The sequence below is a fragment of the Saccopteryx leptura genome, chromosome 7 (genome assembly GCF_036850995.1).
Source record: "Saccopteryx leptura isolate mSacLep1 chromosome 7, mSacLep1_pri_phased_curated, whole genome shotgun sequence".
Lineage (NCBI taxonomy): Eukaryota > Metazoa > Chordata > Mammalia > Chiroptera > Emballonuridae > Saccopteryx > Saccopteryx leptura.
In genome coordinates this window covers 103,326,453-103,397,418 of record NC_089509.1, presented here as the reverse complement: position 1 = coordinate 103,397,418, position 70,966 = coordinate 103,326,453, and the positions used below count along the sequence as shown (strand labels likewise).

The following is a 70,966-nucleotide window of genomic DNA, read 5'->3' as shown; positions in this document are numbered from 1 at the left end:
AGAGGAGATGGAAAGAAACGGAAGGTTCCGACTGGTATTGGGGAAGAAGGGTCGAGTGGGCTTGGGGAGAGGCTGGAAATAGGGGTGAGGAAGAGAGAGGTGGTACGATGCCTCTGAGGTTTTTAACTGGCCTAACAGGATGGACGGTGATGTGTCTACTTAGCTAAGAAACACTAGAAGAGGACCAGCATTAGGCGAGGCCGGGTGGGGGAGTTTGAGACACGAATTAAAGATGCTTCCTCCGCAATATTAACAAGAGCTGTCGAGGAGGCAGCTGGATATATGGGTCTGGAGCTCAGCGGGAAGGCTAGGGCCAGTCATCCTGGTGCAAGGTGTAATTATGCTGAGAGCACAGCTGAGATGGCCCAGGGGTGAGTGCAGAGTGAGAGGAGGCCTTGATGAAGTGCAGTGTCTAACGGCTGCGTGACCAGGCGGAGGCCACAGAGGGGACTAAGGAGGGGCAGGTGGGAAGAAAGAGCATTGTGGCTCCAAAGGAGCCAAGGAAAGACAGCACCTGGAGAAGAGGGCTGTGGACAACCTGTCAACCGCTTCTGAGGGTCAGTCAGACGAGGAGGAAACTGTCTACAGAACACATGAGGGAAACCACTGGGTCAGTTAAACCTCAGGCTGGCCTGCCTGTGGCGGCACAGAGGATAAAGCATGAACCTGGCACACTGAGGTTGCTGGTTCGAAAACCTGGGCTTGCCCAGTCAAGGCACATATGAGATGCTTCCTGCTCCTCCCCTGCTTCTCCCTCCCTTCTTTCTCTCTCTCTTCTCTAAAATGAATAAATAAAATCTTAAAAAAAAAAGAGAGAGAGGAAAACTTAAAAAAAAAAAATCAGGCTAATATTGCCAAAGCACAAAGACGACCCACCATTTTCTCGCTGTAAAACTTCCAGCAGCATACCCTCTCTTAGAAAATCAAGTCCATTCAATTCCCAGTCAGGGCACATGGGAGAGGCGAGCATCTGCTTCTCCCCTCCTTCCCTTCCCTCTCCCTTCTTTCTCTCTCTTCTTCTCCCACAGCTATGGCTCTATTGCTTAGAGTTCATTGGCCCTGGGCTCTGAGGATTGCTCAGTAGAGCCTCTGCCTCAGGCACTACAAATAGCTTGGTAGTGAGCATGGCCCCAGATGGGCAGAGCATTGGCCCCAGATGGGGGTTGCTGGGTGGATCCTGGTTGGGGCACTTGCAGCAGTCTGTCTCTCTATCTCCCTTCCTCTCACTTAAAAAACAAATAAACCAACAAAAATCAAAATCAAGTCCATGCTCCTTAGCTTGGCACTCAGGTTCCAGTATAGCTTGTCTCTTTGGCATCTCAGCCTCATCTTCCTTGTTGTCTCCACCTGAACTCCAGGCTCACAGTGGCTCTTGGCCAGGCCTCCAGACCCTGCCCCCACTGCCTCCCCTCCACACTCTGCTCACTGACTCCACTCCCCAGCAGGCCAGGCTCAGCCCCGCATCCTCCAAGATCCCATATACCTATAGTTGGAGGCAGTCTCTCTGATTTCCAATAACTCAGAGCACTTTGAACCTGTTCTATAGGAAGTACAGCCTTTACAGTTGATTTTGTTTGTATGTTTTTCTCCACTTGCTTGTGAGGTTTTTGTAGGGCGTGAATTATGTCTGGTCTGCAGTGGGCACTTCATAAACTTGGGTTCCTTTGAACTTCAAGAGAGTGAAAGATATGTTGCCAGGTAGGGCAAGGCAAACTCAGCAGGGGTGGTGTCTTTTTCTCACCGCAACCAAGTCTTCTGAACTCAGGCTGGGAGTTGGGGCTTCAGGGGAAACCAGGAGAATTCTTAACATCCCCTCTACTGCTGCATATACACAACCCTAATAGTGCCGCTGCTTCCCAGGGAGCTGAGCTCAGCACAGACTCACAGCGCCATCTCCTGCCAGGATGAGGTACTGTTTCTTAAGAGAGGTCTTCGAAATAGAGAAATACAAATTAAAAATGGGAACCAGGAAGAACACCAACCTGTGAAACTAACAAAAATTTAGAAGGTGTAAACCTCAAAACTGGAAGAGGTGGGGAGAAAAGTGTGTCTCGTTGGTGGCACTATGGATTTAATCACGCTTTCTAAAGGGCATGCTGATGAAATTGATTATATACTTTGCATGATTTTACTTGTGGGATGATACCCAGCACAAGTTACTTGAGAGAAACCAAAGAACCTACTCTGTGCGTGCAAATGGATTTATAAATAAATTTTCTGTTAGTGAAGAGCTAGAAGCTTATGTAATTTTTAGCTGACAGAAGGGTATAGCTAAACCACGTAGGATTTGAAACAAGGAACAGCCTCCATAAAATAATTCCAAGTGACAGAAAGAGCACCCAAAATGTTATCTTTAAAGTAAAGACTATAAAATAGAAGTAGGAATAGTGCATAGAGCAATGAGGCTCATAAGAGGATTAAAAATCTTAGAAGTAGTCAATGTTCTTCAATATTGAAGAAGCATTTTGAGTTGTTTTTTTTTTTTTTACTTATTTATTTATGCTTTGGTTGAAGTTTGTTTTTATTATCAAGGCCTCAGCTATTTAGTGAAAAGAAATCAAGTACGGAGGAAACCGATTAGGAAAATGTCCAAAGCTCCTGGGGCTGAGAGACTGTGCCTTAGAGACAGTCAAGGTCAGAGATAGCTGAGGCTTTTCTCAAAACCTTCCCACCTTCTAGCACAAGGTCTTGTATGTAACATGTGTTCAATAAATGTCTATGGAGCCACTTAATGAAAATGATTAATGCCTGAAATATTGGCCATCTTCCTCTGTGCCATTTTTCTCTCGAGAGTTTTGGAGGGAGTTTTACCCACCACAGTGTCCCTTGCCAAATTGAAATGTCTGGTCCTTTACATGCCACCTCACTTGGTCGGCAGATAATGTGGGCAGCCCCAGGAATGGCTGAGCATGTCCTCTGAAGCTGACCCGGAGGAGCTGACAGCTAGGACTGTTTACTATCCCCACTCCCTATAACTGTTCAGCAAGCACTTTTTTTTTCCTGTATTTTTTCAAATAGAAGTGGGGAGGCAGTCAGACAGACTCCCACATGCGCCCGACCGGGATCCACCCAGCAAACCCACCAGGGGGTGATGCTCTGCTCATCTGGGGCGTTGCTCCATTGCAGCAGGAGCCATTCTTGCACCTGAGGTGGAGGCCATGGAGCCGTCCTCAGCGCCCAGGCCAACTTTGCTCCAATGGAGCCTTGGCTGCAGGAAGGGAAGAGAGAGAGAGAGAGAGAGAGAGAGAGAGGAAAGAGAGGGGGAGGGGTGGAGAAGCAGTTGGATGCTTCTCCTGTGTGCCCTGACTGGGAATCTAACCTGGGACTTCCACACGCCAGGCCGACACTCTACCACTGAGCCAACCGGCCAGGGGAAGCAAGTGCTTTTATGAAGGGGAACCTGGGAGGTGCATCTCCATGTTTACTATGGAATATTTGGCAAATGTCGAAACTGAGGCCAAGGTCAGAGTCATTGAGTGGCAGAGCTAGGAGTCCGGCTTGTACTTCTGCCTGCAGCCTATGCCTGTCCTATGGTGGCCCCGCTCTACCCCAGGAGAAAGCCCCAGGCCGAGCCAGCCCATCAAGAAGGCTTCCATAGAGAAAATGTTATAGGATGGCATGTAAGTGATCAGAAGAGGCCACAGGGTACCCAACGGGGTCAGCGACATTCCCCAGAGCATCAGAAAGGCAGGCTCCAGAATGCCCTTCTGGTCTACTCCACTTCCTCTCTCTGTCTCTACTCCCTAGACTTAAGGCCCACCTGTTCTCTGATCTTCCTATATTCCCATGTGCCGGGATACAACACCTCGCTCATGTCTCTGTGACAACATGACCTACCCTACTTACTCACATGTTCACTGTCTGCCTTCCTCCTGCCCAACAAATCCCTCCATCGCACAGGGGCCTCCCCAGTCATTATCTCTTAACTATAGCTTTGCATCATTTTACTTTAATTTTTTATAAGACTTCTTTTTTGAGAGAGAGAGAAAGACAGGAAGGAAAAGAGAGGGTGAGAAGCATCAACTCATAGTTACTTTCACTTTAGTTGTGCATTGAAATGTATATAGCTTAACTGAGGCCGAGCCAGTGCCCCCGTGCTTAAACCAGCAACCTTGGGATTTTCATGCCAGTGACTTTTGGGCTCAAGCTGGTGTGCGTTGGGATCACGTGGACAATTCTCCATTCAAGCTAGCAACCCCGGGCTGACACGCCTGCACTCAGACCATGGGGTTTTGAACCAGCGACCTCAGCATTCTGGGTCAACCCTTTTATCCACTGCACCACCACTGGTCAGACTGCATAATTTTACTTTTAATTTCAAAAGACAAGCAAGATCACATCTGTTGGCTTTGGAAATAGAGCAGAATTAAATTCACTCAACAATTTACCAACTATGGGACCTTGAGCAAACAACTAGCCTGTCCTTGCCTCAATTTCCCATTCAGATAAGAATACCCAACCCTTAGAGCTGTAATGAGGATTAAATAATATCACAAAGACACACAAACCTGACCTGTGGTGGCTCAGTGGATAAAGCATTGACTGGAATGCTGAGGTCACCAACTCGAAACCTTGAACTTGCCCGCTCAAGGCACATTCAGGAAGCAACTACTGAGTTGATGCTTCCCGCTTCTCCCTCCCTATTCTCTCTCCTTTCTCTAAAAATCAATAAATAAAAAACTTAAAAAAAAAAAGACACACACACACAGACACACAAGATCAGTGCCTGAGAGATACCAGGTTCTCATTTCCCAGTAATACTTATATTTTTAAGTGAAAAACTCAGGGTTGGGATTAAGTCTTCTTTACTGAATGAAGACAACAGGACTCCAGGACTGTTCAGAGGGAACCAGATACATTCATACGTTATCACCCAGGGGAAGGTGATGCATTTCCTTAGACCTTTAAGTTTCAAATGAAACAATCTAACCAACCTGGCCTGTGGTGGTGCAGTAGACATCCCAGAGTGTTGACCTGGGATGCTGAGGTCTCCGGTTTGAAAGCCTGAACTTGCCCAGTCAAGGTACATACAGCAAGCAAGCAATGAACAACTAAAGTGAAGCAACTATGAGTTGATACTTCTCGCTCTCTCTGCCTTCTCTCTTTGTAAAATCAATAAATAAGGTCTTTCAAATGAGACAATTTAAAGAAAAGTATTTGGTAAATTATAGTCTGAGTGGTATGTGAGTATGGCAAAATCCATGAAAAGGCCTGCAAAAGATGGTGTTTGGGGGAGCACAGCTTATGACAAGGTCATTATTAAACCCAGAGAAGTTTAATGGAGTCCCAGAGAAGGCGACAGGGCCACTGCCTAAAGCACAGCAGCATTCATTCGTTTCTTCTATTCCAGAGGTCACCTGCTCCAGACAGTTCCTGGGCATATGTGAGGAAGGAGGATGCCCCCAGCCCGAGAGTCCAGTCTCACATGTCCTATGTCTTCTTCATTCTCTCCATCGAAGGTATGCTGGAAACAGTGCTGGCAGAAGGGTCAGAAGGCCAGTGTTCTGGTTCAAAGAGCTAATTTGCTTTGTGTTCTTAAGCAACTCACTTCCCCACTTGCTGCCGTTTCCCGCTATGGGAGTGGGGATGGGTGAGCTCTAAGGTGAGTACAGGGCAGGCAGTTCTGTAATGAGTGTGGTGAATCCTCAAGGACAGCAGAGGGCAGCAGACTCTAAAGAGCAGATTCAAAGCAACCTCCAGACCACCCAGGAGTCACAATGAGAGGGAAGTTCCAGCTTCAGAGATGGGGTAACCTTACAGACTCATGAAGGGACAGGGCTGCTCAGGAGAAAGAACTCCGTGCATGGACAGGATGAGCGATACCCCAGCCTGACTTGGGACAAGGCACTTATTCTTTCTGGGCTAATAGCAATTAGAGACCAACTGGCTGGTAAGGTTTCATTCTAGCACCATTTCTCTTGAGGCCTCCTCTATCGGATGGGAATTAAAGATTAAATTCATTCATATCCTCTCTCTCTTTACAAAAAATATATTTTTTAAAGTCAGAGAAAAGAAATGTAACATTGACTGACCTGTGGTGGTGCAGTGGATAAAGCGTTGACCTAGAACACTGAGGTCACTGGTTCGAAACCCTGGGCTTGCCCAGTCAAGGCACATATGAGAAGCAACTATGACTTGATGCTTCCTGCTCCTCCCCCACTTCTCTCTCTCTCTCTCTCTCCTCTCTCTAAAAAAATTAATAAATAAATTTAATAAAAAAAGACATGTGACATCATGGGAAACTATCATGTTCTACAAAAGACTCAAACACCTAATTTTTACCTCATCTAAGTTCAAAGTGAATCTGTAATTTCAAGATGTTTCAACAAGACAGCTTGTTAGTACATTACAGATAGTAGTTAAAAAAAACTATAAACAACCCAAATGTTCATCAATAGAAGGAAGAATTATCTACATTATAGCAAATACCATAAAATATAAACTCTCTGCATATATTGATGAGGTCAAGACATACTGTTCATAAAGACAACAAGAACGGTACACCAGGATAAATCCTATGAAAAGTAAATTTCTGGAAGGAAACACAAGAAACTGTTAACAGGGGGCTACCTTGGGGACAATGGGAAAGGGAGATTTACTTTTCAACTTCACTCCTCTGTATACTGCTGGTTTCCTTGGTCAAGGCACATATGGGAGTTGATGCTTCCTGCTCCTCCCCCCTTTCTCTCTCTCTCCTCTCTAAAATGCATAAATAAAATCTAAAAAAAAAAAAAAAGTTTTTGTTAGGTCATGCTGAGAAAGAAGCCAGGCTAAACGTGGGAATAAAACAATTTATTGGGGCATCTGCATATAGATGGGCTGAGACCCTAAGCAGCATCAGCAGCAAGAAGAAGAGAAGCCCTTTGCCTACATAGGATGGGGCTTGGCAGTATTTCCCGCTGCAGGGCAAAAACTTCTGTTAAACAATGGGGATGGTGGTGATTAATGACTAAGCAACAGAATGTTCAGATAAGTGATGGGGAGGTGACTCACTGGCAGGATGTCCAAGGAAACAGGTATCAAAGCCAGAGGCCAGATTCCAATGCTGTGGGGGGCTTGCTTTCTTCTGGCCATTAGCCTTACAGTTTCGTTATTTTGAATGGGTTGCACATTATAAGGTCCAAAAAATCAGGACAATATAATAAAATATGCACAGAAATTTACTCTTGCCTTGTTTCCATCTACCCCACTCTCTTACCTCCCCACCCCCCCAGCCCATCTTCTGCCAAATCTGTTATTGATCCAAAGTCCATGTGTCCGATGCTTCAAAAGACCAGAACTCAAAATGTCAGTGTTTGAGTAAAGAAAGATTATTAATTGGAAAAGTGCCAACTGAGAAGATGGGAGCCCTAGTGGTACCTCAAAACCATCTTAAGAAAGGACAGAGTTCAGCCTTGGCTGGTTAGCTCAGCTGGTTGAGGACACCGTCCTGAAACAACAAGGTTACGGGTTCAATCCCTGGTCAGCGCACACATAGGAAGCAGCCAATGAGTGCATGACTGAGTGGAACAACAAATGAATGTTCCCTTCTCTCTCCCTTCTTCTCTCTGTCTCTGAAAATAAAAAAGAAATTAAGCCCTGGATTAAGCCCTGGCCGGCTAGCTGGGTTGGTTGGAGCATCCTCCCAGAGTGCAGAGGTTGCTGGTTCAATTCCCCAGTCAGGGCACATACAGGAGCAGCTCTATGTTCCTGTCTCTCTCCCTGCCTCTCTTTAAAAGAACAAACAAACAAACAAAGGTACAGAGTTCAGGCTTCTTTTATGTCAAGGAAAGAGGATATGGGAGGGGCAAGCGGTGATTAACAACTGCAGATATCTGAGTGCCAGCAGGGGTCTGAGAAAGATTGTGCTATTTGATGTGAGTCCAGTCCCAAGATTCCTGCAAATCTTTGATAAACAACATATACTCCCCTTATTTCCTCAAGCTGCAAGCAGAATTCCTCTAATGATGGGCATGTATCTATGCAAGACTAAGCAAAAGGTATTAGCCTGAAGGTTATGGGAATAAAGCAGGCTTGAACAAGATGCAGTCAGAGAGGCCAAACATTTCACTCTGTTACAAATCCTCAGGGTAACTATTTCTATTGTTTCCTGTATCCTGTCCGTGTTTCTCTGAGGAGAATAGAGACATACAGTTGCGTATTCTAGTCCCTTTTTCTTTTACAAAAGGTGGTATTCTTGCTTTTTCTTTTTATGGATACATTTTTAAAAAGATTTTTATTTATTGATTTTAGAGAAAGGATAGAGAGAGAGAAGGTGGAGGAGGAGCAGGAAGCATCAACTCACTGTAGTTGTTTCTCATATGTGCCTTGACCTGGCAAGACCGAGGTTTCTAACTGGTGACCTCAGTATTTCAGGTTGATGTCTTATCCACTGCGCCACCACAGGTCAGGTGGAACCTTGCTTTTTCTACTTCATGATGTGTCATGGATATCTTTCTATACCACAAAAAACCTCTCCCATCTTCCTCTTTTCTTTTTTCTTTTTAAAGATTTTATTTATTGCTTGACCTGCAGTGGCGCAGTGGATAAAGTGACGACCTGGAATGCTGAGGTCACCGGTTCAAAACCCTGCGCTTGTCTGGTCAAGGCACATATAAGAGTTGATGCTTCCTGCTCCTCCCCCCTTCTCTCTCTCTCTCTCTCTTCTCTCTCCCCTCTCTCTAAAAATGAATAAATAGACCTGTGGTGGCGCAGTGGATAAAGCGTCGACCTGGAAATGCTGAGGTCGCCGGTTCAGAACCCTGGGCTTGCTTGGTCAAGGCACATATGGGAGTTGATGCTTCCAGCTCCTCCCCCACTTCTCTCTCTCTCTGTCTCTCTCTCTCTCTCTGTCTCTCCCTCTTCTCTCTAAAATGAATACATAAAAAAATAAATAAATAAAAAAATCTAAAAATGATTTTATTGATTTTTTTTTTTTAGATATAGGAGAGAGAAAGGAGAGAGGAGTGGGAAGCATCAACTTGCAGTAGTAGTTGTTTCTCATACAGCTAGTGCTCGACTTACGACCACAATTGGTTCCAACAGACAGGTCATAACATGATTTGGTCATAAGTTGAGTAGGCTATATGTACAGTACTGTGAAATGATGTTATAAAAATCTTTAAGTCATATTTTATCATAATTTTCTTTCATTATTGTTATATATCATAATTTTCTTTGTTCATTTTATGCCATTTGTATCATCTCTACACCATTTTGTTTCTTATTTTTACATTCGTCAGGTTTAAGTAAAACACTGCATTACCAGTACAACTGGTTTAATATTTGCAAAGACAATTTCCTTTTGGTAGACGTCTTGGAGGGGTTTGATGAAAAATATCCAAGACACAAAACATAAATTGCTGTACCGAGTCTGGGATAACAGTTGAAATGGTGCACATGGAGATGGTAGTGCTGCCGAAAGCTGGTCCGCACTGTTGTACGCCCAGCTGGGCAACGCTTGCACTGCCAGATGCAGAGCAGTCGTGGCTAGCGATTGTGGCCATAAAGTCGAGTGGTTGTAAGTTGCACAGGTTGTAAGTCGATCAATATTTGTATGTGCCTTGACCAGGCAAGCCCAGGGTTTTGAACTGGCGGCTTCAGTGTTCCAGGTCAGCGCTTTATCCACTGCTCCACCACACGCCAGGCTATCTTCCTCTTTTCTGACATAAGTATTTAGTGCTACAAACTTCCCTCTCGGTTCTGTTTTAGCTACTTTAGGGATGTGGAAATCAAGGCTTAGAGAAAGTAAATGATTTGCTGAAAGTCACAAAGCTAGTGTGGCAATTTCTCTTGGCTGAGCGCAGCAAGAGCTCTGTTGGGTCCAGACTCTTCTCAAAGGTTCTCTGTGGCCGCTAGGTAAACTAGGACTTCTTGGGACAGTTTGCATGCTACCCAGGGGCCCTGAAAGAGAAAACTTGAACTTGGCCTATTACTAGCATTTAGACACGTGCAACTGGTGGACTGGGATTTTTCTGAAGAAGGTAGACTGGGTAGGGGGAGAGAAGGGGAGGGGGGAAGAGGATGGAGGTGAGAGAGAGTGAGAGAGAAAGAGACTCTATTGGGCCCCTGAGGCAAAGTTACTCTGTGTGAAAGAAATCTGGCAGAAGAGGCTGAACTGGGCAGCAGGGCCAAGATGTTGGAGAAAGCTGTGAGACCAGGTGGGAAGTGAGGCTGCACTTGACAGTAATCCAGTCCTCACTCCACACCCTGAGACTGGGAGCGAGAAGGCTTGATACAGGGAAGAAAGGGTATTACTAGGGACCAGCAGCTCGACTGTGGGAACAACTTTTGAAGTAGATGAGCTAAAGATCTAGATAGAAAGTTTCTGGTGGCCAAGGAGGGAAACAGAAGCCACAGAAGTCTGTGGCCAGAGGAACAAGGCTATGGCACAAGCAGTGGGATGGGGAGTGGGGTGGCCTCAGCCAGTGGAGAGGATGGCAAGAACAGAGGGCAGCAAGGCAATGGGACTGCAGCCCCAGCATGATAGTAGCTCTATGTGTGGAACACACTCAAACTCCTAGAAGGAACTGGGGGGAGAGGGTTGGTCCCAGAGGAAACATAACAGGTCTTTTCTCTAATCAAAGAGATATAAATTTGAGTTCTAGGATTTTGCCATATCAGTTGTAAATATGGCACATTTATTATAATCAGCAGGTGGGATATGAATATACATAGCTCACACTTATTTTTGTCATTTATTTTAAATCAGTATCACAAGCTGCATAGAAGACATTATTATTATCATTGAATCCATGAGAATACCGAAGCTCAGAGTTTCCCAAGCTCACATAACAAGAATTAATCACCTCATTCCTCTGTCTGGTTTCTTTTAAATCCAGGTGTGCATAACTGACGTGATGGAGGGGACATCTAGAGATCCTGGCTTGGTACCTGGATATAGAATTGGATGAAGTTTATGTGATACTTTTTTTAGGAGGACCTAGGTGCGTTTTATTTTTTTGTTTGTTTTCGGGGGTTTTGTTCCAGGTGCATTTTATTAGGCATGGGAATTTCTGGAGTTGTGTATAACATAGCATGGAGGTTATGTATGACTATTGGGCAACCTAAGGGGAGGACTGTAGCTGTGGCTGTTCTGCAATGTCTGCTCTGTTCCTCCTTATTTTTTTTTTTTTTTTTTTTTTTTTCATTTTTCTGAAGCTGGAAACAGGGAGAGACAGTCAGACAGACTCCCGCATGCGCCCGACCGGGATCCACCCGGCACGCCCACCATGGGCGGTGCTCTGCCCCCCAGGGGGCGATGCTCTGCCCATCCTGGGCGTCGCCATATTGCGACCAGAGCCACTCTAGCGCCTGAGGCAGAGGCCACAGAGCCAACCCCAGCGCCCGGGCCATCGTTGCTCCAATGGAGCCTTGGCTGCGGGAGGGGAAGAGAGAGACAGAGAGGAAAGCGCGGCGGAGGGGTGGAGAAGCAAATGGGCGCTTCTCCTATGTGCCCTGGCCGGGAATCAAACCTGGGTCCTCCGCACGCTAGGCCGATGCTCTACCGCTGAGCCAACCGGCCAGGGCTGTTCCTCCTTATTTTGTAGTAGCCGATTGAGAGAACGGACCTCAGTCAAGGATGAGTCCTGATGAGTCTAAGTCAAACGATTTCTGGGTGAATGGTTTCAGAATGAGCATGGGGTCCATTTGGGGCTAATGAGATACAAAGAGAAATTTCCTAAGGGTTTTTGGAAGATGTTTCATTCTCTTAGAAGAAAGTACCGGAAAAGATGGTCCCTGGATATTGTTGGGCATCAATAAAAGGCCCAGAGCTGTTGCTGCCACCTTAGTATTTGAAGTTGGCACTGGAAGAAATCTGAGCTAAAAGAATCAAATCAACTGTATGTCCAATCGGCCCATGGATGCCCTGTTAAGTGAACCAATAAATCCTCATCTTGTTTAAACCAATTTGAATTGAGTTTACTAGTATGTGTGCCTGAAATCATCCTGACTGATACACGCTCCCCTCTGAGAAATTTAATCTCAATTAATTTAGGATCTCCTCAACTCCCCTGGGGTTATGTCTAAGTTCCTACGTACTCACATAAGGATGAGGTTTAGGGAGGGAAAGTAGGTATTTGGTCCTGCTGTCTTTTCTGCTGGCTCTTGCTCATGGGTCTTAGTTTCCTTGTGTATCTAGTTATTTTCAATTATGTTTTGGATATTGTTGGGATAGTTTGTGGCTTTGGAAGAAGTAACTTTCCCTAGAGAACATTTATGTTTGATTCAGCTGGGCACCTGTGGTCATTAATGATTTAGGACTACCTTAAACCAAATTCAAGGTATGATACTCTCTGAACCATTCAGATGAAGAAAACCTTGACTGTAAGTCAATCTGACAGCTGGTTTCCTTCTGAGTTGCACATACTCTTAGAATGTAGTCATTTGAGATCCCACTTTTTTTTTTTTTTTTTTTTTTTTTTTTCTGAAGCTGGAAACAGGGAGGCAGTCAGACAGACTCCCGCATGCACCCGACTGGGATCCCCCCTACCCCGGGCACGCCCACCAGGGGGTGATGCTCTGTCCATCGGGGGCGTCACTCTGTCATAACCAGAGCCATTCTAGTGCCTGAGGCAGACCCATGGAGCCATCCCCAGCGCCTGGGCCATCTTTGCTCCAATGGAGCTTTGGCTGCAGGAGGGGAAGAGAGAGACAGAGAGGAAGGAAAGGGGGAGGGGTGGAGAAGCAGATGGGCGCCTCTCCTGTGTGCCCTGGCCAGGAATCGAACCCGGGACTTCTATACACCAGGCCAACGCTCTACCACTGAGCCAACCAGCCAAGGCGAGATCCCACCTTTTTATAGATAGGATTTCCTATTGTACTTCCAACTTGTATAGGTCCTGGGCCCCTATTACCCCATATGGTTCTTGTCAGAATTGGCAGAAGTCCTAGAGCTAATACACATTTTTCCTCACTCACTTCACTGTGTACCCATTTCTCTTTCAGTTGGGCCTAGTATCTTGTCTTTTCAGTGCTTTTAATAAGATGCTTTTTCTATATTTAGCAGTTTTAGTTGTTTTTAGTGGAATATGTTTTCTGAAATACCTAGCCCACCAAAACTTTCAAAAATCTTGTTTAAGCCAAAGGTACTCCCTTTCCTCCCAGAACACCTCACTTCTGAAACTCAGCAGGCAGAGAATGCTTTTTCTTCTTTGCATGAATCATTTTTCCCAGCACGTATCATTTCTTTCCTCAGGCAATAAACAAGGAAACATCAAGCGTTCCTTGTTGAGGCATAAGTCCCTCAGAGAACCATGTGCCCTGAGCTTGGAGGAACTGTGGTTCCCTGAAGGAAAACTTGAGGGGTTCCACCAGAGGGTGAAATGGAGTGAGACAAGGGCTACATGGTAGAAGAAAGTATCCCTCAATTTACCTCGCATTTAACAGTATCATCCCATCACGTATGTAAATTGCTTAACCCAGTGCCTCGCTCATATTTAGTGTTCAATAAATAGTTATTGTTGTCATGATTATTATTTCTATATCCAAACTTACCTTCTTTAAGAAGCCTTCCTTCATTAACTTTCTCCTATTCCAATCCATCTTTTACTGTATTTTCTCCAAGTAACTTTTTGTCCCCATTGTCATCCTGTTGATTTCCTCCAATTGCTTTTCCAAATATGCGCTTTTTCTTGGGAAAGTGCAGTGACTGAACGTCACCCTCAGAAGCCTTGGAAGGTGTCTAGGTCTTGTTTCTTTAACTCTGGTATCAGAAGTCTTTCAACTGCAGGTGACAGAGGATTTGTTTTCAAACTACATTAAACAAAAAAATTCTATTGGTTAATGTAACTGAAAAACCCAGAGGTAGGGCTTCAGGTACAGTTTGATCTGAGGCTCAGGGAATGTCATGGGGACTTGGTCTTTCTCAGCATGTTGTGATTTTTTGCCCTCTGTTTTGTCTTCATTCTCAGGCAGCTCCAAGGATTGCCACACACATCTCACAGCTCCAAGTTCAGTGGGAAAAACTTCTCATTACCTCCAGGATTCATCCCTATTGGATTAATTAAGTCAATGCTCCCCTCACTGTGGCCAGGGGAATATAATGAGTTGATTGTATAAGTCTGACCAGAGGCATATTTCCTGGAACTCATAGTTCAGTCCCTCAGAGAACCATGTGCCCTGAGATTGGAGGAACTGTGGTTCCCTGAAGGGAAATTTGCAGGGCTTCCAAGAGAGGGTAAAATGGATTCTGGATAGACAAAAGCACCATCTGTCCACTTCAGTCTCCACCAGCCCACAGAAAAGGGCTCAGTAATGTGGGGCAGACTAAATTACATTAACAAGATGCTGAGTCTGTCCAGGTTCTTGGAACACTGGCATAGAGACTGCTTGGTTTCAGCCACACACAGTCAGGGCGGGAGCAGGAGTATCTGGGTGACTGACGTGACGGCTGCGCTCACAGCCTCCCAACCCCTCCGGCACAGGAGACCCCATTTATACCATATCAGTAATGGGTCTCCTCCAGCTTACCCCCTCGGCCTCCTCAAGCTGTATTTCTTTATCTGAATAAAAATAACACTTAAAGAGGATCCTGACCCCATGTCCTAGACAAATAAGCTATCCAGAGATGGCAGCCAAATTCACCCGAGGGTCAGGGTGCACTGTCCTTACCACAGTCCGTTTTGAGAACAAGTCAAGAAATAGGGTTTCAAGAAATAAGATACCAACACCAGAGACTAGAAGCAAACACCCAAGGAGTATTGGTTTCCCAGCCGAAGCCAGTACCTTCTGCTGATTTGACCTGCCAAAGAGGATGGGTGGGCAGGGATGCCAGCAAGAGCAGGTACGGGAGCCCTGCGAGGTAAAGGCCCTCTGCTAGGGCAAGGCAGAGAGCTCCTCTTTTACAACTAGGAAATCACTATCATTTCAGTGCTGAGCAATGCTGGTGTCTGTCCCCAGGTGGAGCCCTCCTCGATCCCCCCCTTGACGCCATCATGAGGTGACCAGTCAAGAGCCCCCTCCTTGTGCCTGCCTGCCTTCCAGGCTTCATAGCTGGAGGTCTAAGAGGACCAGAAGCAGATGGCAATGTATCATTGTAGTAACCACGTACTGAGCATATATTGCATGCCAGGCCTGTGCTTTATCTATATTAAGTTTAGTGATTAAAAGTGTGACGAGGCCTGACCTGTGGTGGCGCAGTGGATAAAGCGTTGAGCTGGAAATGCTGAAGTTGCCAGTTCGAAACCCTAGGCTTGCCTGGTCAAGGCACATATGGGAGTTGATGCTTCCTGCTCCTCCCCCTTCTCTCTCTCTGTCTCTCTGTCTCCTCTCTCTCTCTCTCTCTCTCCTTTCTAAAATGAATAAATAAAATAAAATAAAATAAAAAGTGTGACGATAGGATCCAGAAACCCTGGAGTTGACTTGGCTCCATCTCACTAGCTTTGAGATTTTAATCAAGTTAGTCTTTTTTGCGACTTGATCTTCTCACAAAGAGTGGGATGTTCTGTCATGTTTAACCTGCATCTTCCTCCATTAAGTTCAAATAGCTGCTCCAGCTTCCACTATATCTTTTTCTTTCTTTCTTTCTTTCTTTCTTTTTTTTAGAGTAAGAGATAGGAAGAGAGAGGGGAAGGAAAGAGATAAGAAGCATCAACTTATAGTTTCTTCACTTTAGTTGTTTATTGATTGCTTCTCATATATGCCTTGACCAGGGGGGCTCAAGCCAGTGACCTTGAGATCATGTCAGTGATGCTTTTGCTCAAGCCAGTGACCCCACACTCAAGCTGGCAACCCCGCACTCAAGCTGGCAACCCCACACTCAAGCTGGAGCACCCATGCTCAAGCTGGCAAACTCATGCTCAATCAAGCTGGTAAGCCCATGCTCAAGCTGACAAGCTTGTGCTCTAGCCAGCAACCTTAGGGTTTTAAACTGACGTGTCCCGGATTGACCTTCTATCCACTATATCACCACTGGTCAAGCCATATCTTAATGGCTTAATCCAGTCAGTAGGAAAGGGGAAATCAACCTCTTTGTTCTAAGGGCACTCTTAAGGTTTGCTTATAACAATACTGCTCAGATCCCATTGGCCAAAATTAGTCACATGGCCATCTCATCTGCAAAGGAAGCTGGGAAATGTAATCTTGCCCTTAGCTAAATTGTGGGGATTTACTAGTAGAAGAAGAAAGGGAAAATAGATATTGCTCTATCAGAGTTCAATGTCTACCCACTCCTTAAAAAAAACACACATTTAGCACCCCTCAAGGGAAGGAATGCAGGGTTCTTATCCAGACACAGCACCAGCCCAGAGCCCAGGATCTCTGAGGGACCAGATGTGGATGATGTTCTCATGGTCTAGTGACTTGTAAACCAAAAGGCAGGTAATCTGGCCCTCCCATGCCCCATAGACAATAGTGGTGAGAAACAGGAGAAATTCTATTAAAACATTCACTCAAGGATTAAAAAAAGCTGTGGTACAGATTTATAATAGAATATTACTGAACCGTGCAAAAGAACGAGATCTTACCATTTGCAACAGTATGGATGGACCTAGGAGGTATTAAGCTAAGTGAAATACATTAGTCAGGGAAAGAGAAATACCATATGATTTCACTTATACATAGGATCTAAAGAACAATATATATATGAACAAACTCATAGATACAGAAAACAGACAGGTAGTCACCAGAGAGGAGGAGGATTGGGAACTGGGTGAAAAAGGTGAAGAGACTGAGAAGTACAGATTGGTAGTTACAAAATAGTCACGAGGATGAAAAGTACAGCGCAGGGAATACGGTCAGTAATAATGGAATAGCTATGTATGGTGCCAGGTGAGTACTTGAAATAACAGAGGGAATGCTTTGTAAAGTATATGACTGTCTAACACTATGATATATACCTGAAACTAATACAAAATACTATTGAATGCAAACTGTCATTGAAAAAATATTTTAAAAATTAAAAAAGAAAATATTGGAGAGACAAGATGGCGCTGGAGTAGGCGGACGTACCAACATCTACCTCCCAGAACCAAAGTGGAATACAAACTAATTTTTGGAACTATCATCTGGAAAAACCAACTTTGGACTAAACTAAGAGGACTCTGCAACAAAGGAACACTGAAGAAGCCACACCGAGACTGCTTAGTGTATCCCAAGGTTCTCTTTACCACGCCACAGTCGCAGAGCTCCAGGGAAAAGCTACCTGGTCTCATCTCTCCAGGCAGAGGAGAACAGAAGCTCCATATCTACGCATGCTGCAAATGGCTTCTCCAGTCTACCTGAATCATTACCAGCTAGAAGCAGCAGTCACTGGGACTTGGACATGAGCTGCAAAGTATAGAATGGTGACAACAATTCCAGTGCCATGCGGACTTTTCCTGGATGTGGACTTTTCCTGGACTCCTGCTCCCTGTGACAGATCCTACAGACTGAACTGTGGTTGGGTTGCATTTTTCAGGGGTTTGACATGGTGATGGGGCCAACTTGGACTTGGTAAACATGTTAAGGACACTACTCTTTTATGGATTCTTGCTGTATTGGCCAAGAGTTTGCTTAAAGGCTTTTAATCACTGTAAAAAAAAATAAAAGGCTGGATAAAGAAGATGGGGCACATATACACCATGGTATACTATTCAGCTAGAAGAAATGATGACATCGGATCACTTACAGCAGATTGGTGGAATCTTGATAACATTATGCGGAGTGAAATAAGCAAATCAGAAAAAAAACAAGAACTGCAGGATTCCATACATTGGTGGGACATAAAAGTGAGACTAAGAGACATGGACAGGAGTGTGGTGGTTACGGGGGGTAGGGGGAGGGAAGGAGGGAGAGGGGGAGGAGGAGGGGTACAAAGAAAACTGGATAGAGGGTGACGGAGGACGATCTCTCTTTGGGTGATGAGTATGCAACAGAACTGGATGACAAGATAACCTGGAAATGTTTTCTTTGAATGTATGTACCCTGATTTATTGATGTCACCCCATTTAAATAAAAATTTATTTATAAAAAAAAGAAAAAGAAAATATCATCCACTCAACAAGAAAGAATGGCAAACACCCAGCAGTCACTGGATCTTAACAGTTACTAAATCCAGTTGGGCAGGAATTGTAAAACTGCTTCCTAGTCATACAGTAAGTTGAAAACAGGCTCAGAGAATGTACACAATGTTTGTCAAGGCAGGAATTGTAAAACTGCTTCCTAGTCATACAGTAAGTTGAAAACAGGCTCAGAGAATGTACACAATGTTTGTCAAGGTTGTACAGCAAGCAAACAGCAGAACATATAGTTTAACCAGGTTTATCTGATCCCCAAATAGGCTTTCCATCACATCCAGACAGTATATTTGATCATCAAGGTGCCCACTGTTTCCTTAAAGATAAAAGATACTCACATGTGAATAGTTATATAAATGCCAGCCCAATGCACACTGAGATGCGGTCACAGAACACGCCCTAGCAGACCAGTGCAGTGAGGGTGCAATCAGGGAACAGTTTCTGGCCCTCTCCGTGGACTATGTCTGAGGTGGAGGGGACAATGGACGATGGAGCACTGCAGAAAGCAATGGTCTGAGCTGAGCTTGTTGTGCATCTGGCGTGTCTGCGAGGGTGGCCTGGGGTGCATAAGGGGTGAGATTTTCCAGGTCCGATACATCACACACACGCGCGCATCCAGGGATTGTCCACCTGATCTTTCTACCACTTGAGGTGTCCCGTTAGCTGTGCCTTAGAAGTTCCATCATCTGCGACCAGACAGGAACAGGCCACAGGGGTCCTGTGGAAGGGGAGCAGCAGTCACCCCTGCACTAGCCAAGACACACATGGATGGGCCAAGTCCCTTCTCTGCTCCGTTCTCCTCCACCCCCAACCCCGCGCATGGCCGGGACTTTGAGGGATGATGGGAAATATGATCAATGAACTCAGCAAGAAATCCAGGAATCCGTGACTAAGTGTCCACTCCGGGCCAGAGCCTGAGATGGAAGGGGTTGAAAGGAATAGCCGAAAGGAGGGGCAGAGAGAGGAGCAGGAGCAGCTGGGTCAGCATTCCTGATATGAACACTGACTCAGGCCTCAGGAATGCCAAGGAAGGGGGGTGGGCAGCCGCCAGAGCCAGGTTGGGAGCCTCTGGGCACCAGAAGATGTAAGAACAGGAAACCCAGCAGGATGAGGGGTCTGAGGCTGCTGCATACTTGGACCTACCTCCAAAGCACAGGTAGAAACAGGTGTCCCTTACCCTGTGTGTCAGTGTAGGCCCTGAGCCCTCAGGCCCGCTGCACACCTTCAAGGCGATTACCACAGGTCTCCATCTGCCCAAACCATCCCAATCCCCCACTAGGGAGAAAGGGAGAAAGGGTCAGGCTCCTAGGACTCAAATGGGGACGTCGGGACACATATTGGCCACTCTCCCGGGACCACCCACAAACCCTGTATCCCCAGCCTCTCAGCGGGCTGCAACATGCATTTCTAACTCCAGCACCACCCACGGCTGAAGTTTGTCCAAGGAAGAAAGTTGAGCTCAACCCGCCTCCATTTTCCCTCATTTGGCACCTGACAAAGAGGAGAGAGGCCCTTGGAGGAGGAACCCGGGACCCAGAGCCTAGGTCCCCCGAGCCCCAGTGCCCCCGGGTTGCTCCAAGCCAACGGGCCCACAGCAGGGTCTACCCCCCACCCCTTGCTGGTTCTCGGAGATCCAGGAGGCAGCCCAGGACCAGACATCAAGACTCTAGGTTGCCCCTTTCCCTCCCACCCTGCCCCCAAGCTGCTGGGCTGGAGCAGCTGAGTGGGTGGACCCCTCCCTTCCAGCTGCCTGACACCCAGAGAGAAACTGATCCGGGAGGGCGGGGCGCCAGGGGCCAGGCCCAGAATAGTGCTGCCCAGCCACAGGGCCCAGCACTTGCTCTCCGTCGGTCCTGTGGGCAGCATGGAGCCCGAGCTGGAGCACGCGCTGCACGGGGTACGGGGTTCCAGGGAGGCCGTGAGCTGTGGGCACACTACACTGGGTGAATGTGTCTGTGTGTGTACATGTGTGTGCGTGTGTGTGCTTGACTTAGATTTTCTCTATGTATGTGAGCATGTGGGTGTCTGTGTATATGTATTCTTTGTGTGAGTATATGTAATTCAGTATCTGGGGGTTGAGTATATGTGCTTGTGGATGTGTATAAGTATTTGTGTATGGGTGTGTGTGTTTATGTATCTTTGTGAGGTGTGTGTGCTCATGTGCGCACCGTGGGAAGGGAAGGACCTGCGTTCCGGAACATAGGGTGTTTTTCCCACCCCTTCAGGTGTTCTTCTCTCCCCAGACCCCGTCCTGGAGCAGCCTCGTGAGACCTGAGCCTCAAGGTGGGTGAGGTGGCGCCCCTCCTAGTGGGCCTCGCCTCTTTTTCAGGGCCCCCAATCTCACCCACTCCACTAGCCTGGCTCTTGTCTTCCTCCCATTTTCTTTTTCTGTTCCCCTTTGTTTCTTCTTCTTCCTTTTCCTTACCTGCTCCTTTTTCTAAAAAAAAGAGAAGGTGGCCTGACCTGCGGTGGCGCAGTGGATAAAGCATTTACCTGGAACGCTGAGGGCGCCGGTTCAAAACCCTGGGCTTGCCTGGTCAGAGTCAGAGTCAAGGCACATAATGGGGGTTGACGCTTCCGGCTCCTCCCCGCTTCTCTCTCTCTCTCTCTCTCTCTCTCTCTCTCTCTCTCTCTCTCTCTCCCCTGTCTAAAATAAATAAAGTCTTTTAAAAAAGAAAGAAATACAAGAGAAGGTGGATCTATAGTCTGAAGACTTAGACCCTGATTCTGACTTTATCACTTACTAGCTGTGTGATTTGTGGCAAATTGCTTAACCTCTCTAATCTCAAATCTTTTGTTAGTAAATTAGGAATGGTAAAAATGCCTGTCTTATAAGGCTGTTATGAGGTATGAACAAGAAAATTCAGGAGAAAAGCCCTTTGAGAGCTTGCAAATATTAAATATTACTATTCACATTTTAATTGATTCTGTTACGTTACTCCCTATTAACCAACAGGCCCATCCCCCCTTCCAGAGATGAGCTTCCTAGAGCAAGGAGATAGAGCTTCGTGGTCATCACTGGCCATGACCACTAGCTCAGAAAGAAGCCACGGGAAGCGGGGGGCCAAGGCCTCAAGATGGACAAGGCAGGAGGCTGTGGAGGAGGAGGACCTGCCAGGCCCAGAGGAAGGTGAGGCCGAGGCCAGTTTGGGGGGTGCAGTGTGAAGTCCCAGAGCCTGGGGCCTGGGCTCTGTCCATAATTCTTCTAGAACACAGAGTTGAACCCAACCCTCATCTTATAACCTCAGTCTCCCCCCATGGAAGAAGACTGCCACACTGCAGAGCCAGGGACCCAACACGGGTTACTTGGGACAAAGCCATTATCTTGTGTGACTCCCTGTGACCCAGCTTTCTCATCTGCAAAATGGGGCCCACATATCCAGGCTTCCCCCCGAGGCTGCTCTGAGGATAAACTGAGACGGCAAGTATTCAAGCATTTTGGACAATGGCATTCTTGTCCTCTCCCCCATGAACAGGTCCCCAGTCCAGGTCAGCTGCTGAGCCCATTGGGCTGGAGGCCACATTCCCCAAGGCCACACCCTTGGCCCAGGCTGCCCCCTTGGACGTCTTCCCCTCTGGCGCAGCCTCAGCCACTGGCTCCAGCTCAGACGATGTGGAGCTGAGCAAGGAGTCCCCAGTCGCAGCAGCCTGCAGGTATGAGCTCAGCCTGGTGGAAGAGAGGTCTGCCCCGTGCCCATCCCCACAGGCCCCGCTACCCAAGCAGGGCTGGGACGATGAGCTGCAGAAGCCGGGGGCCCAGGTCTACATGCACTTCATGCAGAAGCACACCTGCTACGATGCCATGGCAACCAGCTCCAAGCTGGTCATCTTTGACACCACGCTGGAGGTGAGGCCACAGCTCTGCCCATCGACATTCTCACGTGGCTGCGACTACCGCTCACACCCTCCAGGACACCCTGCCAGGCCAGGCCTCCCTGCATGTCCCCTTCCAGAGCTCCTTCTTAGCACCATGGAGACCAGTGTGGGGATGGCTGCTACTCTCTGTAAGCAACCTCTAATTGTCCTCACAGCTCTGCCACTTAGGATCTGTAGGATCTTGGGTTGGTCACATTACCTCTCTCATCTTTAAAATGGAAGTAGGAATGCCTGCTTTGCCCTACAAATTTCAGAGGACTCCCGGGACAACCCAGGATAGGTAGGAGCACTTTGCAAACCCTGAACTATGTGCAGGATATTGCAGAATGGCTTAGGACAAAGAGCAGGGGACTCTCTGTACCAGATAAATAGTATAAACTCTGGCATTTGTTCTTGCATTAGGCTGAGCTATGAAATGCCCATAATTCCATTCTTATCGCCATGTATATAGTAAAGCAATGTTTCCCAAAGTATGCTATATGTGTTGCCCACAGCACATGATTTGACTCTAATGACAAATGAATGAATATATTTATATCAGTAGCTTTATATTTATTTTAATATGTATTAGAAATACAACCAGCATGTTTAGATAGCATTTGGTTAAGGGCAAAATGAGTTGATGTAAAATTTATTTAGAGAAAAATATTTTGTAAATGTTATGCAAATAATTATTCCACTAGTACCTAGATTAGCAAAATTATACGTGTGTCTGTACACATATGATTTATGAGTAGAAACACAGTTTTTCACACCCTGGTGTGCCTGGTAAGGGGGTCACCTCAGTGCCTCTGGCCACAAGCAGCCTTATTTCTGTAGCAAATGTGCCCAACAAGGATTACCGTGTTTCCCCATGTATAAGATGCTCCCATGTATAAGATGCCCCTTAATTTGGGGGCCTGGAATTTGAAAAAAAATGTATTACATAAAGCTATTGAACTCAAGTTTTATTCATCATAAAATTCATTCCTGTGAAAAAGTGGGAAATGCAAGTAAAAAAATCTACAACCACTATATAAGTTGCACCCAGTTTTTGGACCTCAAATTTTTCAAAAAAGGGTGCATCTTATATATGGGGAAATACCGTGTGTCTGGTGTGTGCTGTGACCTAGCTCACCTAGAAAGGCAGGCTAGCTCACGGTTGGAGGATGGCCCATGAGAAGGCACTACAGGAGGGGACCCGGGTTGGGACAGGGTACCACTAAGGCAGGGGTCCCCAAACTTTTTACACAGGGGGCCAGTTTACTGTTCCTCAGACCGTTGGAGGGCCAGGCTATAAAAAAAAACTATGAACAAATCCCCATGCACACTGCACATATCTTATTTTAAAGTAAAAAAACAAAACGGGAACAAATACAATATTTAGAATAAATAACAAGTAAATTTAAATCAACAAACTGACCAGTATTTCAATGGGAACTATGGTCCTGCTTTTGGCTAATGAGATGGTCAATGTCCAGATCCATATTTGTCACTGCTAGCCCTAACAAGTGATAGGACGCGCTTCCGGAGCCGTGACGCATACGTCCCACGTTGCCGGAAGTAGTACTGTACGTGAGCGACACCGTACTTTACTCCTCTCACTGACCACCGATGAAAGAGGTGTCCCTTCCGGAAGTGTGGCAGGCCGGATAAATGGTCTCAGGGGGCCGCATGTGGCCCGCGGGCCGTAGTTTGGGGACCCCTGCACAAAGGGACAGTGGAAGACTCACCCTCAACTGTTCTCCTCGGCCCTCAGATCAAGAAGGCCTTCTTCGCCCTGGTGGCCAACGGTGTCCGAGCAGCACCTCTATGGGACAGCAAGAAGCAGAGCTTTGTGGGTGAGGAGTGGCTGGGGGGACAGAGGTGGCAGGGAAGGGTCCCTCAGAGAGGGACCTTGTGAGGTGCTTCTGCATTCCATTTCCCCATGTGTGGAAGAGTTGTGACCAGCTGACCCCTCTAGCTCTACTGCCCAGGGTTCCAGGTCATAGATGCTAGGTGGGACAAGAGAAAAGGGAAAGGAAGGAACTAGGAGAACAGAAAAGGGTGTGGGGGAGGAGAGAAGCTGGAGAGAACAGGGAGAACCCCATTTCTCTGTCACGGGAGGGGCTGCCCCACTCCACACGCCCCTCTTCCCACAATTCCCACTATTGTCTCAGTACCAGGACACTGGCAGAGCCAGGAAAGGGATTCTGACCCCTCAGCCTGCCTCTCACCGCAAGGCCCTATGCTGACACCCCTGTAACCCCCAACCCCGCAGGGATGCTGACCATCACAGACTTCATCTTGGTGCTGCATCGCTACTATAGGTCCCCCCTGGTGAGGAATGGGTTGGGACTCCTGAGGGCACCCATCTGGGCTGGGCGGTGAGGAGTTCCGGGAGGCTGATGCCCGAGGGGCCCGCGTCTGACTTCTGGAGTCCTGTCTATGTCTCTAGGTCCAGATCTATGAGATCGAAGAACACAAGATTGAGACCTGGAGGGGTGAGCGGGCAGATGGAACGGGCCCGAGGGCGTGTGGGTGAGCGTGGGCCCAAAGACCTGAGGGAGAGGTGGGCAGTGGCGATTTCCTGCAGGAAGCAGAAGAGGGGTGACAGGGAGCCCAGGAGACCTAAGGGAGGGAACGCACTGTGTGGACTCTGGTAAGGCAGGATGGCCAGTATCATGGCCTGACTCTGGCTTTTTCTGCAGAGATATACCTCCAGGGCTGCGTCAAGCCTCTGGTCTCCATCTCTCCCAATGACAGGCAAGCATCCCCAACCGCACACCTGAGCCTCCTTGCTCTGAACAGTCTCCTTCCTCACCCCTCAGTTCCGGACTCACCTGCACACCTTGGGAGGCCCACAGCCAGGCTGCCTGGGCACCCCGTCCCCCCTTCCCGGGGACTGGGGTGGAGGGTGTCTCTCCCCACGCTGCCTCCGGCTCACTGCTCCCACCCCACAGCCTGTTCGAAGCTGCCTACACCCTCATCAAGAACCGGATCCACCGCTTGCCTGTCCTGGACCCAGTCTCAGGTGACGTGCTCCATATCATCACACACAAGCGACTACTCAAGTTCCTGCACATCTTTGTGAGTCTGGGGCACACACCTGGGGGTAGGGGTGACCGTTATAATTGGGAACAGGGCAGCTGGGAGTCCTGGAGGTGGCTCCACCCTAATGGCACCACCTGTCCCCCAACCCAACCAGGGCGCTCTGCTGCCCCGGCCCTCCTTCCTGTCCCGAACCATTCAAGATTTGGGCATCGGCACATTCCGAGACTTGGCTGTGGTGCTTGAAACAGCACCCATCCTTACCGCGCTGGACATCTTTGTGGACCGGCACGTGTCTGCGCTGCCTGTGATCAACGAAGACGGTACCCGCCCTAGGACCAGGGTCTGGGAAGGCGCACTGGGGCGGGGGGGGGGGGGGGGGGGCTGAGAGAGGTCTATGTAGCGTCAGCTCAGGGCCCAGGCTGGAGTCCAGGTTAGAAGTCTGCCTGCATTGAGCCTTGGACCAGTTACTTAAACTCTCTGTGCCTCAGTTTCTTCATGTATAAAGTGGGAATCTTAACACCCATCTTCTGACTTCACAAGCTGTGTGTGATCAAATGAGTATAATGAGAGAAAATAGCAGGTGAGGTTTTTCATTTTAATTCGTCCTAAGGTGGACCATTCTGACCTCAATTTCTTGCTCTGAAAAAGGGTTGGAGGAATTGTAAGATCATTTCTTTGGTAAACCATGGTTGTAAATGATTTCAAAGTTAAAATTGCCACGGTGAAGCCAGGTATCAAAAAGTATTCTCATTTATTGTTGATTATGAAAAATTTCAAATGTAGGAAAATGGCAGAAAAAGCTGTATAATGAGCCCCTGATATCCTTTGCCTGAATTAGCTACTATTAACTATTGCCATAATCAGTTCTTTTTCTTTTCTTCCCATTAGTTGAAGTAATTTAAAATAAGTTATAGATATCATGTCGCTTCACCTCTAAACATTTTAATCTGCATCTCTTAAAATAGGTATATTATCTATATCACCTAACAGAACTATAAATAATTTATTAATACTCTCTAATATTCAATCTTAATTCTCATTTCACCATCTTCCCCCAAAATATCTTTTTTTTACAGTTGATTTGTTCAAACCAGAATCAATGAAGGTGTATACTTTATATTTTCCTCTTTTGTCCCTTAAATCTCTTTTAATCTAAGACAGCCCCCCCCCCCACTTACTTATTATGACATTGGTAATGAGAAGCTGGGTTGCTTGTCCTATAAAATGTCCTACCTCCCGCTCTACCTGTTTGCTTTCCACGGTGGTCTTTACTTTGTTCCTCTATTCCTGTTTCCTGTAAATCAGAAATTAGATTTAAGGCTTGATCAGACTCAGGCTAGAGCATTTCAAAAGTGATGTAATGTACTCATATTGTGTCACATCAGGTCGTCTCTCTCCCTCCGGGATGCTGTTTGATCTGTGGGCTTTGATGCTTCATTATAGAGCCAGTAGTTCGAGGGGGGGTGGGGGTGGAGAATGTTGAGAGATTCATTCCAAACACCCACCCCAGGCCCGTGCACAGCATCCTGGTTCTGATCTGAACCCACTCCCTGTCTTTCTCTCACCCCACCCGCCACCATCGCAGGTCAGGTCGTGGGCCTCTACTCCCGCTTCGATGTGATCGTGAGTGTCTGTCGGGAACGGCGGGGGGCTGGGGGTGCTGCAGGGAGGCTGTGGGGGTAAGAACCAAAGGCATCTGTGGACCAGGTGGACCCTCTGCAATGTGTAGGGGGTGATGCCTGTGGGCTAGAGCCTGGTTGAAGGGGGACTAAGAGCAGTGCTGCCTGCTCTGCCCAGCACCTGGCTGCCCAGCATACCTACAACCACCTGGACATGAGCGTGGGGGAAGCCCTGAGGCAGAGGACACTGTGCCTGGAGGGAGTCCTTTCCTGCCGGCCGGAGGAGAGCTTGGGGGACGTCATTGACCGGATCGCCCGGGAGCAGGTAACCCCTGCCCCTCCTCCACACTTCACCAGCCACGGTCCAGTCCTTCTCAGGAACCACTCCAGCTCTCCCGACACACTGGGCACCTGCCCTGTCCTCCTATTTCATGGCCAAGCTCTTGGTGTCCGCGTGGTCTGCAACTGGTCTTGTCCTTGGGGCCCTCGTGCCGTGGGCCACAGCCAGCTGCTTACCCCAGGGAGGTCAGGTCCACCCTTAACTGGTTTTGGGGTGGTATGAGAGACACTCTGTTGCTCCCCCAGTTATGTCCCGTCGAGGCCTGACTCCCCGGCTGCCCTAGCTGCATGGCTCTGTCCCCTGACCGAACATCTGTGGGCCCACAGGTACACCGGTTGGTGCTAGTGGATGAGAACCAGCATCTTCTGGGTGTGGTGTCCCTCTCTGACATCCTTCAGGCAGTGGTGCTCAGCCCTGCTGGCATCGAGGCCCTCAGCGCCTGAGAATACCCAAGTCGTCATTCTCAGCACACCTTCCACACCCGAAGCCAAGGAAGAGAGCTGGGGCATCGGCCTTCATCTTCTCCAACCCTCGTTAACTGGTTTGACTCTGGTTCAGGTAGGCTCCGCCCTGGACCATTGGCCTCAACACCAGCCCCTCAGTCTTTCTGGGCTCCCAGATCTCAGGCTGGGGCACCCTGAGGGTGGGAGGAGCCCAGCTCATAGCTGAGCAGCCCCATGAACACCACAAATGTCAAAACTCACCACAGGGCCACCACTGTGTTCCATCTCAGCCGAGGTCATTGAGCCCCCTCAAAGGAAGGGTGCACAGGGGCCAGGGTAAAGGTGAGGCAGTGTGATGGGACTCCCAGTGCTCCGGGGGGGTTGACCTGCCCTCTCACAATTCAATTCGCACCTGCTTGGAATTCCACTACTGGAAGGAAGCAAGTTAATAAACCTTTTTTGAGTGAAATTTCCCTGCTCTGTAAGAACTAAGGCTAAAAGGAGGAAGCTTCTGAAGACTCATCTCAGTAAAGTTGCCACGATCTCAGACGTTTTCCTGGGAGTGTGTTTGCTCAGGGTTTGCAGGAGGGCGGGGGTGCAGATTTCACCTACCTGGCAGTGGATGGCAAGACTGAGGTTCCCCTACTGGAAAGGCAACCTCCCCCCCAAGGCCATTTAGTCACCGTCTTCTGCTCTCTTTTCCTCACAGGCTTCTCCAGCCCTCCCTAAACACTCTTGCCCTGCCTGTGCTCCCAGAAGCCCTTGGGATGCCCAGTGCACTATGGGACGATGAAACTAAGGAGAACAGCTGAGTCAAGCCTAGAAGTCCCTGTACCAGAGACAATGGGATAGCCCCAGGGCCGACTGCTCCATACCCACCCACATCACTTTCCCCACCTGGGTCATGACTGGCCCCAGGGGAGTGGTGAGCCCTCACTCAGCCCATGGGTTTAGTCAGAGCTCTGGATTCTTCCGCTTCTGGACTACCTGCTGCTCGGATCCCAGCTCCTGGGAGTTCCAACTGCTCTTCCCCCCACGGGAACAGCCTTAGGGATCCCACAGCTTGGCCACTGCCCTCCTATTCCCCCTGCACTGTCAGTTCAGGGCTGCTGGGGGCACCATGGAGCAGCAGTTATTTACAGAGCTGCCTGTTGAAGTGGGTCCACTCCCTCTGTTCCTGTCCTTAGCTCTCACCAGCAAACACTGTTCTCAGCCTCCAGTGATGGCCTTGTGTGCAGACCACTGAGGATGAATGATAGGGAAAATGAAAAGAAAAAGAACAACTCATGGACTTCGCTTCTATAAGTTTCACTCAGAAAATGATACAGTCATTTGAATTGAACTTGTGGCAAGATCCCTGCCCTTTGTGAATTCAAAGACGCAAAGGAAAATCTGTAATTGGCAAACGCCGCGAGTGGCGTTTCTTTTGTATGTTGAATGTTATTCCGCCGAGATTTCTTTTTCATCTTTTATTTATAACGAAACCATAAAGAAAATAGTAATTAGTTACTTGGTAGCTAGTAATTAGTTACATAGTAATTAGTTACATGGTAGCTACAACTCACTCATCTACAAGAAACAACTTTATTTTTCTAACACGATGCAGTTTCTATTATGATGCCCATTTCACCAGGTGGTAGAAATTAATCTCAGAGAATTGGGGGTCCCCATCCTATCTTTTCCTGGGGTTAACTTCAGCAAGGAAGGGAGGCTTTCAATTGTATAGAAATTTGTTCCTCAGTCATCATCATCCCTCCATGTCAGTTCCTGCTAAAACACCCCCCTCCATCTGGTTGTCACTTGGTTGGTCATTGGTGGGCATGGTCCCTGCTCTGCCCCCTCACTCTCTACCATGAAGCCTCTTTGGATCTGTCTGCTCTTGGGGCATGAGGACATTCTAGCTCCTGGCTCTGCCCCGCTGTGGGCTTCAGGAAACTCTGTGGGGCTGTCCCAAGCCCATCTGCTGAGATGGACAGCAAGTGGCCTGTTCCACTCTTGAGCCTTGTGGTTTTCCCAGACTCTCCCCCGGGAACATGGGGCCCAGGGCTTTTCTCCTCTATCGCCTCTAAACCTCTCTGGAGTACTTGTCATTCTTTTTCCCCCCAGCTCCTTCTCAGGGAACCCCAGAAAAGTCTACAGTCTTTGCTTCCCCAAACGTTACCAGCCTGTGGAATCTTTACCCAATGGGGAAGATGGAGCATTTTTCTCTAACCCTTCATATATTCTTCCAGGCCTGATCTGTGGTGGCGCAGTGGATAAAGCATCAACCTGGAAATGCTGAGGTCACCGGTTCGAAACCCTGAACTTGCCTGGTCAAGGCACATATGGGAGTTGATGCTTCCAGCTCCTCCCCCCTTCTCTCTCTCTGTCTCTCCTCTCTCTCTCTCTCTCTCTCTCTCTCTCTCTCTCCTCTCTAAAAATGAGTAAATTTAAAAAAAATCCTTCGTATATTCTTCCAAATCCATGTATATGTCTTGAGTTTTTGTCACCCACCTTGAGGATCAGGCTTTTGAAATTCCAAAGCCAACAATGAACTTCTGCTCTGTCACCCTCCACTGTGGCAATAGATATAGCGAGCCGGCCAGGGGCAGAGAGAGGCTAGCATATCTGAAGCATGCTCCCACCCCATTGACTGCACAGAGCAACCAAGTAGAGACACGAGCTTGATGGGGTAGGTAACAAATGAAGGCATTTCCTCAAATTCTCAGCTTCCATTTCCAGGGTTGCTCTAACCCGCAGGTCAGGTGCTGGCTCTGCTCTGGCCCTTCCCGGGAGCTTCTGGGTCTTTAGCTCCGGTGGGAGGATGGGATGAGGGTGCTTGCTCATAAAGTGACAGTGTCCTTGGTGGGGGCCAGGGCAGGCTGCCTCCGCCTGCGCTGGCTCTAGGGAAGGTCCGCAGGGTCAGCCTTGTGGGTGATGCCCTGGGTTGCTCAGCATGAGCAGATCTTCAGGGGTCACAGCAAGGCTTCAGGTGAAACGGGCAGGCTGAGAAAGGCAGTCTTCCCCTCTCCACTGTCCTTGAGAGAAGATAGGTGTCAACCCCCTAGGCACACTCTCCTGAGGACTCAGCAGTTCACCACCCTGGGGAGACCTTTCTTTCAGCCAAAGGTACACCCGTTGTGCTGAATTAATGTTCTCTCTTCTGCAGTTATCCTGAATCCCATTATTCTTTCCTTATAGAGTCAGGTCGGGGTGGGTTATCAGAGACCCTCACTGTGACATCCCTCTGCTGTGACTTTTGGGGGCAGCCCAGAGTCCTTGAGACCCCAAACCTCAGACGTTTGCCTCATCACTGGCCTCTGATAGGCCTTGTCCAAACCTCCATCCAGAGCTGATGTTTTTCACCCTCCAGAGAGAAAGGTGCAAGGGAAAGGGCCCACGCTATTACATCACATCATCCTATCAAAGAAAGTAAGTTTCTCACTTCCATTAAATAAATCTCATCCAGGCATTGTGCTGGAATAGGAGCTGACAGAAGCCATTTTCAACCCCCCAAGATAGGCAGAAGAGCTTCACATGCACATATGGTGTATATGCCCTGTTCCACAGGTATATTATATTTCAATAAAAATCTTTTAAAATTTAAAACAAAAGAATCTCTAGTATAAAAGAGAAAACCTTTTTGGTCATGTTGTGTTTTGTTTCTCTATGTTCAGGTTAGAAGTCTTTGATTCTCCCCAGAGCTTCACCTGTAGGCAAGGTTTTTCTAGTTGTGTTAATAGCTCTTAGCTCTTTGGCTTTTGTTTCTTGTAGAACACAACATTCACTTACCACTGACGGAAAATACTGTTGTGGGGTAGCCTCTGAAGCTGTGCCTACGCCTCACCTGCTCTTTCATTGATCCTCACTAGCACATCGTTACTTCACCAACCTGCTGAGCCCCTGTTAGGGCTCTGCATTTCTTTTCTTTTTTGTTTTTATTATCAAGTGAGAGGTGGGGAGACAGAGAGACAGACTCTCGCATGTGCCCCAACCGGAATCCACCTGGCAAGCTCTGCCCATCTGGGGTCGTTGCTCTGTTGCTCAACAGCCAAGCTATTTTAGCACCTGAGGCAGGGCCATGGTGTCATCCTCAGCAGCCAGGGCCAACTTGCTCCAATAAGCCATGGCTGCAGGAGAAGAAGGGAGAGAGAGAGAGCAGGGGGAGGGTGTGGAGAAGCAGATGGCCGCTTCTCCTGTGTGCCCTGATGCCACGACCAGCTCAGCAGTGGGTGTGTATGAAAGGAAGGCGCTGTAGTACTTAAGAAAAACACACAAGACACAACATAGAGAAAAGATGAGTACAGGGGACTCACAGCCTCTAGGACTGCGAGCCCAGATCTCTGCAACCTCATCATATTTATTGGTCTCTTTGCTCATCAAGCAAATTAGAAGAGCCTGGGTTCAGGTGCAGAGAAGGGTAATCAACTATTATCTTTCAGGCATGTAGGGAAAGGCCGCAGGGATCAGCTGTTTCCTTTAAACAATCTTACCAGTGCTCGCAGGGACAGCGTTCTGCCCCCACAAGACTTGGCGTTCCAAAGTCCGCACCAAAGACTTGTCTCAGGACAACAGTCTAACTCCCAGCCATTTTCCTATCCTCTGATTAGGAATTGAACCTGGACTTCCACGTGCTGGGCCAACGCTCTGCCGCTGAGCCAACCAGCCAGGGCCCAGGCTCTGCATTTCTGGTTTCCGATCGGAAGTTGGCTTTTAGGCCCTACGGATGCACAGGAGAACAGTGCCGCTTCAGAACTTCCCGTGGGGCCTCTAGAGCTGTTGCTTATATTTCTACAAGCTCGTCTGCATAGATTTTTTTTTTTAGTTGAGATATAATTCACATACTCTTTAAAGTCATTCTTTGGAAGTGTACAATTCAGTGGTATTTAACACATTCACAAAGTTGTGCAGCCATCACCATTATCTAACTGCAGACCATAGTCATCATTCAGAGGAAACTGTATTTGTTAACCATCACTCCCCGTTCTCCCTCCCCCCTGGCTTCTGGCAATTACTAATCTGCTTTTTGTCCCTGTGGATCTGCCTATGCTGAACATTTCATGTAAATAGAATCGTGCATACAAGACGTGGTATTTTCCAAATATATGGTGACGGAAGATGATTTGACTTTGGGTGGTGGGCACACAACACAATCTACAGATCATGTGTTACAGAAATCTACACTTGAAACCTATATAATCTTATTAACCAATGTTACCCCAACTAATTTAATTTTAAAAAATGATGTGGTCTTTTGTGTTTGGTTTCTTTCATTAACATAACATGTCAAGGTTCATCCGCAACACAGCATGGATCAGTACTTCATTCCTTTCTAATGGCTGGGTAATATTCTACCCATGGCTATACAAGATCTTCAGAGATTTCAGTGGGAAATTAGCCTATACATTCATCAACTGAACTGCAGACCGTGAATGCTGACACTCTTTGATAGGTGCTACAAAACCCCAAATCCAAGCCACACTTCAACATCCCCCTACCCAAGCGTCGGCACTGAGGGTTCATGCGGCTTGGACAGAGCACCTTTGGTCGTCTGAAGGAGCAGCACACTGGTAAAGGCATGAGTCTGCTTTGGTTGACATTGTGACAGGGACCCTGGCATCCTCCAAGCCCAGCCCCAATCCTCTGCATTCGTAAGGAGCCTTCACCAGTGAACACCTACATCGGAAAAGTCAAGATCCACTCCTTTGTCACCAAGAATTTCTTTCAATTCCCTCCAAGTTTCTCTTCTCAATATGGAAACTCACATCCATCCCTGTCCTTCCCTTTCCTTCTTCCAATTCCAGTCTCTTCTCATTCAACAAGCATTTGTCAACCACCTCCTAAGCGCTGGGCACAGAGTTAGATACTGGGATCCAAACCGCAAGGAGCTTTGTTTGTGCCCTCCATGGGGTCTGCAGCTGCCTGGGGAGACAGTCGGGTCTGCAACAAGGTGGACAAACTGGGTGTTCAGTGCTGCAGGAGCAGGAGGTGGGGGAGCACAAAGGAAGTGCTCACACGCCCAGACAGGGGAGCACAAAGGAAGTGCTCACACCGCCCAGACAGGGGAGCACAAAGGAAGTGCTCACACCGCCCAGACAGGGGAGCACAAAGGAAGTGCTCACACGCCCAGACAGGGGAGCACAAAGGAAGTGCTCACACCGCCCAGACAGGGGAGCACAAAGGAAGTGCTCACACGTCCAGACAGGGGAGCACAAAGGAAGTGCTCACACCGCCCAGACAGGGGAGCACAAAGGAAGTGCTCACACGCCCAGAGAGGTCAGGGAAGGCTTTGCAGAGGCAAAGCTGAGTCCTAGGGAGATGCAAGTTCTCTGGGATGACATGACAGTTGGTGAAGAGTGTGTTCCAAGGAGAGGGGACAGCAAGTACAAAGTATTGAAGCCAAAAGGAACATAAAGTATTGAAGCCAAAAAGAGCTCAGGGAAATACAAGGAACTGGGGCTCAGCTGTGGAAAGAGTATCTTGGGGGGTGGGGGAAGAGGAGGGTGAGGGGGGAGGGTGGATGGGAGGGTGCCAGAACAGGAGTCCTCTAAGCCACAGTAAGGACCGGGAGCTTTGCCTGAGTGCTAAGGGGAGCCACCAAAGGATTTTAGTCAGAACAAGTACGTGCTTTTTCAATGGGCTCAAACTCAAATCCCCACACACGTAAGAAACTCGACTTTCATTTCTTATGACTCAGTAGAAATTTACAACTGGGACCGGGACTCCGCTCGCTGACTTCTCAGGCTCGTGGTATGGTACATTGGATCTCAACGCGAACCTGCTTTACTTCTAGTTGGCTTTCTGTACTAAAAAGGCTTGAAAGCTAAAAATTATAATCCCCAGAATCCCTTGCAGCTAGAGTTGCAGGTAGAACTGAGGTTCTAACCATCAGATGTATGTGGGAGGGATTTGTAAGGTAGCTGTGAGGCAGAGGCTGTGTTCCTGCTGCTCCTGGTTGCTCTGGAGACACTGGCAGGGGTCCAAGGCCAGTGACTCCCGGTTTCATGCAGAGTAAGAGGCAGGAGTTGGGAGGGAAGCCTGTTGTTTTGGGGACTGTTTGTTTGTTTGTTTGTTTTTGGCCAGCATAGACCTGAGAGACATGGAGTAGCTCTAGGGCCAGTAGTTGTAGTGGGAGCTTCCCAACTCTCATCCCCCTGAGTGTGGCCAACGTGGTGCTCCCCAACCTAGTCAGTGCCCTGGTGATGTCCTAGAAGTCACTCTTTTTTTTTTCTTTTTTCTTTTTCTTTTTCTTTTTGTATTTTTCTGAAGCTGGAAACGGCGGGGAGAGACAGTCAGACAGACTCCCGCATGTGCCCGACCGGGATCCACCCGGCACGCCCACCAGGGGCGACGCTCTGCCCACCAGGGGGCGATGCTCTGCCCCTCCGGGGTGTCTCTCTGCCGCGACCAGAGCCACTCCAGCGCCTGGGGAAGAGGCCAAGGAGCCATCCCCAGCACCCGGGGCCATCTTTGCTCCAATGGAGCCTTGGCTGCAGGAGGGGAAGAGAGAGACAGAGAGGAAGGAGGGGGGGTGGAGAAGCAAATGGGTGCTTCTCCTATGTGCCCTGGCCGGGAATCGAACCTGGGTCCCCCGCACGCCAGGCCGACACTCTACCACTGAGCCAACCGGCCAGGGCTCCTAGAAGTCACTCTTATAGGCCTAGCTTAGAGCTTTTCCAACAATTTGGGTAGCACATCGCTACCTATATCTAAGCACTTTCTGTTCAAAAGAGGGTGCTATTGTCAGCACCTGGGAGTACCTCTGTGGCTCCTGCCCAGGTGGGGCCTCAGCCAGTGCCAGGGGAAGCCAAGGCCTCTCTGTAAGATCTGGGGAAGCATATGGTGTTCTCAGTGTCCATGGAGGGAGGTGGCTCTGCCTCCCACCAAGGTTCCCAAGAGGAGAGAGGGCATTCCCCAAACACAAAAGGGGTTCAGATGCTGGGTCGTCAAAAAGAATGAACAACGTCTCCAATTATCAATAGAAGTCCCTTTATTCTATATTTCCCCAAGGATAGCAATGTGACAAGGGTCTGGCCTTTTTTTCTAAGAGGGAGATGAGCAAAATAATAAAAGTAGCCAAAGCTCAGGGTTCTATGGGAAGTACACTGAGTTTCTGCAGCCTCTGGTATCTGGCAGCCCGCCTCTCCCACTCCTCATCTGAGACACGACAGTGGCCAGGAATCATTGTGCCAAGGCGGGGCCTCTAGGGCAAGCCTCAGGATGGCAGAGGCCCGGCTCAACACTGTCTCTGCAGGAAACGCAGGCCCACCTTCTTATGAGGAACCAGGACAATGCGGGCCACACTCTTCACCTCCCCTGTCTCAGGGGCCAGGACCACCTCATAGTGCTGCATCAGCTGGGAGATAAAATGAATATGGGCAGTTAACGTCTGTGATCACCATCCTCCGCGTGTTCCCACCCCGAGCCTCCCTGCCTCTCCTCCCAGGGCCTCCTCGCCCCGCCCTGGCCCCCACACCTCCTGCCTCTCCCCACTCACCCTGGCCAGCAACAGCTGCATCTCTAGCTCTGCAATCCTGCGGCCCAGGCAGCCCCGGACCCCATAACCAAAGGGCACGGAGCCAAATGGGTGCTGGGCCCCGAGGGTATCAGTCTGACCCTTCCTTAGCCAGCGATGGGGCTGGAAGCTCTCCGGCTCAGGAAAAATGCTGGGGTCCCGGGACACCACATAGTGGCAGAACACAAACTGGGTCTTCAGAGGAAGAATGGGCGGCACGTCAGCTTAGGGCGGTGAGGCACCCTGGGAACCCCAGCTCCCTAGCTCCACTCACATTCTTGGGGAAGAGGAAACCACCAACTTCAACTTCTTTTTCCGTGATTACCCGGGAATTTATGGGGACCACAGGGTAGAGACTGCAGGGAAAAGAAAATGCAGGCCTGCCTCTGGATCCAAGTAGGGGCAGAGCGCCCACCCCTTCAACCACACCTCTCTGGTCCCCCTGGCCCCTCCTCCCACTTCACCCCCCCCACCAGCCCTAACCCCACCAGTCCCCGCTTCCCACTCCTGTCTCCGAGTCAGCCCCCACACGGGGACCTGGTGCTCCCGGGACAGCAGCTTACCGCAGGGTCTCCTTAAGCACAGCCTTGAGTAGGGGCATGTGGGCAAAGTCCTTGTGCTGGGGCACCCGCCCAGCTGGCACCACGCCCACCACTTCCTCGTGCAAGGCCTCCTGGATCTCTGGGCTCTTTGAAAGATGGTACAGGGCCCATGTCAGCGTGTTTGATGTCTGGGAAACAGAGTGAGAGATGAAGTGAGAAGGGACTTCTAGGAAAGAATCAGGTGGTGGGAGGGTGTGAGAAGGGGCATGCAAAACATGGAAGGAAAACTAATTTGTCATGAGCATGGCAGAATAAGACGGGGGTTCGTGGGACCGTCCCTGCTAACCGTGACCCTGCAGTAGAATAAAAACCAGTGATGGAGAATCGTATTCTAACAACAGAGGAGAATGTAACATAGAGAAACCCAACATGAAACAGACAAGCTCTACACCTCGCCACTTAAATTACAGTACTACAGAGTTAAATTAGATGTGAGATGAAAGGTCCCAGCTGTCAGTGAGGCTCCAGAAAGTGATGCAATCCCTCTTACAATAGGACAATTCCCTGCCCGCCTCTGCTGGGCTGAGTGACCCCCCCCCCCCCAACCTCCATTTTCCTTCTAGCTCTACATCCATGTTACAGAAAGAGAAGCAGGTACCTGAATAGACGAAGGTCAGGTTCAGGATGGGAATAATGGGGAATTGGATCAGGATGGGAGCCCCTGATCTCCTCGCTGGACCCCCTCACGCACCGTGTCTACCCCAGCCATGAGAAGCTCAGGAAGGCTGCCCATGGCCTCGTGAGGACTGAGCTGTCCGCTGGTCAGCAGGAAGTGCAGGTAGCCAGATATCTGGACCGCATCCGGCCCTCCTGTCTGCAGTTGGGCCTCTATCTCCTCGAGTTTCTGATCAATCAGCTTCTTCCCTACAGGGACACAATGGACAGCAGGGGAGGACAAGGTTCAAAGTCATGATCTCCAAGGACCAAGAGCCACTCCGATAGCCGGTAGCCGGAGGGAGGAGACCCTGGGAGAGACTGCTAATGCAGAGTCCCCGGGACCTGCCGCCCCAAACTCATTTCCTGGCTTCCTCACCAAAAGAGAAGATGGTGTTCCAGCCATCCAGATATCGCTTCCAGAACGGCAGCAGGGGGCGGGTCCACTTGGGCAGAAAGGTGGCATAGAGTGAGTTCTGGAACATGAGCCCCACAGATCTGACGAAGGCCTCTGTGTCCGGGGGGATGGAGCGCTCCAGGCAGCCGATACGTTTCTCAAACAGGATGTAGCAAATAGCTGGTGGGGCACAGAGGCCATCACAGGAGGCAGTGCCATGGCACACGGAACGCATGGGGGCTTTAAGGAGAGGAAGCACAACCTACCTCTGACCCATGCCCACCTAGCCCCTCTCCCAACAAAGGTACCTTCCAAGGCAAAGTAGTAGAACTGGTGAGCCGTGTCGGGCACCTGATCTCCAGAGGCACTCTCTGCCCGAAGCTGGTTCAGGCGAGCCATGAAGCTGTCAATCACCTCATTCAGAACATCCGTGTAGAGCGCAGCCTCAGCTGGCTTCAGCATCCGCTGGTTCAGAACCTGGCGTAGCTGGTACCAGTGATGTCCTTGCCTGTGGGGAACAGAGGAGCAGCACGTGTAAGCATCTGATGGGGGTTAGATTAGAGGGCATCTTCCCACCCCAAGACCCCTACAGAGTCTAGGAAAGTCTCATTTTAAGATTGATAATGGGCCCTGGCTAGTTGGCTCAGCGGTAGTGTTGGCCCGGTGTGTGGAAGTCCCGGGTTCGATTCCCGGCCAGGGCACACAGGAGAAGCAACCATTGAGTCTCCACCCTCCCCCCTCTCTTTTCTCTCTATCTCTCTCTTCCCCTCCCGCAGTCAAGGCTCCATTGGTGCAAAGTTAGCCCGAGTGCAGAGGACAGCTCCATGGCCTCCCCCTCAGGCACTAGAATGGCTCTGGCCCCAATGGAGCAACGCCCAAGATGGGCAGAGCATCGCCCCCTGGTGGGCATGCTGGGTGGATCCCGGTCAGGCAGGCACATGCGGGAGTCTAACTACCTCCCCACTTCTAACCAAGGAAAAATACAAAAAAAAAAAAAAGATTGAAAATGATAGAATCACCAAACTTTCAAAAGATAGGCTTTTTGAATCACAAAATTCTAAAATCTCTCTACAACAAAGTGGAAGTGGTTAAGGTGGGCATGTAGAACCAGACTGCTTAGGGGGAAATCACAGGTATGATGATTACTAAGTAGAGTGACCATAGGCAAGCTGAACTGAACTCCTCAGTTTCCCCTTCTGTAAAACGGGAATAATACGAGTGCCTATCATGGTAGGATTGTTCAGATAATTAAAGTGCTTAGATCCGTGCCTGGCTGTTAAATATGATTATCTTCAAAGTACAGCATACAGCTCCAGAGCCTTCTGTATGTGAAATGAGGAGGCACTGTAGTGGTTCAGTCCGTGTGTGTAGAGAATGATCAATGAAGGAGGAGATAATTAGAGTTCCTGGGGAGCTCAGATCCTGGATCTTTGTGCTTTTCCTGGTTCAAAGGGCCAAGGGAAGAGGGAGCCCCACTAGGCTGATGCCCCAAACCCTCTTGCCACAGCCAACCGGTAGGTGGTTTAGTCCCCCACTCTAGTTAGGCTGGGAGGCTCACTTGGTTGGGTGTGTGCTTTCCAGGGGGCACTTGATATTTGAGGGCTGCCCCCAACCTCAGATACCCCCCTAAACCTATTACCTTTCCTAAGCAGGCTGGGACAAGTCCACTTTTTATAAGCTAGTTGCAGAATAATAAGTATAATATGGTCCAATTTTAAGAGGAAGAGAGGAAGGCCCTGGCTGGTTGGCTCAGTGGTAAAGCGTCAGCCTGGCATGCAGGAGTCCTGGGTTCGATTCCTGGCCAGGGCACACAGGAGAAGTGCCCATCTGCTTCTCCACCCCTCCCCTTCTCCTTCCTCTCTGTCTCTCTCTTCCCCTCCCACAGCCAAGGCTCCATTGGAGCAAAGTTTGCCCGGGCGCTGAGGATGGCTCTATGGCCTCTGCCTCAGGCGCTAGAATGGCTCTGGTTGCAACAGAGCAACGCCCCAGCTGGGCAGAGCATCGCCCCGTGGTGGGCATGCCAGGTGGATCCCGGTCAGGCACATGCAGGAGTCTGTCTGACTGCCTCCCCGTTTCCAACTTCAGAAAAATACAAAAAAAAAAAAAAAGGAAGAGAGGAAACCTTACATACCTGTGTGTGTGTGTGTGTGTGTGTGTGTGTGTGTGTGTGTGTGTGTGTATATATATATATATATGTATATATATATATTTGCATGTTTCTACCTTAAGTAGGGAAGAATACACACTAACTGGCCAGGATTACTAGGAGGATGGGATGGGAGTGACCGGTGGAAAGACAATATCTTATTATTGGAGTTTTTACAATAAATATTACTTTTGAATTTTAAAAACCAATAAGGTATTTTAAAAAGAAAAACATTAAAAATCTTAAGTCAAGAATCAGTTTTTTATATTTAAAAATTATTTATTTAGAAGAACCTCAAACCCCAGGAGTGTTATTATATTGAGGAAAACCTAAAAAAAAGATAAACAAAAAGTGTTGCTGAAAAAGAAATGAAAACCAGAATAGAACCATTTCCTGACACTTCAGGTTGTAGGTTACCCCAAGAGTAAAACCCCCCAACAGTAGGAATCAGATTTGTGGAACTTAAATGAGAGCATTTCTGTGACTGATAAAATATTTCTTGGGGAAACAATGCTTCATAAAACTGAGATTTAAAAATATAAATGTTAAAGCAAGATCACCTTTATTATCATAGGTTAGCAAAATGTCATTTAAATACACCTATATGGTATAATATACTATATAGGAAACTGGCTTTAGGGGAAAAAATCAATGACAAAGGAAGCTACATAATGTTTGGCTCCGATTCTAAATTTAAGCCTTGAAGTCCAGAGGTCGTCTGCATTGGTGAGAGCTTGAGAACCAAATCTTGCCCTGGCTGGTTGGCTCAGTAGTGGAGCATTGGCCCAGGTTTAGATTTCCAATCAGGGAACACAAGAGAAGCAACCATCTGCTTCTCCAATGCTCCCCCTCCCCCTTCATGTTATCTATCTCTCTTCCCCTCCCTCAGCCATGGCTTGATTGGTTTGAGCACATCAGCCCCAGGCACTGAGGATGGCTCTGGGAAGCCTCCACCTCAGGCACTAAAAATAGCCTGGTTGCAAGAACAGCCCCAGATGGGCAGAGTATCGACCCCGGACGAGGGTTGCCAGGTGGATCCCAGTAAGACCACATATAGGAGTCAGTCTATCTATCTCCCATCCTCTCACTTGGAAAGGAAGAAAAAATAAAGAGAGAGAACCAAATCTTGCTCTGAGTCAGAATCAAGGTAAAGAGCTCTTGAAGAGCAGTTGTTCTTTATTCTCTTCCCAGAACTTTGAATAAAGGGCCCAGGAATTGTTAATTTCTGAAACTGTCCACCTAAGGAACCATGAAAAAGAAAGAAAACCATGCAATGAGAGAACAAATATATAGGCATCAAGACAGGAAATGAACCCTCCAACCAGCTGGTTTCCTCTCCCAAGGAACCAGGGCATTAAGTTCTTCAGTTCCAGAATCAGAGATCTGTTCCACCACCCACTACTTGTGTCAGCTCTGGCAAGTGACACAAAAACCTCCCTAGGCCTCAGTTTCCTCATCTATAAAATGGTAATAAAAATCTTCACGGGCATGTTGTGAGAATAAAATGAAATAATCAATATAAAGAGCATAGCCCGATGCCTGGCACAGCATAAACACATAGCTACTTACTACCATTGTTCCTGTTACTTACCTCCACCAGGAGCCACTTTAAGAATTGACTAAAACACGGATGCCAAACAACTAGGGAAAATAAAAAGCCATTCATTGTTTTTGGAGCTCTGTTAATATACTGTTAACATATAGCAAAAAATAAAAAAAAAAGCCTGTAATATATCCAATTACAACCTGTGGCACTGGGAATGGTTTATCACCAGTGATTCTCAATTATTTACCCCAGTGGGCATATGGGTATAGAACATACTCAGCCCGTCCTTCAGTTTGTCACTGCCAAAACAATCCTCACTTTGCTAGATACAACCTCAAGGCTGAAACCTACATCTGTTCCTGTGTATAGAGAACATCCACGAAACTTGTATCCAACAGCAAGCACACAATACATAATAATTTTTTAAAGCAACAGCAAGTGAATGGGGGGGGGGCAGAGAGATGAAAAGTAACAACTCATAGTTGTGGCACTTTAGCTGTTCATTGATTGCTTCTCATATGTGCCTTGACCAGGGAGCTCCAGCCAAGCCAGTGACCATGAAATCACATTGATGATCCGACGCTCAAGTGAGCAACCCCACACTCAAGCTGATGACCTCAGGGTTTTGAACCTGGGACCTCAGCATCCCAGGTTGACGCTCTATCCACTGTGCCACCACTGATCAGGCAAACATACAGTAAATATTTTTAAAATAAAATTAAGCCCTCACAAGTAATATAGTGATGGTACTTTTTCAACTATAAACAGATATGTCCCATTATGATTTGAGTTGGCATATTTTTAACCCTAATGTAGAATAACAAAGCTGGTAAATGTCCTAGAGTTACCTTGGAGATACTCTAGTCCAAATTTCCTATTTTATGAATGAGAAATGTTTAAGGCCAAGGAAGAGGAAATTATTCATTTGTCCAAAGTCATACAATATATTAGTGGAAAAGTCAATGAATGGTCCCTGGACTTTAGTCCATCCCAACCTCGGCTTTCTAGACTGAGTATCAGGTCCAAAGGAAACAGAGAGATCCTACCCTGCCCATAATCTACAGGTTTCCCAGGGCCACTATCCTTGGGCCTGGCCCTCTGGGGCTCTGCTCCAGTCCCTTCAGGCCCCAGCTCACGTGGTGAAGGGCCCATAGGCCAGGCCATGCAGGTCCCGGTGCTCCTTCCATAGATCCATGTCGTTCCGTATGGGGTACTTGCCCTCCTGACGCATCACCTGCTCCAGGAGGGGGGCGCTGGCCAGGTTCACGTGGGTCTGAGCTCCCGCGCGGGTTATCCACATGGGACCATACTTGGCCCTGGTCAGCACCTGTGGGGTTCAACCAAAGCTGAATAATCGCGGCCCAAGCAGGCAGGTACTTCACGGAGAGAAGATGGGAGAGGGGAGTGTCCGATGGCGACACCACAAGCGGGCTGGGCAAAATCACACTGTGTCGGAGGTAAGGCACTGGGGTGGCCTGTGGTTCCAAAAGGAGAACACTGAGAAAAATGGGCACATAGCAGTTAGAATATTGAGAGCAATGAGTATCTATCTGGTGGAAGTGGTCCTCAGAAGAATGAGATTTTGGAAAAATGGACTATGTGGCAAACTGGGGTATGTTGAGGTCTAGATATTGGGGGTCCAAGGTTTCAGAGAAACTAAACCCTTTGGTGAGACATAGAAGCCTTTATATCTACTGCTGCGTGCTGTCCATCAGATGAAGATAAGTATTTCATGTAGTCAACATGAAAAAAGAAACACAATTAGAAACTGAATGATAAAGAGTCCAAATATGAAGTAAACTATGTGGTATAAGTTATTTTAAAATAAAAAATATGTTTTATATAAATATTATGTTAACTAATGTAATTCTCAAATATTTTGTCTTAGAATTTCTAAAGCACTGGACAGTACCCAGAACACCTATGAAATTGACATTCCTAGGATGTTTTTATACGTGCTGAAAAATGAGGGAGAAAATAAATATACTTTGGCTTAGGGGAATAAAATTTTAAAAGAATCCATAAATACTGAGACTAACTTTACTCATTTACACTCGCAAACTGAGAGAAAATGACACTTAGTGGTTTCCCCAGCACTTCATCTCCCACAGTCTGTTACTACAGAGATTTTAAAAGAATCAGAATCTGCTTCAGTACAGAAATTAGGCCAATGTGTTTCTGAAAAGAGATGTAAAAATTATAGATATCTATCATTCAAATAATAGAAGGAAATTTCACTTAACTCATAGTCTAGAAAAAATGCCAGTCTGATTGGGTCTTACCATTGGCATTAATAATCGGATTCTCCTAGGACCAATGCAATATGGTTTCCCAGAATGCACCCTGAACTAACGGTTCATTCTGCCCGTTCTTAGGCAGACAGCTTTGACAAGCCCCCAAGGTCCATTTAGGCTTGTTTCCACTTCTACCTCCCAGTAATGCCTGCCAGTGTGGTATGCTTTTAAGCTGTTGTCTGTAAACTACAGTGATTCCTGGAGAGAAACAGACATACTCATATATTACCGGTGGGAGTCTAAAATGACACAACCTTACATGGAGGACAATTTGCTGACATCTATAAAAATTACAAACACATTTATAATATGTAACTGAATACTATATCACCTTAAAAGAAAATACAGCAGCTCCTTGTGTACCAAGCTGAAAGGAGAGACTGTAATATGGAAGATCGATAACCCAGTTAGATTGTTAAATGGAAAAGTATGATATCTTTTGCCTAAGAAAAAAGGGCTAAATAAGAATACACAGCATTTGTGTTTGCTTTCAGAGAGACACAGTGGATTGATACGTCAGAAACTACTTCAAGTAATTACCGTGGGAGGGGGGAGGGGCAGTGGTGGGAGCAGGGCTGGGTGGTGTAGCTCTTGTTTTATTGTTTTGAGTTTTGAACTATGAGAATGCATTCAATTTTTTTTTAACCTAAAGAGAGAAAAACAGAAAGTGTTTTCTGAAACAGTAAGTCACCCACCATTGATCAGATAATTCAAGAACACAGGAAAGCCTTGTTTAATCTCTGAATTAATGTGTATGTTTCTTAGAATGTATAAAATGCAAACAGTGGCCCTAAATATTCATTTCACTGTGTGTGTGTGTGTGTGTGTGTGTGTGTGTGTGTGTGTGTGTGTGTGACAGAGACAGAGAGGGACGGAGAGAGGAATGGACAGGAAGGGAGAAAGATGAGAAGCATCAATTCTTCGTTGCTTCAGCTTAGTTGTTCATTGATTGCTTTCTCATATGGGCCTTGACCGGGGGCTACAGCAGACTGAGTGATCCCTTGCTCGAACCAGGGGCCTTGGGCTCAAGCTGGTGAGCCTTGCTCAGACCAGTTGAGCCCGTGCTCAAGCTGACGACCTCGGGGTTTCAAACCTGGGCCCTCCGCATCCCAGTCGGACGCTCTATCCACTGCGCCACCACCTGGTCAGGCTCATTTATTTTTCTTAAAGTTTCCATCAAAAAATACTTTACTCATAAATTTACTTTTGTCTACTAAATTTCATAGGACACTTATCTTCAAATTAAGCTTTTATTTGTATTTTCTACTTGGTTTAAGATATTAATAACTTAGTATTATTAGTAGTAATAATAATAGCAAATATTTCCACGGAGCTTAGCATAAACCAGACACTGTTGCAAGCATTTTAATTATATTAGCTCATTCACTCCTCGCTATGGCTGAATGACATAGGTTTAACGTTACCACAATTTTGTAGATGAGAAAATTAAGGCCCAAAGAGGTTACTCTAGGTCACTTTACTGGTGAGTCAGAGTTCAAACTCAAACCATCTGACTGGAGGTGGTGCTCTCAACCACTTACTCTGCTGAGCCCTGAAAAAACTGTCTTACTAACTAGAAACAAACTTAGGCCCTGTAAAACTATATGCTATTTAAAATACAGCTATGCAACACCCCCCCCCCAAGTTTCTCGCCCCAAGTTGACATCTTGGGCTGGATAATTCGTTGCTGTGGGGACTGTCCTGTGCATTGTAGGATGTTTAGCAGCACCCCCAGTCTTTACCCATTAGCCCCCTTCCCAGGTATGACAACCAAAAATGTCCCTAGATATTGCCAAAATGTCCCCAGAGGGGTCAAATCACCCCAGGTTAAAAACTTCTGCAATAACCCAACCTCTTTATATGTCCCTTAACTATTTAATTTTAGAGAACTCTTAAAGAAATACTATCTCATTTTGAAGAAATGTTTATCTTAAGTTTGGTTTCTTTTCCTTCTGTAAGTTCAAGTAAAATTACATGTCACATTGTTTTAAAAATGCAAGTAGTGGTTATCTCTGAGTTAGTTTACAGATAGTTTACTTTCTTCCTTATACTGTGATTTGTTTTTCAAAATTTCTAATGTGATCTTGGAATAGAGGGCGCAGAGAGAAATGCCATGTTTTAAAAGACTTGACTGCCCTGGCCGGATGCATGGTTGGTTAGACCCAAATCCCAGAGGTCGCTGGTTCAATCCCAGGTCAGGACACATACAGGAACAGTTGATGTTCCTGTCCCTCTCTCTCTCACTCTCTCCCTTCCTCCCTCTCAAATCAATAAAATAAACATTAAAAAAAAAAAGAAATTTAAAAGACTAGACCAATAGCTATTAGTCAGTCGGGTACCAGCTCCCTCCCTGGAATCCAAAGACTCGGGCTCAGCTTCCCGGCTGTCAGGCTGGAGGTTTCTAGGACATTTCCCCCTTGCCTAGGCCCTGCTTTCTTCCCTCTTTCTCTGTATTCTTCTTCTAGGTTAGTTTACTCAGTGGAACTTAATGAGGATCTATTTATATAAGAACTTATTTTAGAAAGACACCAGAACACTTGCTGAGAGATGTGTGCCGTGTCTGTGTGCCAACCACCATTAGACTGTAACCTGAGCCGGTTAGAAAGCCCGAAGGTTCTCAGATAGGTCCTGTCAAAGTACCACTTTGCAGAACAGAGTCTCCTGGGATCCTCGCCAGAATGAATGGCAGGACTGGTCTCTGCCAGGTGACATTCCAAAGAGTGAGAGTACTGAATTCATTCATTAAAAACTGTTATAGAAGTATTTTTACTGATTTATTAAGATATTCATATTTATCGTTTCAGTAAATGGCAAACAACAAAAGAGAGTAATATATGGTATGCTTTCATTTTTAAAAACATGTATGTGTAGATGACACATGGGGGAAAGTGTGGAAGCCTAGTCACCAAGGACAAGCAAGCAGGGACAATGCTTACTTATCCCCAGGATCATGTGTGTATTTATGGATTCCTGTCACAAATGTCTATTAACCACCTATGCATACAAGGCTCTGTGACATGTGTAGGGAGTTGGGATTATGGAAGATTTGGATTTTCTTTTTTGCCTTTGTGTCTCCTGATTTCTTAATTTCTGCAAAGAATTTCACCTAAGTCAAAATGACACTCTGTTTGTTAAATGTGACGTGTAATCTCAAATAATTAGCATGTAACTTATATTTATGTGATCTTTTTGAAGAACAAGGGTAATTTCTACCAGGAAGAAAAGTGCCTATCTCATTGTCACGTGTTTTCATGTCACAGTCACCACAGCTGGCAGTATTAGTGGAGAAGTCATGGACTACTTGGCAGGAGATTTTGTTCTAGCTGCAGCCCCAACACTAACAGCCTTTGTCACTTTGTTGGGTAACAGCACCACCACGGCACCCTCCCTGACTCATACGTATCCATACACGCGGAGGTGTGGACCCAGCCTCTCCGAGTCTTCAGGCTGAACGCCCTGTGGTCCTCCAGGAATGCGGGAGGACTGAACAAAGGCAGCGCCACTCGCACTTGCCCCCTCTGCCCCCCCGGCAGGCTGTCATCAGACAGTTTCTCATGCTCTGTGGGTTCTGATGGGGGTGTGGGTTTTCTTCCCTGCCCTCCTCAGAAAAGAGAGGCTCCTCCACAATGGGGTTTCCCCTAAGTGGCATTACAGTCATCGGGCCCCTCTTGTTTCAGGGCAGTCCTTTTGTATGTGTGGGCCAACGATCTTGGGGATCTGGGACCTTTGGCTTAGTCTTCTTTCACTCTCTATGCACATAGATAATAAACTGTTTAAATCTAAATGTGGCCCTTTGTGTCTTTCCCGGAAGAATCTGTTAGGCCTTGGCCTTGCCTTGTCTACTGTGTGAACCTGACACGTCAGGTGCCCAACATGCGGCTGGTAAAGTTACAATGCTCTTTTAAGACCTGGCCAAGTAGGAGATAAATCGATTTCCACGATCTAGTAACACATGGTCTGGCTAAGCCTCTGTGTGGCGGGGAAGCTTGGCGGCCCACAGGCTGGTTAGGACAGGTAAGACTGGCGTGGCAGAGGAGTACGGGTCTTCCCACAGTCCTGTGGACTCTGTCCACAGTGGCCACTGAAACTGAAAGTGTAAAACTGCACTTTTCGATAGAGCACCCCCTCTCCCTGCCCACGCCCCTCCTCCACCCCATTCCCTGAGCTCCCAGCCATTCCTGTAATTCCTGAAGTGCCTGTGTTAAAAAAAACAAACAAACCTTTTGGTCAGTGTTTCTCTACAAAGCGACTGACAGTTTGGGGCAAGAACTGCAGTGAGGTGAGAACAAAAGGGAAAGTAATTCTGTGAGTGAGAAGTCGGGAGCCCATTTCCTCCTATGAAGTGAAACCAGTAACGGAATGTTTATGGGTGAGGGCTCCCAAAGTGTTAAGAAAATTCCTCTGACATCCGAAGTTGTAATTGTATAAAGTCTTGAAGGGCCCCAATGACAACGTTCAGAGTGAGCTGGTCAAGTGGCTTCTGGAAACAATGTTGGTGGAATGACAACACTGAATTCCTCTGCCAGACAAAGGAGAACTGCTGTCTTTTACTGACTACAAAGCAGTATGCTCCTGGTAGGACAGTTGCAACCCCCTGCTCCTGAAGATGGACTCCATGGGAGTTTTAACCCCTTCCTCCCCAAAGCTGATAAGGTCACAACATCCTTTTGGAAAAAAGACAGTGAGATGTAGAACAGGATCCTGGCAGGCACTTGCAGACCTGGGTGCTGATGTGTTTACAGACAAGGTGACAGGGATGGTTGACTTTCACAGATGCACACGCACATAGGGGAATGCCGTGTGAACATGAAGACAGTCACTCACAAGGCAACAAAAGGGGCTCCCCTCACAGCCCTCCGAAGAAGCCAACCCTGACGACATCTTGATTTGGGGCTTCTGGCCTCTAGGACGGTGACATGCAATAAATCTCTGCTGTTTAAACCACTTTGTTTGTGGTACTTTATGGAAGCCCCAGCGAACTAACACGGGCAGACTGCAGGAGGACAGGCTCCCAGAATGGGGACACACATGCCATAAGAACTCAATTCTTGTTTATGTCAATTAGCCCATGGTAAAAGTGATTTCATTACGTGTCGTTTCACTTAAAGTTGCAGAACCCAGTGACATGTTAAGTGAGGACTTACTGAATATATATATTCAGAGAGAGAGATTTATTTTAAGAAACTGGCTCATGCAATTGTGGGGGCTGGCAAGTCAGAAATTTTCAGGGTAAGCCAGAAGTCTGGCAATTCTAGCAGGAGCCCATGTTGCACTCTTGGTTCTGAAGGCAGTCTAGGGTCAGAATTCTCTCCTCTTCTGGGGACTTCAGTCTTTTCACTTAAGGCCTTCAGCTGATTGGATGAGGCCCACCCACATTATGAAGGGTAAACTGCTTTACTCAAAATCTACCTTCCCAATCACATCTGGGCTGCCACCCTGACATATAAAAGATTCACAGTAAGTGAGCCTGAGCCTTTTTGAGCCAGCACACACTCCAGTGGTTATCATGGATACTGCTGAATATATTGTAGAAATGCATGTAATTCTTCTCTTGATGGTAAAGCATGTTCCCAATGAGGAAGTGTCCCATTTGGAACAGTAATAATGGGTGGGGGGGCCTCCAGGAGTCCACCCAGCTCTCCCAGCCCAGCCATGAGGCACTGATAAAGTAGGACAGGAATTCAGAAAAAGAGAAGGGGTTAAAGGGAAGATCACAAGACAGACAAGCTTAAGAAAACTACCCAACAGACTGCACAGTCTGCCCCTCTGCATGGGCCATTCAGTGCTCACAAGACTTTTGAGCAACAGTTGTCAGTGACTAACAATTCTGCAGACTGGAGCCCGTGGCAAAATCATGAGGTTATTTGGGAAATGGTTCTCTAGGGTTTTGGATATGACCTTTGCCTGATATCACCACCCAGGGTTCCCCATGTGAGATACAGATGAGTGCTGGTGGACACCGAGAGGCTGCCGAAGTGTTGCTCTACCCTGATGTCCCTTTCATAAAATGAGGCAAAAATGAGAACAGCAACAAAATGGGGATTGCCTAACAAGACATATGCAGAAGTGAGAGTTCCGAGAAAAGAAGTAACTGAGCATCAGGTGGTTGGTTGTCCTCCAGATGTGCTGATGGAGATGCAGAGTCTATGCCAACACCTCGGGTTTCTTAGGAACTTCGCCACACAAAGGGTCTTGACAAAGCTTGGGTACACTGAGGACCTACTTCATGGATGGATCAGGTAAATTGAAGGCCATGGGTGTACTGAACTGCTGCTGTGGAACCCCAGGGAAAAAACTGTTTAAAACGATGCATGAGAAAGAGAACGCTGTTCAACAGGCACAGCTGTAAGCTGTGGTACTTGCCCTGGAAAAGACCTCCCAAATTGTACTTTGTTACACTTCCACTGGTTCATGGTGATGTGGGCTGGTGCCTGGCAGCAGAATGCCTGGATGATCAAATCTTATCCTCCTTGAGGACGAACGTTACGGCAGGCAGCCGATCACACAAGACCCATACCCCCTGTTAGTGACCCAGGTGGATGTCCATGGAAAAGGTCTCTTTGGATGAACATCAATGGAATCAGCAACTTGATGGGAACTGTGGCGCTCATGGAAGGATTATGGCCATCTGGATACACCATTTCACAAGTCATGGTAATCCACCTACAATTCAAGCAATGACTCCAGCACATGAAGCCAAGGAAACATGGAAAATATGCCTGGACTGCCAGCGATACGGTCCAGTGCTAAAGGAAACTGAGGCACATAGTGATGGCTACTGGGCCTCGCCTCTACTGGCAAACGGACTGTAGAGGTCCCCTACCATCCTCTCAAGGATGCTGTTGGGCACCGACTGAAGCTTTTCAAAGTATGGCACTGCCATCTCCATCCACACAGCAGATGGGGGTCACACTATTCAAGGACCTTTCCATATGAACTGTGCTGCATATTCAGATCCCTTAAGAATGTTCAATCAGCCCTGGCTGGTTGGCTCAGCGGTAGAGCATCGGCCTAGCGTGCGGAGGACCCGGGTTCGATTCCCGGCCAGGGCACACAGGAGAAGCGCCCATTTGCTTCTCCACCCCTCCGCCGCGCTTTCCTCTCTGTCTCTCTCTTCCCCTCCCGCAGCCAAGGCTCCATTGGAGCAAAGATGGCCCGGGCGCTGGGGATGGCTCTGTGGCCTCTGCCTCAGGCGCTAGAGTGGCTCTGGTCGCAACATGGCGACGCCCAGGATGGGCAGAGCATCGCCCCCTGGTGGGCAGAGCGTCGCCCCTGGTGGGCGCATGTGGGAGTCTGTCTGACTGTTTCTCCCTGTTTCCAGCTTCAGAAAAATGAAAAAATGGAAAGAAAAAAAAGAAAAAGAAAAAAAAAAAAGAATGTTCAATCAGGCAACGGTGCCACGTTTGAAGTGAAAAGTACCCAGCTGTGGGCAGCTCCCTGGGACAATCGCTGGACCTTCCATACCCTGGGTCATCCCCAGGGAGCAGGTGCCATTGAAAGATGGCATGGACTCTTATAGAAGAAACTGAAAAAGATAACTGACAACCAAAACTCAGCTCCCAGTGGAGAACACACTTAAGAAAGTTTGGCTTATAAATGTGGCAGTTTGCCAGAAGGGTATCATTTATTTAGACAGAGTTTTCCATTGTGAGTTGGGGAGGTGGAAAGAGGCCCAGATAGGCTGTAAGCGACCGAAGCCACATGGTTAACTTTTCTCACTCCACAATTTTCTTCCCACACCTCCCCTTGGAAACCAGGATACTGGAATTTGAAAGTAGCAAGGAGAGTCAGGGAATAGATAACTTGGTGCTTCTCTTGCTGCTGACTGTGCTTCTTGCCCTTGGGCAATCATGGATATTGATGATAACAATCATGAATATGAGGAGACAGCTCTTAAAACAGTCCTGATGTGCCCACATGCCAGGAGTGGGAGATACTCTAGGATAGTATAAGGCAGGGGTCCCCAAACTATGGCCTGCGGGCCACATGCGGCCCCTTGAGACCATTTATCCGGCCCGCCACACTTCCGGAAGGGGCACCTCTTTCATTGGTGGTCAGTGAGAGGAATAAAGTACGGTGTCGCTCACGTACAGTACTACTTCCGGTGACATGGGACGTATGCGTCACAGCTCCGGAAGCGCGCCCTATCACTTGTTAGGGCTAGCAGTGACAAATATGAATCTGGACATTGACCATCTCATTAGCCAAAAGCAGGACCATAGTTCCCATTGAAATACTGGTCAGTTTGTTGATTTAAATTTACTTGTTATTTATTTTAAATATTGTATTTGTTCCCGTTTTGTTTTTTTACTTTAAAATAAGATATGTGCAGTGTGCATGGGGATTTGTTCATAGTTTTTTTTATAGTCCGGCCCTCCAACGGTCTGAGGGACAGTGAACTGGCCCCCTGTGTAAAAAGTTTAGGGACCCCTGGTATAAGGTATACAAGGACAAAACGACTAGTGCACTTCAGGAGAAACCAGGGCTCACATGAGGGCAAGACACAAGGAGGATTGGGACATGGAGTGAAGTAATTACAGAAGGACTCGTCACACTGATCACATGGCTGAGGAAAGAGTAACACCTCTGGCTTGACGGACATCAGGGGTCAACCCTGATTTATCGAGAGTGAAAGGAAGAACTGTGAATCTCTCAGCTCTTGTCTATAGGGCATCTGGTCAATTTGACCCAGACTGCCACCCCCCACCCTGAGCTAATTGCGGACCAAAGAGCATCTGAACCTAAAATCTCTTAGAAACTTTCTAAGAGCCACTGACTTCAGAAAGGATCAGTTTCTACTAAAGATGATGAACAAGGTTAACTTTCTGATCTTTAATGATTCTAAATTCCGCAGCACGGGTAGTCACAAGGAATCACACTGACCAGAACTTCTGGGGCCAGCTGAGGGGGCGTGTGTGGTTGCTGACACCTCTAGCTGCCCTCCCGATGGGGAGCCTGGCTGGGGCTAGACACCAAATAGGCTTTAGGTTGTGATAAAGATTCTTTCCTTAGCTAAGTTCTAGTCAGGACCCTCTCAGCCTTTTTCTCGACTGGGCCTCAACCTTGGCTTATAAAAGACTTGGACACATTCATATGCTTTCTTTTTTTTTTTTTTAATTCTTTCTGAAGCTGGAAACGGGGAGAGACAGTCGGACAGACTCCCGCATGCGCCCGATCGGGATCCACCCGGAACGCCCACCAGGGGCAACGTTCTGCCCACCAGGGGGCGATGCTCTGCCCCTCTGGGGCGTCGCTCTGCCGCGACCAGAGCCACTCTAGTGCCTGGGGCAGAGGCCAAGGAGCCATCCCCAGCGCCCGGGCCATCTTTGCTCCAATGGAGCCTTGGCTGCGAGAGGGGAAGAGAGAGACAGAGAGGAAGGAGGGGGTGGGGGTGGAGAAGCAAATGGGCGCTTCTCCTATGTGCCCTGGCCGGGAATCGAACCCGGGTCCCCCGCACGCCAGGCCGACACTCTACCGCTGAGCCAACCGGCCAGGGCTCATATGCTTTCTAACAACACCAGATCCCACCCCGAGGATGACCTTCACCCCTAGGATGAAGCCTCCCTTAAAGGACCTGCCTGAGGAAACCCAAGGCTGCCAAAAGAACTTACTGTTTGTTCCAGCCAACACCTGAAGATAGGGCCCCTGTCCCCCAGTCTCTGTGGGATGATAGGAGCCTGACTTCAATAAAAGAAGCACTATTTACAAATCCAGACCAGCTTCACATGAACCAATCCTCCCTTCCTGGTTTTGTGAGTTTTCGTTTCCCTGACTACTCAAGGCCCACTGGTCTTCCTCCCCACTCCTTCATGCTCTGTTTAAAATACCCTCTGCACAACCAGAATGGAGTTCATCTCTTTCCTCTGTTGCCAGTAGTTACTGAATAAAATTAATTTTCACCACTTTAACGAATACCTTTGACAGGTACATGTGCTTGAAAACTCAAAAAGTGCTACATAAGCCAAAAAAGTGAAAATAACCCAAATATCCATCAACAGATAAAGGAATGAACAAATTATGGCATATCCCAACAATGGAGTATATTATTCAATCACAAAAAGGAACAAAGTAGTGATGCTTGCTAAAACATGGATGAACCTTGCAGACATCATGCTAAAAGAAAGAAACTTTTCACAACAGAGCAGGTGTTGAGTGAGCCCATTTATATGAAATGTTCCCAATAGGCAAATCCACAGAGACAGAAAGTAGATTAGCAGTCACCAGGGGCTGATGAGGAAGGGTGACAGCACAGGGGATGTAGTCATTACATAGGGAGAGAAAGGGGTGGACAGTATAGGAAGTGTCATTATATAGGGAGGGAAAGGGGTGGACAGTATAGGAAATGTAGTCATTATATAGGGAGGGAAGGGAAGTGCCTGCTAAACCATACAAGGTTTCTTTCTGAGCTGATGAAAATATTGTAAAATTGATGTGGTGATGGTTGTCCAACTCTGTAAATATAATAAACACCATTTCATTGTTAAATGGGTGAATTGTATGGTGTGTGACCATATCTCAATAAAGCTGTTACAAAACAAAGAAAGAGCATTAAAATCATCCCCAAATTTCCCCCTGAAAACAACTGATACTGCACTGTGACGTTCTAATCTCCTAGTTAGTGAGGGACCTGTTTAGTGTACTGATAGTGGCTCCTTAGGGAGAGAGTAAGCACAGCGAAACAACAGGAAAACAGCAAGTAAACAGCTCTGAGGACAGAAGTGAACTCACAAATACCAAGTGCTGTTTCTCCAGTGTCAACAAACCTGACCCGAAGAGCTGGCAGCCGTCAGCTGGGTAAACAGGAGAGATGTAAATTCAGGCACAGGCCTCTCTTTTGCTTACACTGACAGGTGCCAGAAAGAAAGCCCATTCGGGGTCAAAGATGAGAAGTCTAGCAGGGACAGTGCTGTCAAAGTGTTGTCAGGGTTTAGCCCCAACTCCCTCACACAAATGAAATGCACATTTCAAAGTGACAGAAGGTGCTAAATAATTAACAGCATTCTCAGGTTCTCCTTGCTCCAAACTTTGCTTTGAGTGATCTCCAAGATCAGACCAAGCCGGTGGCACCATTTGGATTCATGATGAACCAAGTTACTCATATTTTTTACTATGAATATTTTAATGTGGATAATTAAAGAAAATAACACTATAAACACCCATGTACCCAATCTCCAGAATTAAGAACTGTTAAATTTGTCACATTTGCTTCATATCTTTTTTAAGTTGGAAACAGTTCAGATACAAATTCTGTTGTATTGTTCCACTGTATGAATATACCACAATTTATTTATCTTGTTGACAGACATTTAAACCTGAATTACTTATTTTACAAACAAAGCTGCAAAAAAAATTTTTTTTGTGTGCATGTGTGCAGCCATTACTTCAATAATGAAGAAGGTAGAACCGTCCTAAGTTACCAGGGAGTTGGACTGGAAGGATTTCCTTCCGATTTTGTACTCTGAGGAATAAGCCGAGGCAAAGGAAGACCAATGCCTGATGTGACTGCAGAGAGGCTGGCAGGGAAACAGAAGCACTGCCCACCCGCCACCCGCAGCCCTCCCACACCCAGAGGCAGACTTCACACGCTGAGCACACCTTTTCCTACAAGCTGGGTGGGGCTGGGCTGGAGTGAAGCAAGGAGAATATTTCAGGAACAAGGAGCAGATGATCAGTGATAGATGCAGAACTGAAAAGAGGATGTAAGAAGTGGGCCCAGAAGTAAAAACCCAAAGCCAGACATAAGCACAAGAGGAGGTGCCAGCAGAAGACCTCAAAATTTTATGTTGGGCCTGATGTGTGGTGGCACAACGGTAAAGCGTCGACCTGGAATGCTGAGGTCATATGTTCAAAGCCCCAGGCTTGCCCAGTCAAGGCACATACAGGTAGCAACTACTATGAGTTGATGCTTCCTGTTCCTCCCCCTTGCCTGTCTCCCTCTCTCTCTTGCTCCTCTCTTTCAAATTAATATATAAAATCTTAAAATAAATAAGTATATGTATATATGTTATGTTGGACCAGGAAGCACTTTGTCCAACATCCACTATGTCCTGCTCTCCATCCTTTGGCTGTTGAACTATGGCTGGCAAGGTGAAGCCAGAAGTAACTCTGGCGGACGTCCATAGCAGTCCTGCAATAAAAATCAAGTCTTCCTAGTTCTCACCTCCAGACTCCAAGACTCCTGCACAAAGACAACCGGCATTACGAATTTCTTGTGTGTCTTCCTGGAGATATTTTACACATATGTAAACATATAAAAGCTTATGCCTCACACTTTTTTTAAATCCACATATGAAGTCATATTATTATTTAGTTTCACATTTACTTTCTTTCCATGTCTTTGCAAGCGATTCATGACAATACACATTGATCTGTCCATATTCTTTTTATTTATTTTTTAAATCATTTTTTAATTATAATTGACATACACTTTTATATTCATTTCAGGTGTACACCTTAGTGATTAGACATTACATAACTTATTAAGTGATCATCCTAATAAATCTCATACCCATCTGACAACATACATAGTTATTAGAATAGTATTGACTTTATTTCCTACACTGTTACATCCCCGTGACTGTTCTGTAACTACCAATTTGTACTTCTTAATCCTCCCACCTTTTTCCCCCATCTCTCCCCAACCCCCCCATCTGGCAATTGTCAAAATGTTCTCTATATGTACGAGTCTGTTTCTGTTCTACTTGTTCGTTTATTTTGTTTTTTATTTTTTTATTTTTTAAATGACAGGAGGGGAGATAGTGAGGCAGACTCCCACAAGCACCCCAACCGAGATCCACCGGGCAACCCTATCTGGGGCCGATGCTCCCAACCGAGCTATTTTTAGCATATAAGGATGACGAGCTTGGACCAACCTAGCTATCCTCAGTGCCCTGGGCAACACTTGAATCAATCAAGCCACTGGCTGCAGGAGGGGAAGAGGAAAAGAAGGGGGAGAAGAAGGAGGAGAGGAGCAGATGGTCAATTCTTTTGTGTGCCCTGACAGGGAATTGAACTCAGGACATCCATACATTGGGCCGACATTCTACTGAGCAAGCCAGCTAGGGCCTATTTTGTTTTTTAGATTCAACTGTTGATAAATATGTACTTATTGCCATTTTGTTGTTCATATTTTTATATTTTTTTCCTTCTTCTTCTTCTTCTTCTTCTTAAAAAAGACTCTTTAACACTTCACATAATACTGGTTTGATGGTCATGAACTCCTTTAGCTTTTTCTTGTCTAGGAAGCTCTTTATTTGTCCTTCAATTCTAAATGATAGCTTTGCTGGGTAGAATAATCTTGATTTTAGGTCCTTGCTTTTCATCACTCTAAATATTTTTTGCCAGTCCCTTCTGGCCCACAACGTTTCTGTTGAGAACTCAGCTGACAGTCTTATGGGAGCTTCCTTGTAGGTAACTAACTGCTTTTCTCTGGCTGCTTTTAAGAATCTCTCTTATGACGTGTCTTGCTGTGGGCCTCTTTGGGTTCATCTTGTTCGGGACTCTGCACTTCCTGGACTTATCTATCTATTTTCTTCACCAAGTTAGGGCAGCTTTCTATCATTTTTTAAAGTGGGTTTTCAATTTCTTGTTCTCTCTCTTCTTCTGGCACCCCCATGATGCAAATATTGGTATACTTACTTTTCCCCTATTCTTTTTAATGGTTGCATAAAATTTCATCATATGAATGTATTATAATTTATTTAATTAGTCCCCTACTGGGACATGGAAGTCATCCTAATCTTTCCCAATCAAAAATATTGCTACCTTGAATATGCTAGCTAGACTATCCCTTTATCGGTAAGATAAAATTCTGGCAGTGCAATTGATAAGTTGGTATAATTCACATTTTTGTCTTCAACACCTAGTTTCAAATTTCCCAGCCTCAAGGCTTACAGGCAGTACACCTAATTCTGTTAGCCTCAAGGGAACCTGTAAATGTCTGCCAGATGAGACTGAAACACTTTAAGCCAAGTCAGGGTAACTGGAGGATAATCTCTGGAAGGCTTGATAGTAATGTGAGTACTGAGGCAGAAAATCCATCTAATCAATGGTATTAGCCAAACTGAAGAAAGAATGTGTTAACAGAATAGAATTGGCCATTACAAAACCCAGAAGAGAGAAGCCAAACAGCAAGAACTTGGCAGCATTTATCTCCCAAGAGAGATACTTAATGTAATGGGCAGACACCAAAGAAGCATATTCAACCAGGCTTCTCCACAGCCTAGATGAAATTTCCTTCCAAATGATTATATTCCTTTAGTTCTGGGGTCTCTATACACCCGCAGTCTATTAAAGTAGTTACTAATTTCTTTCCCTAGGTGTTTAGATCTTAGGAAGAGGATGTGGTGGATTAAAATAGGCACAGCTTCTTTGATATCCCTCCCTTTAAGAGGTGAGGTCTGCATCTTCTGCTCCAGAGACAGATGGGCTCTGTAAGAGCTTTGATGAGTAGAATACAGTGGAAATGATGCTGCACCAGTTTCCAGGCCCAGGCCTTGAGAAATAGGGAACTTCCACTTTCTATCTCTTAGAACATTCACTTTGGGAAAGCCAGCACTCTGGAAAAAGTCTGACTATTCAGAGACCACCATGCTGAGAGGAAACCCAAGCTAGCCACATAGAGAGAGAGAGGGGGGGGGAAATTGATTCATTTGTTCTGTAAAATCATCCTGGGCATCAAACATGAAATAAAAGAAGCCATCTTGAAAATTCTAACTCCTGGCAGGTGTGACGTGGAGAAGAACTGAGGGAGCCAGTCAAAAGCCAGACCCAAGGTTCAGACATATGGCCCAAATTAAGTCAACCTAGTGATCTTTGCTATTCAAACTGAAGCTTTACTCTATTGTGAAGTAAAACTAAGCCATTTCTGATGTGCACAGTCCAAATTTTTTTTTTTTTTTTTTTGCATTTTTCTGAAGCTGGAAACAGGGAGAAACAGTCAGACAGACTCCCGCATGCGCCCGACCGGGATCCACCCGGCACGCCCACCAGGGGCGATGCTCTGCCCATCCTGGGCGTCGCCATGTTGTGACCAGAGCCACTCTAGCACCTGAGGCAGAGGCCACAGAGCCATCCCCAGCGCCCGGGCCATCTTTGCTCCAATGGAGCCTTGGCTGCGGGAGGGGAAGAGAGAGACAGAGAGGAAGGCGCGGTGGAGGGGTGGAGAAGCAAATGGGCGCTTCTCCTGTGTGCCCTGGCCGGGAATCGAACCCGGGTCCTCCGCACGCTAGGCCGAAGCTCTACCACTGAGCAAACCGGCCAGGGCCCACAGTCCAAATTTTTGACCCCAAATCATAAATATAACAAAATGCTGTTTTAAGCCACTATGTTTTGGGATAGTTTGTTATACAGCAATAGATAACTAAAATAGGGAGTTTCTTTCTTTATTTTTTATTTTTATTTTTTTATTAAGTGAGAGGTGAAGAGGTAGAGAAAGACTCCCACATGCACCCAGTCCAGGATCCACCCAGCAAGCCCCCTAGCAGGCAATGCTCTGTCCATCTGGGGTTGCTGCTCCGTTGCTTGGCAACCGAGCTATTTTAATGCCTGAAGCAAAGCCATGGTGCCATCCTCAGCACCTGGGGCCAACTTGCTCAAACCGTTTGAGCCATGGCTGTGGGAGGAAAAAAGAGAAAGAGAGAGAGGAGAGAGGAGGCGAGGGGTGGAGAAGCAGATGATCACTTCTCCCATGTGTCATGACCAGGAATCAAACCTGGGATTTCACATGCCAGGCTGATGCTCTACCACTGAGCCAACCAGCCAGAGACAAAATAGGGAGTTTCAATGTAAGGAAATATTATGATCCCTAGGAGAGCTAACTTCATCAGGAAAGAAACATGTGGGCACTCCAGTCCACAATTTGTTTCTTTGGGTCAGTCTCCAGTAGTATAGTGATGTTGAATGTGTTGACAAAATTTAGTTTCTAAACCTGGAAAACTGAGACCTCAAGGGCCAGACTTAATTAACATGCCCACCTCCCTTACCATCTCATCTTCACTCTATCTTATGTCAAATGACCCAGATGAAGGAGCTGATAAGAGTCTCACAAAGAAGCTTACCAGCAGATATAGCCACTGCTTGGCACCATTCATAGCCTTTGGCTGGTCCATGAAATTTATTCATTTATTAAACATTATTGAGAACCTCCCCTGTGCCCAGGGCTGTGCCTGGCCTTGGGGGGGGGCACAGAAGTGGGAAAGACATAGGCCCAGCCCTCACAACTTAACAGCTCAGTCTCTAAGCCATATACACAGGTTATAATAAGAAACATGTAAAAAAATAAAAAAAAGAAACATGTGCACCTAACTATATAAAGCAAATATTGACAGACACAAAGGGAGAAATAGATCCATACAGTTAACAGCAAGTGACTTTAATACCCCACTTTCATCAATGAAAAGGTCATCCAAACAGAAAATGAGTAAGAAAACATTGGTCTTAAATGACACATTAGGACCACACAGGCTTAACAGATTTGTACAGAACATTTCATCCAAAAGCAACAGAGAAGATAGATTTAAGGCACTATTAGGTCTCCCATCTTCTTGGTTGGGGCCTTCTTGATTAATAAATCTTTCCTTACTCAAAAAAAAGAAAAGCAATAGAATACCTATGCTTCTCAAGCACACATGGACCATTCTCCAGTATAGATCATAAATAAATGTAAGAAGATTGAATTATGTCAAGCATCTTTTATCACCATAATCCTATGAAATTAGAAAGCAATATTGGAAAGAAAAACTGGAAAATTCACAAAAATATGTGGAGATTAAACAACATGCTACTTAACAACCACTGGGTCAAAGAAGAAATCAAAAGAGATATCAAAGCCCTGGCCGGTTGCTCAGTAATAGAGCATCGGTCTGGTGTGCAGGAGTCCCAGGTTCGATTCCCGGCCAGGGCACACAGCAGAAGTGCCTATCTGCTTCTCCACCCCTCCCCCTCTCCTTCCTCTCTGTCTCTCTCTTCCCCTTCCGCAGCCAAGGCTCCATTGGAGCAAAGTTGGCCTGGGTGATGAGGATGGCTCTATGGCCTCTGCCTCAGGAGCTAGAGTGGCTCTGGTTGCAACAGAGCGACGCCCCAGATGGGCAAAGCATCGCTCCCTGGTGGGCATGCTGGGTGGATCCCGGTCGGGCACATGCAGGAATCTGTCTGACTGCCTCCCTGTTTCCAACTTCAGAAAAATAAAAAAATAAAAATAAAAATAAATAAAGAAGTAAAGAGATATCAAAAAATACCTAAAGAGCCCTGGCCAGTTGGCACAGTGGTAGAGCATCAGCCCAGTGTGTGGATGTCCTGGGTTTGATTCCCAGTCAGGGCACATAAGGAGAAGCAACCATCTGGTTTTCCTACCCTCCCCCTCTTGCTTCTTTCTCTCCTCTCTTACTCTCTCTCTCTCTCTCTTTTCACCTCCTGCAACCGTGGCTCAAATGGTTTGAACAATTTGTCCCCTGGCACTATGGATGGCTCTATGGCCTCACCTCAGGCCCTAAAATAGCTCGGTTGCTGAGCAATGAAGCCGCAGCCCCAGATGGGCAAAGCATCACTGGGTAGGAGGCTTGCCAGGTGGATCCCGGTCAGGACACATGCGGGAATCTGTCTCTCTGCCTCCCCACCTGTCACTTAATAATAAAGTTTTTTAAAAAGATCTAAAGACAGCCTGACCTGTGGTGGCGCAGTGGATAAAGCGTCAACCTGGAAACGCTGAGGTTGCAGGTTCAAAACCCTGGGCTTGCCTGATCAAGGCACATATGGGAGTTGATGCTTCCTGCTCCTCCCCCCTTCTCTCTCTCTCTCCCTCCTCTCTATAATGAATAAATTAAAAAAAAAAAAGTAAAAGATCTAAAGACAAATGAAAATGAAAATATACCAAAACTTAAAGGGAAAGGTGCTTGGGAAAAGGAAGATGGGGCCTCCAATGTCCAGATGAGAAGTTAAAAGCTGATTCTCCAGGCCCCGTGGAGATTCCTAAGCAGGGGACCAATATAACCAAACATGCTCTTCAGGACATTGATGTGGTAGTGGTGCATGACTAGATTTCAGGGGCAGGACAAGCAATAAAGGAGTCCAAGACCAGGCACCATTTCTTCCCAGAATCACAATGGGACTGTTCATATTGCCAGCTGAGCCACAGATAGCAAGGAAGCTGACCTGGTGAAGCTGCTGGAACTACTAGTGCTGGAAATAACATCCTCTTTGTTGGGCAGCACAAAGCCTACCAGGTTCAGGAGGTTACAAATTATCTGGTTTTTGATGCTGATGTCCAGTAGAGCATAGGTCCCCAACCTTTTTTGGGCCACAAACCGGTTTAATGCCAGAAAATATTTTCACAGACTGGCCTTTAGGGTGGGACGGATAAATGTATCACGTGACCAAGACAAGCGTCAAGAGTGAGTCTTAGACGAATGTAACAGAGGGAATCTGGTCATTTTTAAAAAATAAAACATCATTCAGACTTAAATGTAAATAAAACGGAAATAATGTAAGTTATTTATTCTTTCTCTGCGGACCGGTACCAAATGGCCCACGAACCGGTACCGGTCCGTGGCCCGGGGGTTGGGGACCACTGCAGTAGAGAGTGGGAATGGAGGCTTTAGGTGAAGAAAGAAAAAAGTGGTAAAAGCCAAAACTTATGGAATGCAGTAAAGCAGACCTAAGAGGAAAGTTCAAAGCAATTAATGCTACAGTAAGAAACAAGAATGATCTAAAAAACAACCCAACTTTACACCTCAAGGAACTAGGAAAAAAAAGTGGGAAAACTAACTCAAAAGTTAGTAGAAGGAAAGAAATAACAAAGGTCACAGTGGAAACAATTGAAATTGAGATTAAAGAGACAATAGAAATGATCAGCCAAACCAAGAGTTGTTTTCTTTCTAAGATAAACAAAATAGACAAGCTTTTGGCCAGACTCACCAAGAAAAAAGGAGGACTCAAATAAAATCAGAAATGAAAGAGGAGATGTTACAACTGATACCACAGAACTACAAAGGATCATAGGAGACTACTATGAACAATTAATTATACGCCAACAAACTGGACAACCTAGAAGAAATGGAAAATTCCTAGAAACATACAACCTACAAAGATTGAATCCTGAAGAAGTAGAAAATCTGAACAGACTAATTACAAGTAAGAATATCTGAGTAGTAATCAAAAACTTCCCAACAACCAAAAGCTGAGGACCAGATGGCTTCACTGGTGAATTCTACTAAACATTTAAAGAATTAATACCAATCCCTTCAAATTCTTCCAAAAAGTAAAAGAGAAGGGAACACTTCCAAAATCATTTTACAAGTCCAGCGTTTTCCTGATACTAAAACCAGACAAGGACACCACTAGAAAAGAAAATTACAGGCCAATATACCTGACAAGTATAGATGCAAAAATCCTCAACAAAATATTAGCAAACCAAATTCAACAATAACTACTTAAAAGAATCATACACTATGATCAAGTGGGCTTTATTCCAAAGATGCCAGGAGAGTGGAACATTAGCAAATCAATCAGTGTTATACCCCATATTAACAAAATGAAGGATAAAAATCATATTATCATCTCAATAGATGCATAAAAATATTTTGAAAAAGTTTAACATCCATTTATAATAAAACTCTCGTAAAAGTGGGTATAGAGGAAACCTACCTCAGCATATAAAGGTCACATAGGACAAACCCACCAGCTAACATCATAGTCTAAGCTGAAGGCTTTTCCCTCAACATTAGCGATAAGACAAGGGTGACAACTCTCACCACTTTTATTAAACAAAATATTGGAAGTCCTAGCCTAAGCAATTAGGCAAGAAAAAGAAGTAAAAGGCATACAAATCAGAAAGAAAGTAGAAAAGCTGTCACTATTTGAAAGGACATATTATATACAGAAAACCCTAAAGACTACACCAAAACTTCATTACAGCCAATAAATGAATTTAATAAAGTTGCAGTATATAAAATCATATACAAAAATCTGTTGATTCTATACACTAATAATGAACTATCAAAAAAAGAAATTAATAAAACAATCACATTTACAATTACATAAAAGAATAAAGTATCTAGAAATAAATTCCACTAAAGAAGAGAAAGACCTATGCACTAAAAACTATGACTTTGAAGAAAGAAATTGAGGAGATGCAAAAGGAAACATATTTCATGTTCATATACTGAAAGAATTAATATTATTACAATGTTCATGCTACCCAAAACAATCTACATATTCAAGGCGATTCCTGTTAAAATTCCAATGCCATTTTTCACAGAAATAGAACAAACTATCTTAAAATTTGTATGAAATTGCAAAATACCTTGAATAGCCAAAGCAATCTTGAGGGAAAAAAAAATCCTGGAGGCGTCATGCATATTTATTTCAAACTATATTACAAAGCTATAGTAATCAAAACTGTATGATATTGACATAAAAATTGCCACATAGATTACTGGAACATAACAGAGAGCCCAGAAACAAACCCTGCATATATGGTCAATTAATTTACAATAAAAGAGCCAAGAATAGACAGTGAGGAAAAGACAATCTCTTCAATACACGGTGTTGGAAAACTGGACAACCACAAAAGAATAAAACTAGCATACAGTATACACAAAAATTAACTCAAAATGCATTAAAGACTTGAACATAAGACATGAAACCATAAAACTTCTAGAAGAAAAATAGGCAGTAAGCTCCTTGATGTCATTCTTGGAGATAATATTTTGGATTTGATATAAAAAGCAAGGGTAACAAAAGCAAAAACAAACAACTGGGACTGCATCAAACTAAAAGGCTTCTACATAGCAAAAGAAACCATCAACAAAATAAAACAGCAACCTACTGAACAGGTAAAAATTTGCAAATCTTATATCTTGTAAGCTTTAATATCCAAAATAAAGCACTCATACAATTCAAGAACAAAAAAAAAACAAACAATTTAAGAAGATATAAGATATACAGATGGCCAACGGGTACATAAAAAGGTGATCAACATTACTAATCACCAGGGAAATGCAAATCAAAACCACTTTCTAACACTTGTTAGAATGGCTAACATCAAAAAGACAGAAATAATAAGTGTCGGTGAGGATGTGGAGAGAAGGGAACCCTTGTGCGATATTGGTGGGACTATAAATTGGTACAGTCACTATGGAAAACAGTATGGTTGTTTCTTAAATATATTAAAAATAGAAAGACCATAGAACCTAGCAATTCCTTTTCCGGGTATTTATCCAAGGAAAGCACTAACTTGAAACGATATATGCACCCCTATGTTCAATGCAGCAGTACTTACAATAGCCAAGACATGAAGGCAGCCTGAGTGCTCATCAGTGGATGAATGGATAAAGAAAGTGTGGCATAGATATATATTCACACACACAAAGGAATATTATTCAGCCATAAAAAGAAGGAAATCTTGCCATTTACAACCACATGGACCTTGAGAGCATTATGTTAATTGAGTTAAGTCACACAGAGAAAGACAAATACTCAATGATCTCACTTATATGCAGAATCTAAGACAAAACAGAACCAAATTCACAGATACAGAGAACAAATTGGTGGTTGGCAGAGGTGTGTGTGTGGAGGGTTAAAATGAATGAAAGTAGTCAAAAGATACAGACTCCCAGTTATAAAGAAAATAAGTCCTGTGATGTAATGTACAGCATAGTAATTACAATTAATAATACTGTATTATATATTTGAAAGTCACTAAGAGAGTAGATCTTAAAAGTTCTGATTACAAAAAAAAATGTTGGCCATTGGGGGGTCACCAATCCAGGAAGTCCACTATCAGAGCTACAGAATAGATAGCTGATCTCATCACTCTAAGGGTTGATATTTCTAAAAGATATCAATTTAATATAAATTTACATGTAAATGTAACATATATTCACATTTTATTTTTTTAACACTCTTGACATTATTTTGGTTAGGAAAGAGACGGAACTAGCATTTATGGGCTAACATGATTTATACATGTCCCAATTTCCACTCTATCCTCTTAATTCCTGCACTGTTTCCCCAAGCGGATTGGATAATTTTATGTGGGATATGCAGTTTTTGACAACTGCGGGAACAGGGAACGTTATGGGCAAGTGCCCTTGTATCAATTCCAGTCCTCCCCCTTGTACTGCAGCCACCGAGTTTAGAAGAAAAGATCCTAACCCCAGATTTAAGGATGAACCAGCAAGGGTCTAAGCTAATTAGAGTATACTTGTGGCCACAATGATGTTCAGGGATGGGCAATTAACCCAAGCCAGTCAACTAACTTCTGCAAGACGGCAGAGCCAAGAGAACTGCAGAAAAACAAAACTATAGCTTTGATGATCTCATGAATCTCTAGAGCAAACTATACCTGAAGGGCACCCAACTGTTAAACTTCTTGGTTATATGAACCAATAAAGCTGCTTTACAGTTTAAGCCAGAGTGCGTGACAACCAAAAAAAATTGAACTGATACAAAGTCAGTCACTGATATGCATCCTGTTCCTCAATAGGGGTATTAACCAGGGTTTTACAGATGTGTAGCACACCGCCCTTTATTAACTCACACCAGCCACCTGTAGTGTGTGGGAAGGGCTAATATATACTGCTCACAAAAATTAGGGGATATTTCAAAATGCACTTTCAAGATCAGGGGACGTGCAGATACTCCAGTACTTTCAGCCTTTTGTATAGTGCATTTCCACCAATGAAATAAAAGTTGATTTTGCTCTCATTTGCATAATCAAAGAATTTTCTTTGTCTTGTCATTTGCTTTGCTTTCTTTCTTTTTTTTTTTTTTTTTTTTTTTTACAGAGACAGAGAGAGAGTCAGAGAGAGGGATAGACAGGAACAGACAGACAGGATTGGAAAGATGAGAAGCATCAATCATTAATTTTTCGTCGCGCATTGCAACACCTTAGCTGTTCATTGATTGCTTTCTCATATGTGCCTTGACCACGGGCCTTCAGCAGACCCAGTAACCCCTTGCTCGAGCCAGCAACATTGGGTTGAAACTGGTGAGCCTTTTGCTCAAACCAGATGAGCCGTGCTCAAGCTGGTGACCTCGGGGTCTCGAACCTGGGTCCTCTGCATCTCAGTTCAATGCTCTATCCACTGTGCCACCGCCTGGTCAGGCATTATTTGCTTTTCTGATGTTTTTGTTTAATAAAAAAAATCAAATACTTTTTTTTTATCGCTTCATATTCATTTTGAAATATCCCCTAATTTTTGTGAGTATTTGCCATGGGAGCGGCCCAGGGTCATGTGACTACAGATCTTTGAGGTATAGGACTGGAATCAAGGGGCTCTCCTAAATCTCAGCCTTGACTTTTCCTATAAATGGCCACATATTTCTGGCTTTCTTCTGCTTCCTCCTTCTCCTCTTCGGGCCATCGAGAATTCGTTTGGTTACTGCTCTAGGGAAAATCCTGAAACCTCTCCAACTTAATCAATATTGGGTTTTCCGGTCTCTGTCCATTGACAGAGGGGCGGGCCATTCATCCCGGCCTCATATCAGTGCTCCACTGGATAAATCTTCCTTACTGGAAATTGATATCATAGTAACAAAGTAATGCACCTTTTCCTTAATGTCTATGATTTTGCTTTCACTCTCTGAGAAGTGACATCTTTTTTCCCTTAAGAAGAGATTTACCTGGCTAATTGTTAAACCTCTGTAATCCTCCTGAAGTCATTGCCTTTGGAAGAAGTCTATGGTAGACAATATGACTGCAAAAAATAAGTTGTGGTTCTATAACATCTGGCAGTTAACACACTTGCATCTGCCACTCTGTTACAAAGAGTTCCTTCCTCTCTCAAGCTCTGCACACTTTAAACGTAGCGTCCCGAGTCACCTCCTTTCTGGTGCCCTCCTGATTCTTAACACTCTTCTACCTATTCATCTCCGTTCCGAGGGCTCGGTCTACCCTTAGCACAAAACCCCACCCATTTCCATGTTATGACCATAGCACCAGCCGGGGCCGAGCTAAGTTCCCATGTTCTTCCCTTTTTGTCCAACGTCTCCCCATCCCCAGCTTCTCCGCCCAGTGCTCACTCACCCCCCGTCGCGAGGCCCCGCCCGCTTACCTGGAGCTGGTGCAGGTGCAGGACGTAGCCCTGTACTAACAGCTGGAATAGGAAGCGCAGCTGCCCAGGTCCTGAAAGTTCATCCGGGCTCCGCAGCCTCCGGTCGCCAGGCCCGGTTCCGGGAGCCTCGGCTGCCTCAGCCACCGGGAGGGCGTTGGGGATCGAGGCCTTGGCTCTGGCCCCCTGTGGGCCGAGAGCAAGACGGGTCATCCGCGTCCCTAGCAGCGCCCACCGCAGCCTCGCGCAACCCAGCGCAGCAAAGCGATCCATAGCTCACGTCGCTGCGCCTTTGGGTGGCGAGTGCGGAGCGCCTGGAACCCGCCCAGAGAGAGATCGGGAGGGGCGGGTTCAAGGGCACGGGTATCCCGGGGTGGGACGGGCAAAGGCCGGCCAGGCCCTTTACTGTTCACTTTATCTCACGGCCCTCAGTCCCTCCAAACAGGACCTGAAGAACACGCCGAAGTCACCCTCTCCAACTGTCTGCCTCCCCGCCCCGGGAAGGGACGAGCCGACACAAAGGCAGAAGATGCACAAGGGAACTTAGGGAACCCAGTGGCGAGTTCCGACGCTAGCCGCCCCTTCCGCGCCTCCCCACTTCGCACTTCCGAGAACTCTCGAGGAGAACCTGAAGTTCGCTTGCTGCGAACTCCGACTAGTCCAAAAAGTTCCGGGATCCCGCAGCCTTTCCAGGTCCCGGAGGCCCCACCCGGAGCGACCGGCCCTCGCTGGACCTGCAGGATCGCCACCCTAGGAACCCGCTGCCGAGGTTAAACTGACCACTGGTTTTTCTTAACGCATCTCCGGCCCCCCCTCCCCCGCCCCACTTCCCCGCATTGATCCTGGAGTGTGGCCGCTGAGAGAAGAGGGAAAACAAAACAAAACAGAACAAAAAGGCCCAGTGTCCGAGGTCATCTGATTTCTGGAGTGGGAGAAGCCAAACAAACAGACCAACAAACAAATTTAAATAAGTTTTTAAAATGCAATGCTACCGCTGTCCGTCTTCTTCTCCACCCTCCACCCAGCCCGGAGCCTGCTAAGGCAGGGTTTTTCAAACTGCAGTTTGAGACCAGATTAGTGAGTGTGACCAGAATTATTTTTCAGTGAGATGGGGAAAAAAAAAATAATAAAATAGTACAAAAATATTGCAAGAAGAAAAAATAGTCTTTCATGAATTCCTTGTTTCATATATATTCAAAGTATACTTTTCCAAAAAGTTAAAAGCATGACATGTAATTATAAAATAAACACGGAGTCAAAGATTATTCAACCCTTTAGTAAAAGAGCCAGTAAAATAGTAAAGCTTGTTTTAAGAGCATTTGAAGAATTGGTTATTTATAGGCAACCAGGGGGTGGAGGAAAAGGGCATATTAAGTTCAAAGGGACAGCAATTAGATTGACAGCTGATATGGCTGGGTGTGGATTTCTTTTTACCTATCCCTCAGGGGTGATAGTTTCCTGAATCTGTGACTGCAAGTCTTTCATCAGTTTGGGGTGTTTTTCAGGCATTATTTGTTGAAACATTGCTTCTATCTCGTTTCTATTTCTCCTCCCCTTGTAGGACTACAAACGATACATATGTTAGACCTTTTGACTGTATCCTTCCTGACTTTTACCCTCTCTTCTCTTCTGAACTTTTCTATCTTCCTGTGTCATTTAATTTATTAATTATTCAGTTGGGTCACTGAATTCTTTTTTTTTATTTTTATTCATTTTAGAAAGGAGAGAGAGAGAGAGAGAGATAGAGAGAGAGAGAGGAGAGAAAGAGAGAGAAGGGGGAGGAGCAGGAAGCATCAACTCTCATATGTGCCTTGACCAGGCAAGCCCAGGGTTTTGAACCGGCGACCTCAGCATTTCCAGGTCGACGCCTTATCCACTGCGCCACCACAGGTCAGGCGGGGTCACTGAATTCTTAATTTCCATTACTGTATTTTCTACTTTTCAATTCTGATTTTTTTCAAATCTACATCCTTTATTATATTTCAAATTTTATGCCAAATTCTTAATTTTATCTTTTATTATCTCCTTTAATTTTGTAAGCATATTTGGGTTTTGTTTTTTTTTTAAAGCATAGTTGTTTTAAGGATAATCACCAATAACTCCAATATCTGGAACCTATGTGAGGCCAATTCTACTGTCTAGTATTTCCAGTGATTTGGTTCAGGTTGCCATATTTCTTCTTGGGCCTGGTTACTTTTTATTGTGTGCCAAAAAAGTGTGTTCTCTAAGTTTCTTGTAAAACTAATTTGAGGTGTAGGATGATTTCATTTTCCTCAGGGAAGACTTTCTTTTGTTTCTCACAATTGCCTGAAGGCACACGCAATCCAGGATCACTTTCCGCAGTGAGATGATCTGAGGCTGCAGTCCTTTAGAGACCGTGCCCCCCCCCCCTCCCCCGCCAGTCTTTAATCCCATGGGGTCCCAACTCAAAGCTTTGATAAAAGAGATCCTGGACTCCAGCTTTTTCCTCCCAGGCCTGGAAGGCTAAACCACTCACTTCTCAGCTTTTTCTGACAATGAGAAAGACCGCCAACAGGAAAGTGGTACCTATATGCCTAACAAATCTGAATTTCTGTTTTCTCTTATTTTACTTGGCCATTGTTTATTCTCTTGTTTGTTCTCTGATGCTGATGCCTTCAAGTAAATGCTTGTCATATTTCTTTTTAGCTTTTCAAGTTATTCTTAGAGAATTGAGTCCAATAGTAACAGAAGTGGAAATTCAGTTTATGCTTTTATTATTAATTCCTTTTTTCCCTCTGGGTTTATTTTCTTGAGTTTTAAATTATTTTAACCTTTAAAAAATTGCTTAATGAAGTTTTCCTATTTCCTAATAAATGCATGTAAAGCTATACCTGTTCGTGTGGTACTGTTTTGACCACATCCAACAAGATTCAATAAATAGTTTCCCTCATTAACACCTATTTCCAAAGAGTTTGTAATTTCCATTTTGATTTCTTTTTTAATCTGAGAGTCACATAGAGAAATGTTATTTATTTATAAATACTTGGGATTTTGTTTTTTGCTTTGTTTTGAAAGATACCGTTCTTTTGGGGGGGGTATTTTATTTATTGATTTTAAAAAGCGTATTATTACATTATGATGAGAGTGTATATGTTCTGCTTTTTAGAGTTATTGAAATATTTTTCATGATCTAGTGCATGCTTATTTTTCTCAATGTTCCATGTATATTTTTGAAAAATATAATATTCTATTTATCAACTTATTAATTTTGTTATTTAAATCCTCTATAGCCTTACTTATTTTTGTTTATTTGATTTGGTAATGTCTGAGAGAGGTATATTCAGGTATCCCAAAATTATAGATTTATTAAATTTTTTCATATTTCTAACAGTTTTTGTTTTATATTTTGAAGATCTGTTGTTAAGTTCATTATGGTTTCTGACTATTATGTATTCTTGACAGATAACACCATTTACAAATTTGAAACATTAAATTGGTTCAATTTAGTTTGATTTTTATATTGTTGTTCTTACTTTGTTTTTAAGCATTTGTTTGGT

The 70,966-nt window shown here is 46.0% G+C and overlaps 2 protein-coding genes across 3 annotated transcripts; one reads left to right on the top strand and one right to left on the bottom strand.

Moving 5' to 3' along the window:
* Nucleotides 1-19,837: 19,837 nt before the first annotated feature.
* Nucleotides 19,838-28,715, top strand: PRKAG3 (protein kinase AMP-activated non-catalytic subunit gamma 3). Of its 2 annotated transcripts, none has more exons than XM_066345054.1 (14): nucleotides 19,838-19,872; nucleotides 20,201-20,258; nucleotides 20,932-21,105; nucleotides 21,452-21,822; nucleotides 23,590-23,671; nucleotides 24,091-24,149; nucleotides 24,268-24,313; nucleotides 24,521-24,575; nucleotides 24,773-24,899; nucleotides 25,018-25,183; nucleotides 26,449-26,486; nucleotides 26,661-26,807; nucleotides 27,149-27,380; nucleotides 27,975-28,715. In XM_066345054.1, the coding sequence occupies exons 1-13, from the start codon at nucleotides 19,840-19,842 to the stop codon at nucleotides 27,263-27,265; spliced, it is 1,473 nt and encodes a 490-aa protein (XP_066201151.1). In that variant the 5' UTR covers nucleotides 19,838-19,839; the 3' UTR covers nucleotides 27,266-27,380; nucleotides 27,975-28,715. The 2 variants fall into 2 exon arrangements, with proteins under 2 accessions (XP_066201151.1, XP_066201152.1); XM_066345055.1 differs by having other exon boundaries at nucleotides 19,839-19,872; nucleotides 20,219-20,258.
* Nucleotides 28,716-35,211: 6,496 nt separating this feature from the next.
* Nucleotides 35,212-68,198, bottom strand: CYP27A1 (cytochrome P450 family 27 subfamily A member 1). Its single transcript, XM_066346699.1, has 9 exons — nucleotides 67,452-68,198; nucleotides 42,241-42,431; nucleotides 37,721-37,920; nucleotides 37,395-37,592; nucleotides 37,053-37,225; nucleotides 36,323-36,489; nucleotides 36,034-36,115; nucleotides 35,742-35,954; nucleotides 35,212-35,600 (listed from the first exon to the last, which is right to left on the bottom strand). The coding sequence occupies exons 1-9, from the start codon at nucleotides 67,719-67,721 to the stop codon at nucleotides 35,481-35,483; spliced, it is 1,614 nt and encodes a 537-aa protein (XP_066202796.1). The 5' UTR covers nucleotides 67,722-68,198; the 3' UTR covers nucleotides 35,212-35,480.
* Nucleotides 68,199-70,966: the final 2,768 nt, after the last annotated feature.

Bases quoted from the DNA above. Each gene is read 5' to 3' on its own strand.
- PRKAG3 (XM_066345054.1), top strand. From the start codon at position 19,840: ATGGAGCCCGAGCTGGAGCACGCGCTGCACGGG. The intron at 24,150-24,267 runs GTGAGGAATGGG...CTATGTCTCTAG, and splicing joins GCTACTATAGGTCCCCCCTG to GTCCAGATCTATGAGATCGA. The intron at 26,808-27,148 runs GTAACCCCTGCC...GTGGGCCCACAG, and splicing joins ACCGGATCGCCCGGGAGCAG to GTACACCGGTTGGTGCTAGT.
- CYP27A1 (XM_066346699.1), bottom strand. From the start codon at position 67,721: ATGGATCGCTTTGCTGCGCTGGGTTGCGCGAGGCTGCGGTGGGCGCTG. The intron at 36,116-36,322 runs GTAAGCTGCTGT...TTTTCCCTGCAG, and splicing joins GTGCTTAAGGAGACCCTGCG to TCTCTACCCTGTGGTCCCCA. The intron at 35,601-35,741 runs GTGAGTGGGGAG...TTTATCTCCCAG, and splicing joins TGCAGCTGTTGCTGGCCAGG to CTGATGCAGCACTATGAGGT.